General features: G+C 46.3%; 1 protein-coding gene across 1 annotated transcript; it reads left to right on the top strand.

The window, feature by feature from the left end:
* The first annotated feature begins 22,025 nt into the window (after window positions 1-22,025).
* On the top strand, window positions 22,026-66,601 carry LOC109880784 (visual pigment-like receptor peropsin). The gene is made up of 6 exons (XM_020472973.2): window positions 22,026-22,373; window positions 28,898-29,103; window positions 46,949-47,048; window positions 60,569-60,673; window positions 61,980-62,203; window positions 65,831-66,601. Exons 1-6 carry the CDS (start codon window positions 22,232-22,234, stop codon window positions 66,368-66,370), a joined length of 1,317 nt encoding a protein of 438 aa, XP_020328562.1. The 5' UTR covers window positions 22,026-22,231; the 3' UTR covers window positions 66,371-66,601.
* Window positions 66,602-72,089: the final 5,488 nt, after the last annotated feature.

Below are 72,089 nucleotides of genomic sequence, written 5' to 3'. Positions count from 1 at the left end.
TAAACCTAGGTATTGAGTGATGAAGAGAGAGATATTGTCTCTAGAAACATCGTTGAAACCAGGAGATGTCATTGCATGTGTGGGTGGTGGAACTAATAGGTTGGATAAGGTATAGTGAGCAGGACTAGAGGCTCTACAGTGAAATAAGCCAATAAACACTAACCAGAACAGCAATGGACAAGACATATTGACATTAAGGAGAGGCATGCTTAGTCGAGTGATCAAAAGGGTCCGGTGAGTGGAGAGGTTGGTTGGTGATTTAGACAGCTAGCCAGGGCATCGGTAGCAAGCTAGCATAGGATAGAGGTCTGTTGTTAGCCACCTCTTGCGTTCCGTCAGTAGATTAGTGGGGTTCCGTGTGGTAGAGGGGATTAATCCAAATCACACAACAACAACAAAAATAAAAACAATAGATATAGTTATAGAGGCCCAAGAAGAAAACATAATAATAATAATAAAAAATAAAAATAAAAATAAATTTAAAAAATGTCCGATTGTCTATTCAGATAGCAGCCGGTAAGACAGCTAACGGTTAGCAGGCCGCAGATGGGCGTTCAGGTAACGTCGCGACGGAGGAGCCAGCCGAATAACTCCTTCGGGTAGATAACGTCGGCAGTACAGTTGTGAAGGCCCGGTGGGGCTCCGCGAAGGCAGTAAAACGGGTCCGGATAGGTGACTGCAGCCCTGGTGTGATTGATGGAACTCAGGAGTGATTGACGGAGCTTGCTAGCTCCGGAATAATTGATGTTTGCTCCGGAATCGACGAAGGCCGATAGTCACACGGATAGCAGCTAGCTAGCTGTGAGATCCGGGTATGAATGTCCAGAGAGCAGTCGAAATCCAGGGACATGGAGAGAAAAATTGGTCCAGTATGTTCCGTTCCGAGCCGCGCTGCGCCGTACAGAACTGGCGATAGATTTTCGAGCTAAAGGATAGCTGATGACCACAAACCGTGGTTAGCTGAATACTAACGATTTGCCAGTAAAGGAGCTAACTAGCTTCTGAACTAGCTTCTGGATTAGCTTCTGGCTAGTTTCAGGCTAGCTTCTTGGAGTTTCTGGCTAGCTTCTTGGAGGATTACAGATCTGAGGTAAATAATACTTTTTTATAAATATACATTGGTGAGGCGGGTTGCAGGAGAGTGTTTTGAAGATGAGTTGATGGAAAATAAAAATAAAATGTATGTGAAAAAGTTGTAAATATATATATATACAGGACACGACAAGACGAGGACAAAAGACGTCTGAACTGCTATGCCACCTTGGATAATAATGTGTGACATAATAATGCTGTGACAGAGCCTGGACTCAAACAAGGATCTCTAGTGGCACAGCAAATGTGATGCAGTGCCTTAGACCACTGCACCACTAGGGAGGCCTGCCATATTTTTTGCAGTACTAGTTTAGTGCCTTGTTGCAAACAGGATGCATGTTTTGGAATATTTGTATTCTGTACAGGCTTCCTTCTTTTTACTCTGTTAATTAGGTTAGTGTTGTGGAGTAACTACAATGTTGCTGATCCATCCTCAGTTATCTCTTATCACAATCATTAAACTCTGTAACTGTTTTAAAGTCACCATTGGCCTCATGGTGAAAATCCCTGAGCAGTTTCCTTCCTCTCCGGCAACTGAGTTAGGAAGGACGCCTGTATTTTTGTAGTGATTGGGTGTATTCATACACCATCCAAAGTGTAATTAATAACGTCACCATGCTCAATGGGGTATTCAATGTCTGCTTTTTATTATTTTTTTAACCATCTACCAATAGGAGCCCTTCTTTGCGAGTCATTGGAAATCCTCCCTGGTCTTTGTGGTTGAATCTGTATCTGAAATTCACTGCTCGACTGAGGGACATTGCAGATAAGTGTATGTGTGGGGTACAGAGATGAGGTAGTTAAACACTATTATTAAACACAGAGTCAATTAACCTTATTATGTGACTTGGTAAGAACATGTTCTGTCCTGAACTTATTCAGAATTGTCAAAACAAAGGGGTTGAATACTCATTGACTCATTGACTTAAACATTTTAGATTTTCCTATTTTATTAATTTGTAAAAATATAATTCCACTTTGACATTATGGGGTACTGTGTGTTGGTGAGTGACAAAACATCTCAATGTAATACATTTTAAATGCAGGCTATAATACAACAAAATATGGAAAAAGTCAAGGGCATTGTATACCTGTCGATAGATGAGAACGTGTAGTAGCCATTTGTCAACTCATCTCCTTGTGTGACAATGTTTACGCTAGATGACAATGTTTACTGTTGTCACGGCCTGACCAGAGATATCTCTGTTTTCTTTATTATTTTGGTTAGGTCAGGGTGTGACTAGGGTGGGTACGTTAGATTTTTGAATTGTCTAGGGGTTTTGTAGGTCTAGGGTTTTGTAGGTCTAGGTAATATGTATGTCTATGGTGGCCTGATATGGCTCCCAATCAGAGGCAGCTGCGTAGCACCTTGGTCTCCTTCATACGACGGACGTGACAACGGTAGATGAGAATGTTTACAATGTTTACGATAAATGACAATGTTTACGGTAGATGAGAATGTTTACAGTAGATGATATTGTTTACAGTAGATGACAATGTTTACGATAATTGAGAATGTTTACTGTAGATGAGAATGTTTACGGTAGATGAGAATGTTTACAGACGATGAGAATGTTTACGATAAATGAGAATGTTTACTGTAGATGAGAATGTTTACGGTAGATGAGAATGTTTACAGAAGATGAGAATGTTTACGATAAATGAGAATGTTTACTGTAGATGAGAATGTTTATGGTAGATGAGAATGTTTACGATATTTGAGAATGTCTACTGTAGATGAGAATGTTTACAGTAGATGACAATGTTAACTGTAGATGAGAATGTTTACAGTAGATGACAATGTTAACTGTAGATGAGAATGTTTACAGTAGATGACAATGTTAACTGTAGATGAGAATGTTTACAGTAGATGACAATGTTAACTGTAGATGAGAATGTTTACGGTAGATGAGAATGTTTACGGTAGATGAGTATGTTTACGGTAGATGGCTAATAAGAAAAAGGGTTTTGCTCTCATTTGAGTGATACAGCGCCGTGCAAAAGTATTCATCCTCTTTGGCGTTTTTCCTATTTTGTGGCATTACAACGTGTAATTTAATTTGATCGTTATTTGAATTTCATGTAATGCACATACACAAAATAGTCCAAATTGGTGAAGTGAAATGAAAAAAACTACTTGTTTAAAAAAATTCTAACAATTTAAATCAGAAAAGTGGCACATGCATATGTATTCTCCCCTTTTGCTACGAAGCCCCTAAATAAGATCTGGTGCAACCAATTACCTTCAGAAGTCACATAATTAGTTAAATAAAGTCCACCTGTGTGCAATCTAAGTGTCACATGATGTCAGTATATATACACCTGTTCTGAAAGGCCCCAGAGTCTGCAACACCACTAAGCAAGGGGCCCCACCAAGCAAACGGCACCATGAAGACCCAGGAGCTCTCCAAACAGGTCAGGGACAAAGTTGTGGAGAAGTACAGATCAGGGTTGGGTTATAAAAAAATATATATCTGAAACTTTGAACATCCCACAGAGCACCATTAAATTCATTATTAAAAATGGAAAGAATATGGCACCACAACAAACCTACCAGGAGAGGGCTGCCCAACAAAACTCACGGACCAGGCAAAGAGGGCATTAATCAGAGAGGCAAAAAAGAGATGAAAGATAAGCTTGAAGGAGCTGCAAAGCTCCACAACGGAGATTGGAGTATCTGCCCATAAGACCACTTTAAGCCATACACTCCACAGAGCTGGGCTTTACTTAAGAGTTGCTTAAAGAAGAAAATAAGCCAAAATGTTTGGTGCCAACAGGCATGTGGGAGACTCCCCAATCCAGAGTACCTTCTACCATATGTTTGGGGAGTCTCCCACATGCCTGTTGACAAACAGTATGTCTGGCACAAACCCAACACCTATCATCACCCTGAGAACCACATCCCCACATCACAGTGAAGCAGGGTGGTGGCAGCATCATGCTGTGGGGATGTTTTTCATTGGCAGGGACTGGGAAACTGGTCAGAATTGAAGGAATGATGGATGATGCTAAATACACCCAAATTCTTAAAGGGAAACCTGTTTCAGTCTTCCAGAGATTTGAGACTGGGACGGGGGTTCACCTTCCAGCAGAACAATGACTCTAGCATACTGCTAAACCAACACTTGAGTGGTTTAAGGCGAAACATTTACATTTCGTGGAATGGCCAAGTCAAAGCCCAGACCTCAATCCAATTGAGAATCTGTGGTAAGACTTAAAGATCGTTGTACATCAGCAGGAACCCATCCAACTTGAAGGAGCTGGAGCAGTGGCTAGATGTGCCAAGTTTATATGGCACCATCCTACGTCGAAGCATGGTGGTGGCAGCATCAAGCTGTGTGGATGTTATTCAGCGGCAGGGACTGGGAGGCTAGTCAGGATCGAGGGAAAGATGAACGGAGCAAAGTACAGAGAGATCCTTGATGAAAACCTGCCCCAGAGCGCTCAGGACCTCAGGATCACAAGTAAATGTGATATTTCAGTTTTTAATTTTTAACACATTTCTTAAAACCTGTTTTTGCTTTGTCATTATGGGGTATTGTGTGTAGATTGATGAGGGGAAAAAAACAATTTAATCAATTTTAGAATCAGGCTGTAACATAATAAAATGTGGAAAAAGTCAAGGGGTCTGAATACGTTCTGATGGCACTGTATTTACTACATTCTATTGTATACTACATTCTATTGTATACTACATTCAATGCCTCTCCGACATTGCTCATCCTAATGCTTACATATTTTTTAAATTCTATTCTTTAACTTTTAGATTTGTATGTATTGTTGTGAATTGTTAGATACTACTACACTGTTGGAGCACAAGCATTTCCTTACACCCTTAATAAAATGTGCTTAATATGTGACGAATACGATTTTATTTGATTTACTGTCTTTGTGACAGTGTATGTTTGAACGTTTTACCCAACATATCTTATAGCCAGATAATTAGCAAAAATGTGAGAGAGTTTCTAGTACATGCTTAACAAATGTCCAAGAGGATGCCTAAAAAAATTAATACCAGATTATTTTTTTTTAAACACAAAATCAAATCAAATCAAATGTATTTATATAGCCCTTCGTACATCAGCTGATATCTCAAAGTGCTGTACAGAAACCCAGCCTAAAACCCCAAACAGCAAGCAATGCAGGTGTAGAAGCACAGTGGCTAGGAAAAACTCCCTAGAACGTGTAGGTGGTCATCTGCTCGTCGAAAATCTCATTCCAAAATCATGGGCATTAATATGGAGTTGGTCCCCCTTTTGCTGCTATAACAGCCTTCACTCTTCTGGGAAGGCTTTCCACTAGATGTAGGAACATTGCTGCTATAACAGTCTCCACTCTTCTGGGAAGGCTTTCCACTAGATGTAGGAACATTGCTGCTATAACAGTCTCCACTCTTCTGGGAAGGCTTTCCACTAGATGTTGGAACATTGCTGCTATAACAGCCTCCACTCTTCTGGGAAGGCTTTCCACTAGATGTTGGAACATTGCTGCTATAACAGCCTCCACTCTTCTTGGAAGGCTTTCCACTAGATGTAGGAATATTGTTGCGAGGACTCCATTCAGCCACAAGAGCATTAGTGAGGTTTGGGCACTGATGATGGGCGATTAGGCCTGGCTGGCAGTCGGCGTTACAATTCATACCAAAGTTTTTCGATGGGGTTGAGGTCAGGGCTCTGTGCAGGCCAGTCAAGTTCATGGACCTCGCTTTGAGCACGAACGGCATTGCCATTCTGAAACAGGAAAGGGCCTTCCCCAAATTGTTGTCACAAGGTTGGGAGCACAGAATCGTCTAGAATGTCATTGTAAGATATAAATATACCCATGACGTCCAAAAAGCACCTGGAAACACCTGTATGATCATCGAGACTCTTGGAGGAATGTTATATGGATAGATTAGTCAAAAGTATAACTTTTTGGATGAGATGGGTCCCATTATGTCTGGCGAAAACCAAACACAAGCATGGTGGATGGTAGTGTGATGGTTTTAAGGATGTTTTGCTGCCTCAGGACTTGGACGACTTGCCTTAATAGAAGGAACGATGAATTCTGCTCTGTATCAGAGGATTGTGTGTTTTTGGATCATTGTCTTGCTGCGGTTCAGCTTCAGCTCACAGACAGATGGCCTGACATTATCCTGTAGAATTAAGGCTAGATGAAAATGTATAAAAAGCAACAAATTTGAAGTTTTAGAATGGCCTAGTCAAAGTCCAAACCTAATCCCAATTGAGATGTTGTGGCAGGATTTGAAACGAGCAGTTTATGCTTGAAAACCCACAAATGTCACTGAGTTACAGCAGTTCTGTATGGAAGAGTGGACCAAAATTCCTCCACAGCCACGTGAGAGACTGATCAACAACTACAGGAAGTGGTTGGTTGGAGTCATTACAGTTAAATGTGGCACAACCAGTTACTGAGAGTAAGGGAGCAATTACTTCTTCACACAGGGGAAAATGGGTGTTAGATAACTTAATTACTATATATATATATATATATATTTATAACTTAATTAAATAACTAAAATAAGTCTCAATTTGATATTGTTATTTGTAAACTCTGGTTCCGTTTATCTAACATTATATGTTGGTTGAAGATCTGATAACATTCAGTATAAAAATATATAAATCAACCAGAAAATCTCAGAAAGGAGACAAATACCTTTTCATGTCACTGCATGTACTCTCAGAAACACAATTCATGACATTAGTAATTTGCTAATCTTAGATAATATTAAAACCAGTTAATTGAAAAAATGTGTAGTAACCTTTGAGGACACAAGCTCCAGTAAACAAATATGATGAAAATATGAACATATAAAGATGTTATATGATGTATTTTCTATTCAACAAAATGAATAAGGCTTGAAATGACTTATATATCAAAATATAAACTCAGCATAAAAAGAAACGTCCCTTTTTCAGGACCCTGTCTTTCAAAGAAATCCAAATACCTCCACAGATCTTCATTGTAAAAGGGTTTAAACACTGTTTCCCATGCTTGTTCAATGAACCATTCTTGGATATAGGGGGCGCTATTTAAATATTTTGGATGAAAAACGTTCCCATTTTAAACAAGATATTTTGTCACGAAAAGATGCTCAACTATGCATATAATTGACCGCTTTGGAAAGAAAACACTCTGACGTTTCCAAAACTAACTACAGACTTCCTGATATTGTCTGTGAGTGCCACAGAACTAATGCTACAGGCGAAACACAGATAAAAATCCAATCAGGAAGTGCCGCATTTTTTGAAACGCCTCATGCCAATGACTCCTTATATGGCTGTGAATGAGCTACGAATGAGCTTACGTTTTCCACGCATTCCCCAAGGTGTCTACATCATTGTGACGTCTTTATAGGCATTTCCATTGGAGACTGGCTGTAAGGGACCATATATAGCGAGTGGTCACATGGTGTCTCCCGGAGAAAATCTTGTGTAAAATACTGAGGTAGCCATTTTTCCAATCGTTTCTTATGAGAAACCAATTGCCTCGACGGATATATTATTGAATACATATGTTAAAAACACCTTGAGGATGGATCCTAAACAACGATTGCCGTGTTTCTGTCGATATTATGGAGCAAATTTTGAAAAAAGTTTGGCGTTATAGTTGAAGTATTTTTCGGTCGATTTCTCAACCAAGCAGGATGAACAAACGGGAGCTTTTTCCCCCGACAAAAATATTATTTTTGGAAAAAAGGAACATTTGCTATCTAACTGGGAGTCTCCTGAGTGAAAGCATCTGAAGTTCTTTAAAGGTAAATGATTTAATTTGGTTGCTTTTCTTATTTTCGTGAAAATGTTGCCTGCTGCCAGCAGAGCCTAGCATAGCATTATGCCATGATAAACTTACACAACTGCTTGTCTAGCGTTGGCTGTAACGCATATTTTGAAAAGCTTGTGTTTGAATATATTTATTTCATTTCATTTGCGATTATCATGAATAGGAAAAGTTGCGTTATGGTAATGCGCTTGAGGCTATGATTACGCTCCCGGATACGGGATTGCTAGTCTTAACAATTAATGAACATGCACCTGTGGAACGGTCATTAAGACACTAACAGCTTACAGACGGTAGGCAATTAAGGTCACAGTCATGAAAACGTAGGACACTAAAGAGGCCTTTCAACTGACTCTGAAAAACACCAAAAGAAAGATGCCCGGGGTCCCTGCTCATCTGCATGAATGTGCCTTAGGCATGCTGCAAGGAGGCATGAGGACTGCAGATGTGGCCAGGGCAATAAATTGCAATGTCCGTACTGTGAGATGCCTAAGACAGCGCTACAGGGAGACAGGACGGACAGCTGATCATCCAGACTGGTCAACATCTAGACTGGTTAACATCTAGACTGGTTAACATCCAGACTGGTCAACATCTAGGCTGGTTAACATCCAGACTGGTTAACATCTAGACTGGTTAACATATAGACTGGTTAACATCTAGACTGGTTAACATCTAGACTGGTTAACATATAGACTGGTCAACATCCAGACTGGTTAACATCTAGACTGGTCAACATCTAGACTGGTTAACATCTAGACTGGTTAACATCTAGACTGGTTAGCATCAGACTGGTTAACATCTAGACTGGTCAACATCTAGACTGGTTAACATATAGACGGGTTAACATATAGACTGGTTAACATCTAGACAGGCTGCTGTGCTGTGTGTTGTTTCTCCCACAACCATTATCACATTATGCAGTTCAACCACACCACAACACAACACACACACAAATACACAGGGACCCTGCAGTCCTGAAAGGTTGCAGCAGGACTCTGGGGCTGAGTGAGGGTAGTGGGGTGAAGGCAGGACCCAGGGATGACTGTGAGCAGTGTTAGCTACTTCTGGATGGGTGACAGTTAGGGTCACAGGGTCACTTCTCTCTGCTACAGCTCTCTCTCCAGGCAGAGTGTGTGTAAGAAAGAGGCAGTCTCTCTACAGGGTTGAAGGGTTTAGAGGAAGGGTTTGATGTGGAGTCTGGAAGAGCCAAGGCTGGCAGAAAGAGACCTTCCTTTCCCTCCACATCCCGAGACCAGGGCCAGGGGAGCTAGTCACTCTGTAAAACACACACACACACACACACACACACACACACACACACACACACACACACACACACACACACACACACACACACACACACACACACACACACACACACACACACACACACACACACACACGGCTGGAGCAGGGAGCAGGGAAACAAGGTGTATACTGTGATCTCAGGGCAGAGCAGGGGGGTGGGGGTGGGCAAACCGGGGGGGCTCTGGTTACCCCAACAGGAGGTGTGTTACCACACAGCCTCTCACTGTCGATGGAAGTAGGATGGGAGAGGGGGAGTGGGGGAGGATGTGGAGAAGAGGTGTGGAGAAGAAGAAGACAAGAAGGAGACAAGAAGGAGAGAAGGAGAGAAGAAGAAGACAAGAAGGAGACAAGGAGAGAAGAAGGAACGTGAATCAAAGTTTGATTCCAAACACTTATGGAGAAATTCAAAATGTCTCTTTCCCCAACAGTCTTTTATATGTGACCTACTTCTACCACTTTATTGTTTTTTCTGTTATAAATCAACACAACTAAATGAAGGGTGTCGTGCCCTGCGTCTGTTTGTAGAAGACTTTATCCTGGCAAACATGACGCTTCCCTGAAGCCTCTGGAACAAAGAAAGGAATTCAATCTCGAATTCCAAAGAAAAGGTATCAAATGAAATTTAAGTTTACAGATTTGTGTGTATTTTATTTGACAGGCACATTGTCCATTGAGGGAAGAAGGAGAGAAGAAAGAGCCAAGGAGACAAGAAGGAGAGAAGGAGACAAGAAGGAGACAAGAAGGAGAAAAGAAGGAGTGAAGGAGAGAAGAAGACAAGGAGACAAGGAGACACGAAAGAGACAAGAAAGAGTGAAGGAGAGACGAAGGAGTGAAGGAGAGAAGAAGGAGAGAAGAAGAATTAGATGAGAAGGAGGAGAGAAGAAGGAGACAAGAAAGAGTGAAGGAGAGAAGAAGGATTGAAGGAGAGAAGAAGGAGAGAAGGAGAGAAGAAGAATTAGATGAGAAGGAGGAGAGAAGAAGGAGACAAGGAGTGAAGAAGGAGAAAAGAAAGAGACAAGAATGAGTGAAGAAAGAGTGAAGGAGAGAAGGAGAGAATAAGGACACAAGAAGGAGAGAAGGAGAGAAGGAGTGAAGACGGAGACAAGAAGGACACAAGAGAGTGAAGGAGACAAGAAAGAGTGAAGGAGAGAAGGAGACAAGGAGACAAGAATAAGAGGAGGAGAGAAGGAGACAAGAAGGAGTGAAGGAGAAAAGAAGGAGAGAAGAAGGAGACGGGAAGGAGAGAAGGAGGCATCATGAAGGAGACAAGAAAGAGTGAAAGAGAAGAAGGAAACAAGATGGAAACAAGAAGGAGACAAGAAAGAGTGAAGGAGAGAAGGAGACAAGAAGGAGACAAGAAGAGTGAAAGAGAAGAAGGAAACAAGATGGAAACAAGAAGGAGACAAGAAAGAGTGAAGGAGAGAAGAAGGAGAAAAGTATGAGACATTGAATCAAAGTTTGATTCCAAACACTTATGGAGAAATTCAAAATGTCTCTTTCCCCAAACAGTCTTTTATATGTGACCTACTTCTACCACTTTATTGTGTTTTCTGTTGTAATTCGACACAACTAATGAAGGGTGTCGTGCCCTGCGTCTGTTTGTAGAAGACTTTATCCTGGCAAACATGACGCTTCCCTGAAGCCTCTGGAACAACGACAGGAATTCAATCTCGAATTCCAAAGAAAAGGTATCAAATGAAATTGAAGATAACAGATTTGTGTGTATTTTATTTGACAGGTACATTGTCCATTGAGGGAAGAAGGAGAGAAGAAGGAGACAAGGAGACAAGGAGAGAAGTAGGAGACAAGAAGGAGTGAAAGAGAGAAGAAAGAGTGAAGGAGAGAAGGAGAGAAGAAGGAGACAAGAAGGAGACAGGAAGGAGAGAAGGAGACAAGAAGAAGACAAGAAAGAGTGAAGTAGACAAGAAGGAGAGAAGGAGAGAACAAAAAGACAAAGAGTGAAAGAAAGAAGGAGATAAGAAGGAGACAAGAATGAGTGAAGGAGAGAAGAAGAAGACAAGGAGACAAGGAGAGAAGTAGGAGACAAGAAGGAGTGAAGGAGAGAAGAAAGAGTGAAGGAGAGAAGGAGAGAAGAAGGAGACAAGAAGGAGACAGGAAGGAGAGAAGGAGACAAGAAGAAGACAAGAAAGAGTGAAGTAGACAAGAAGGAGAGAAGGAGAGAACAAAAAGACAAAGAGTGAAAGAAAGAAGGAGACAAGAAGGAGACAAGAAGGAGAGAAGGAGGAGAGACGGAGGAGAGACGGAGGAGACAATGAGACAAGAAGGAGACAAGAAAGACTGAAGGAATGAAGGAGACAAGAACGAGACAAGAAAGAGTGAAGGAGAGAAGAAGGAGAGAAGAAGGAGACAAGAAAGAGACAAGAAAGAGACAAGGAGACAAGAATAAGAGAAGGAGGAGAGAAGAAGGAGACAAGAAAGAGTGAAGGAGAGAACAAGGAGACAAGAAAGAGTGAAGGAGAGAAGGAGAGAAGAAAGAGTGAAGGAGAGAAGGAGAGGAGGAGTGAAGAAGGAGAGAAGAAAGAGTGAAGGAGAGAAGGAGAGGAGGAGTGAAGAAGGAGAGAAGAAAGAGTGAAGGAGAGAAGGAGAGAAGAAAGAGTGAAGACGGAGACAAGAAGGAGAGAAGGAGACAAGGAGACAAGAATAAGAGAAGGAGGAGAGAAGGAGACAAGAAAGAGTGAAGGAGAGAAGAAGGAGATGGGAAGGAGAGAAGGAGACAAGAAGGAGACGGGAAGGAGAGAAGGAAGCATCAAGAAGGAGACAAGAAAGAGTGAAGGAGAGAACAAGACAAGAAGGAGAGAAGGAATGAAGAAGTAGAGAAGAAAGAGACATTAAGGAGACAAGAAGGAGACTAGAAGAAGACAAGAAGGAGATAAGAAAGAGTGAAGGAGAAAAGAAGGAGACAAGAAGGAGACGAAAGAAAAGGGGAAGGAGAGAAGAAGGAGAGAAGGAGAGAAGGAATGAAGAAGTAGAGAAGAAAGAGACATTAAGGAGACAAGAAGGAGACTAGAAGAAGACAATAAGGAGACAAGAAGAAGACAAGAAGGAGACAAGAAAGAGTGAAGGAGAGAAGGAGACAAGAAGTAGACAAGAAGGAGACAAGAAAGAATGAAGGAGAGAACAAGACAAGAAGGAGAGAAGGAATGAAGAAGTAGAGAAGAAAGAGACATTAAGGAGACAAGAAGGAGACTAGAAGAAGACAAGAAGGAGACTAGAAGAAGACTGTTAGCACAGGCCTGCTAACCGCCTGAATCGCCGCGTCCCAAACGCCCACCGGACCCATATTTACTTTCTATCTCTTTTGACTTTTAATTTGTTTATACCTTCCGGAAACCTGCCTCACCCAATGTGATACGGAATCGCTATTATTTTTTATTTATTTTTAGAACACACTCAAGAACCTCCAGAAGCTAACCAGCTAACTAGCTACAAGCTATTTAGTCATTGTTCGTTTTTTTAACCTGGATAACACTCGCCAGTCCAGCTTCCCTTCCCCATCCACCGCTGCCCCCTGGACACTGATCTCTTGGCTACATAGCTGATGCACGCTGGACTGTCCATAAATCACGGTACTCCATTCTGCTTGTTTGTTTTATCTGTTGGCCCCGTTGCCTAGTCTACGCCATTTTACCTGCTGTTGTTGTGCTAGCTGATTAGCTGTTGTCTCACCTACTGTTTTAGCTAGCTTTCCCAATTCAACACCTGTGATTACTGTATGCCTCGCTGTATGTCTCTCTCAAATGTCAATATGCCTTGTATACTGTTGTTCAGGTTAGTTATCATTGTTTTAGTTCACAATGGAGCCCCTAGTTCCACTCTTCATACCCCTGATAACTCCTTTGTCCCACCTCCCACACATGCGGTGACCTCACCCATTACTACCAGCATGTCCAGAGATACAACCTCTCTCATCATCACCCAGTGCCTGGGCTTACCTCCGCTGTACCCGCACCCCACCATACCCCTGTCTGCGCATTATGCCCTGAACATATTCTACCATGCCCAGAAACCTGCTCCTCTTATTCTCTGTCCCCAACGCTCTAGGCGACCAGTTTTGATAGCCTTTAGCCGCACCCTCATACTACTCCTTCTCTGTTCCGCGGGTGATGTGGAGGTAAACCCAGGCCCTGCATGTCCCCAGGCACCCTCATTTGTTGACTTCTGTGTTCGAAAAAGCCTTGGTTTCATGCATGTCAACATCAGAAGCCTCCTCCCTAAGTTTGTCTTACTCACTGCTTTAGCACACTCTGCTAACCCTGATGTCCTTGCTGTGTCTGAATCCTGGCTCAGGAAGGCCACCAAAAATTCAGAGATTTACATACCCAACTATAACATCTTCCGTCAAGATAGAACTGCCAAAGGGGGAGGAGTTGCAGTTTACTGCAGAGATGGCCTGCAAAGTAATGTCATACTTTCCAGGTCCATACCCAAACAGTTCGAACTACTAATTTTGAAAATTACTCTCTCCAGAAATAAGTCTCTCACGGTTGCCGCCTGCTACCGACCCCCCTCAGCTCCCAGCTGTGCCCTGGACACCATTTGTGAATTGATCGCCCCCCATCTAGCTTCAGAGTTTGTTCTGTTAGGTGACCTAAACTGGGATATGCTTAACACCCCGCCAGTCCTACAATCTAAGCTAGATGCCCTCAATCTCACACAAATCATCAAGGAACCCACCAGGTACAACCCTAACTCTGTAAACAAGGGCACCCTCATAGACGTCATCCTGACCAACTGGCCCTCCAAATACACCTCCGCTGTCTTCAACCAGGATCTCAGCGATCACTGCCTCATTGCCTGTATCCGCTACGGAGCCGCAGTCAAACGACCACCCCTCATCACTGTCAAGCGCTCCCTAAAACACTTCTGTGAGCAGGCCTTTCTAATCGACCTGGCCCGGGTATCCTGGAAGGACATTGACCTCATCCCGTCAGTTGAGGATGCCTGGTCATTCTTTAAAAGTAACTTCCTCACCATTTTAGATAAGCATGCTCCGTTCAAAAAATGCAGAACTAAGAACAGATACAGCCCTTGGTTCACCCCAGACCTGACTGCCCTCGACCAGCACAAAAACATCCTGTGGCGGACTGCAATAGCATCGAATAGTCCCCGTGATATGCAACTGTTCAGGGAAGTCCGGAACCAATACACGCAGTCAGTCAGGAAAGCTAAGGCCAGCTTCTTCAGGCAGAAGTTTGCATCCTGTAGCTCCAACTCCAAAAAGTTCTGGGACACTGTGAAGTCCATGGAGAACAAGAGCACCTCCTCCCAGCTGCCCACTGCACTGAGGCTAGGTAACACGGTCACCACTGATAAATCCATGATTATCGAAAACTTCAATAAGCATTTCTCAACGGCTGGCCATGCCTTCCGCCTGGCTACTTCAACCTCGGCCAACAGCTCCGCCCCCCCCGCAGCTCCTCGCCCAAGACAGAGTTCAGTGTGTCAAATCGGAGGGCATGCTGTCCGGTCCTCTGGCAGTCTCTATGGGGGTGCCACAGGGTTCAATTCTCGGGCCGACTCTTTTCTCTGTGTATATCAATGATGTTGCTCTTGCTGCGGGCGATTCCCTGATCCACCTCTACGCAGACGACACCATTCTATATACTTTCGGCCCGTCTTTGGACACTGTGCTATCTAACCTCCAAACAAGCTTCAATGCCATACAACACTCCTTCCGTGGCCTCCAACTGCTCTTAAACGCTAGTAAGACCAAATGCATGCTTTTCAACCGGTCGCTGCCTGCACCTGCATGCCCGACTAGCATCACCACCCTGGATGGTTCCGACCTAGAATATGTGGACGTCTATAAGTACCTAGGTGTCTGGCTAGACTGCAAACTCTCCTTCCAGACTCATATCAAACATCTCCAATCGAAAATCAAATCAAGAGTCGGCTTTCTATTCCGCAACAAAGCCTCCTTCACTCAAGCCGCCAAGCTTACCCTAGTAAAACTGACTATCCTACCGATCCTCGACTTCGGCGATGTCATCTACAAAATGGCTTCCAACACTCTACTCAGCAAACTGGATGCAGTCTATCACAGTGCCATCCGTTTTGTCACTAAAGCACCTTATACTACCCACCACTGCGACTTGTATGCTCTAGTCGGCTGGCCCTCGCTACATATTCGTCGCCAGACCCACTGGCTCCAGGTCATCTACAAGTCTATGCTAGGTAAAGCTCCGCCTTATCTCAGCTCACTGGTCACGATGGCAACACCCATCCGTAGCACGCGCTCCAGCAGGTGTATCTCACTGATCATCCCTAAAGCCAACACCTCATTTGGCCGCCTTTCGTTCCAGTACTCTGCTGCCTGTGACTGGAACGAATTGCAAAAATCGCTGAAGTTGGAGACTTTTATCTCCCTCACCAACTTCAAACATCAGCTATCTGAGCAGCTAACCGATCGCTGCAGCTGTACATAGTCTATTGGTAAATAGCCCACCCTTTTCACCTACCTCATCCCCGTACTGTTTCTATTTATTTACTTTTCTGCTCTTCTGCACACCAATATCTCTACCTGTACATGACCATCTGATCTTTTATCACTCCAGTGTTAATCTGCAAAATTGTAATTATTTGCCTACCTCCTCATGCCTTTTGCACACATTGTATATAGACCCCCCCTTCGTTTTCTACTGTGTTATTGACTTGTTAATTGTTTACTCCATGTGTAACTCTTTGTTGTATGCTCACACTGCTATGCTTTATCTTGGCCAGGTCGCAGTTGCAAATGAGAACTTGTTCTCAACTAGCCTACCTGGTTAAATAAAGGTGAAATAAAAAAAAAAAAATATAAAAAGACAAGAAGGAGACAAAAAAGAGTGAAGGAGAGAAGGAGACAAGAAGTAGACAAGAATAAGAGAAGGAATGAAAAAGAAAGAATGAAGGAGAGAAGACGGAAGCAAGAAGGAGAGAAAAAGGAGAAAAGTATGAGACATCGAATCAAAGTTTGATTCCAAACACTTATGGAGAAATTCAAAATGTCTCTTTCCCCAAACAGTCTTTTATATGTGACCTACTTCTACCACTTTATTGTGTTTTCTGTTGTAATTCGACACAACTAATGAAGGGTGTCGTGCCCTGCGTCTGTTTGTAGAAGACTTTATCCTGGCAAACATGACGCTTCCCTGAAGCCTCTGGAACAACGACAGGAATTCAATCTCGAATTCCAAAGAAAAGGTATCAAATGACACAGATTTGCTTGAAACAGATTTGTGTGTATTTTATTTGACAGGCACCTTCTGCATTGATCAACTTGTCATGGCAGATTTGGCCAGCCGGCTACATTTCATCTGTAGTCCCCATGAATTTAAGAAGATCTTCAAAGGTAAGGCATGAATTATATAGTTATTTCTGAGTTTTGTGTTGTGCCTGGCGGGTTGAATTATTATTGTCATGTGTTTGTTTGATGGGGCGCTGTCCTCAGATAATAGCATGGTTTGCTTTCGCCGTAAAGCCTTTTTGAAATCTGACACAGCGGCTGGATTAACAAGAAGTCAAGCTTTATTTTTATGTATTGCACTTGTGATTGAATGAAAGTTAAATATTTATAATAATTTAATTTGGATTTGGCGCTCTGCAATTTCCCCCGGATGTTGCCAAATCGATCCCACTAACGGGATTTGATCCATAAGAAGTTTAACAGTCTGATGGCCTTGAGATAGAAGCTGTTTTTTCAGTCTCTCGGTCCCTGCTTTGATGCACTTGTACTGACCTCACCATCTGGATGATAGCAGGGTGAACAGGCAGTGGCTCGGGTGGTTGTTGTCCTTGATGATCTTTTTGGCCTTCCTGTGACATTGGGTGGTGTAGGTGTCCTGGAGGGCAGGTAGTTTGCCCCCCTGTGATGCGTTGTGCAGACCTCACTACCCTCTGGAGAGCCTTACGGTTGTGGGCGGAGCAGTTGTCGTACCAGGCGGTGATACAGCCCGACAGGATGCTCTTGATTGTGCATGTGTAGAAGTTTGTGAGTGTTTTTGGTGCAAAGCCGAATTTCTTCAGCCTCCTGAGGTTGAAGAGGCGCTGCTGTGCCTTATTCACCACGCTGTCTGTGTGGTTGGACCATTTCAGTTTGTCCGTGATGTGGACACCGAGGAATTTAAAACTTACTACCCTCTCCTCTACTGTCCCGTCAATGTGGATAGGGGGGTGCTCCCTCCCTCTGCTTTTTCCTGAAGTCCACGGTCATCTCCTTTGTTTTGTTGACGTTGAGTGTAATACCCATGATTCATTACTGTATGGTATCTGTCTTGTCTTGTTTGATATTCTAACTAGTATTTGATTAGAACTGTGAAGGGGGTTGATACTTTGAATGTTTGTGTCTTAGAAATAAGATCAGCAGATTTGTTTTCTGAAAGAAACTCTAAGTGGCCAGTTTATTAGGTACACCCATCTGGTACCGGGTGGCACCCTCCTGTAGCCATGAAGGGATGCACCTGGTCCGCAGCAGCAAAAATTACACCCATTGAGCTGCAATAATCACGTTGTGAAGAGTAAACAATCCTTCTAAAGCGTTCAATGAGACGATTCAGAGACAGGGCCAGAAATGATGGGTCTTTTATTAGTGTCTAGCAGAGAGTCAATCAGCTCTTTAAAAATCAAGTTTCAACTGTTCAGAGCTGCCCTTCATAATGTCATTAAAACCCACATGGACTACAATAGAATCGATGTCCATGTCATGGTGTAGTACATTCGGGAGCAGCTTAGTAATGTAATTTACTCGAGCTCTGGGAAAGGACATTGTTTTTGCACCAGGAATGGTCACATTTCTTACCATGGAGCTGCCCAAAATCACGGCTGGCAAGAAGGAAGTGGAAATCAGCCCACTCCCATGCTTCACAGGATTCGGGGAACCCTTTATGGATGGGCGAGAGTCAGGATAACTTGAGCCCATTGTTCCCGGCGCCTGACGCAGGCCTCCGACAGATGGAGAAGCCCTACTCGATCCATAGCAGGGACGAAAGGTTGCCGACGTCGACATCGAAATCGTAATTGTAGGCACTGCGGCCGCGGACACAGGCACCCCAGAGACAAAGGTGCAGGAATATCAGGCTCCAGGACGGCTAAACTATTTGTTGTTTGTATCCTCTCCGGGCCTCTCGTTGGGAGTGTAGACTGCTTTGTGGGAGGCCGCCTTCTTCGGCTTCCACGGCTCGTGACATGCGACCATCATTGATTACCTTGCCTCTCTTGCTGTGCTCCTTCGACTCCACTATCAGATGGGGGAGCTCAAGGCAACACCGGTCAGTCTGATATATCAACAAACGACAAGCCGGAGATGCATCCAACAAGCGCAAAAGCCATCTAGCCAACGGCATAGAAAATGTAAACATTCAACTCTGCGTCTTCCCCAGTTTCTTACGTAGGCCGGCGACCTGCGTAATCAAGGAATCCACCTCAAGTCTATAATCCTCGGCAAGCAAACTATTAACTCATAGGATCTCTGAGTGATCCAGTTTGTCCTGAAACAAAGTGTAGTAGATACACCTCCTACAGCGCTGGAACTCTGAGTGATCCAGTTTGTCCCGAACCAAGTGTAGTAGATACAGCTCCTACAGCGCTGGAGCCATTCATTTAACTATCCAGACGAAGAGGGCTCCATTGGAAAACTCATCTGGGACTAACTTCATTAGCTTGATGGCTAACAGCTTAGCATCTCTGTCAAGCAGGCTTCAACTTGTCTGTTAATAGGGATTGCGGGACAAGAAAGTTTGGTATTCGTATTTAATGAATAGTGGTTTTGTTTCGATCAAAAATAACAAACCAAGTGTTGTCCAGTGTACAAAGTTCAGATGTTCTGATGATGAATCTGGAGCTTCTTCTTCTTGTTTTTAGATGATGGGAATGAAGCCCGGTGTGGTGATTGGCTGCAATAGCCCATTCGTGACAAGGACTTGGCAAGTTGTCCATTCCGAGCTTCCGTTCTGCACACCACTGTTGTACCGCGCCGTTTTTGCCTGTTTGTGGGCCCGCCTGTTGAATTGCACAATTCTTGATATTCTCCTTTGACCGCTCTCATCAATGAGCTGTTTTCCCTCACAGGTGTCACGTGCTGACCTTTATTTCCTTTGTTTTGTCTTTATTTAGTATGGTCAGGGCGTGGGTTGGTGTGGGCAGTCTATGTTTGTGTTTCTATGTTTTTTTTTCGATTTCTGTGTTTGGCCTGATATGGTTCTCAATCAGAGGCAGCTGGCAGCTGTTTATCCCTGATTGAGAACCATATTTAGGTAGCCTGGGTTTCACTGTTGGTTTGTGGGTGTTTGTTTCCGTGTGTGTTTGTCGCCACACAGTACTGTTTCGGTTTGTTTATTTTCACATATTAGTTTATTGTTTTTGTATTTCATAGTGTTCAGTGCTTTTCTTATTAAAATCGTCATGAACATTTCCCACACCGCATCTTGGTCCGATCCTTACTCCTCTTCAGACGAAGAGGAGGAAATCTGCCGCTACAACAGGACTGCCCCCGACTGGATGTCTTCAGTTTGTCACACCATTCTCTGTAAACCCTAAACACCGTCGTGCGTGTGAAGCCCAGGAGGCTTTCTGAGGTACTGGAACCGTCGCCCCGACAATCATACCACGTTTGACTAACGTTCAATCAAACAGTAACTAAATGCCTCAATGCATGTCTGCCTGCGTTATAAAACAAGTCACAACCATGTGACTCACTGTCTGTAGGAGCGAACCATTTTTGTGAACGGGGTGGTGTACCTAATAAACTGTCCGGTGAGTGTATATCTACTCTATCCAAAATTGTATTCCATTGTATTCCAAGGCCATGGCTTTTTGTAAATCATTCAGCTATAGAGAAACACAAGGTTATGTTCCTGTAGTCAATGCAATAGCAGGGTATAACACACAGAAAACAGTTTCATTGCAAAAGTAAGACGAAAGCCTGGATTCAATCTGATCACCCCTTTTCGGCACCTTTTAAAAGGCATAGTTCCTGTGGGTGCACTTGATATGTCGGCTCAATTGGCTTAGCTTTAGAGCGCGTGTGAATCTATCGCAGTGTGAATCTACCGCAGTGTGAATCTACCGCTGTGTGAATCTACCGCAGTGTGAATCTACCGCAGTGTGAATCTACCACAGTGTGAATCTACCGCAGTGTGAATCTACCGCAGTGTGAATCTACCGCAGTGTGAATCTACCGCAGTGTGAATCTACCGCTGTGTGAATCTACCGCAGTGTGAATCTACCGCAGTGTGAATCTATCTAAGACCAGACAGGCCAGGCTGGTGTGAAAGACCAGACAGCCCAGGCTGGTGTGAAAGACCAGACAGGCCAGGCTGGTGTGAAAGACCACACAGCCCAGGCTGGTGTGAAAGACCAGACAGCCCAGGCTGGTGTGAAAGACCAGACAGGCCAGGCTGATGTGAAAGACCAGACATGCCAGGCTGATGTGAAAGACCAGACAGGCCAGGCTGATGTGAAAGACCAGACAGCCCAGGCTGATGTGAAAGACCAGACAGGCCAGGCTGGTGTGAAAGACCAGACAGGCCAGTCTGATGTGAAAGACCAGACAGGCCAGGCTGATGTGAAAGACCAGACAGGCCAGGCTGATGTGAAAGACCAGACAGTCCAGTCTGATGTAAAAGACCAGACAGGCCAGGCTGGTGTGAAAGACCAGACAGGCCAGGCTGGTGTGAAAGACCAGACAGGCCAGGCTGATGTGGAAGACCAGACAGGCCAGGCTGGTGTGAAAGACCAGACAGGCCAGGCTGGTGTGAAAGACCAGACAGGCCAGGCTGGTGTGAAAGACCAGACAGGCCAGGCTGGTGTGAAAGACCAGACAGGCCAGGCTGGTGTGAAAGACCAGACAGGCCAGGCTGATGTGGAAGACCAGACAGGCCAGGCTGGTGTGAAAGACCAGACAGGCCAGGCTGGTGTGAAAGACCAGACAGGCCAGGCTGATGTGGAAGACCAGACAGGCCAGGCTGGTGTGAAAGACCAGACAGCCCAGGCTGGTGTGAAAGACCAGACAGGCCAGGCTGATGTGAAAGACCAGACATGGCTGATGTGAAAGACCAGACAGGCCAGGCTGATGTGAAAGACCAGACAGGCCAGGCTGGTGTGAAAGACCAGACAGGTCAGGCTGGTGTGAAAGACCAGACAGCCCAGACTGGTGTGAAAGACCAGACAGCCCAGGCTGGTGTGAAAGACCAGACAGCCCAGGCTGATGTGAAAGACCAGACAGGCCAGGCTGATGTGGAAGACCAGACAGCCCAGGCTGGTGTGAAAGACCAGACAGCCCAGGCTGGTGTGAAAGACCAGACAGCCCAGGCTGATGTGAAAGGCCAGACAGGCCAGGCTGATGTGGAAGACCAGACAGGCCAGGCTGTTTTGAAAGACCAGACAGCCCAGGCTGGTGTGAAAGACCAGACAGCCCAGGCTGATGTGCACCTGTTGATTGAGGAGTGTCAATGATCACTTGTCATAGTGTTAGGTTAAACCTACACCTAATATTATGCTTACCTAGAATACCTCATTAATTACAGTTGATAATTGCTTAAAGAAACCCCAACCTGTTTTATATCTCTACAGTGGGACACGTAGACCTTGGTCTACATAGTAGGCTAATGAATTGGTTATTGGCTTGTTGGAATTATAAATTGTTATTTTGGCTGGGGAAGATTTTGTAGGCTGCTTAAAGAAATAAGTTTAAGCTAAAATAAATTAAACAAATTACATTCGTACTAGTGAAGTGGCTTACTTGAGTTTTTCCCGTATTGGTTGGGATTCTACTCCAAAATCTCCATCTGTTTTGTCCTTAAGACAAAAATTGGATTACCAGGCATGGCTACTCATTATCAATTGGTCTGTAATGAGTTGTACTGTAGGCTAACTTTAGGGCATTGGTGTTTATTTCTAAGCTGGCTTTACGAGGAAGCAGGAGTCAGGAGTTTCCGTTTGGCACACGATGCAGTATCTCAGTGAATGAAGACTTGAGAGAAGGGAAGAGAAGCTCCTCGGAACTGACAGGGATTCAGGCCTTGGAATTTGGAACATTGAGAACGTTGAGAAGATGGAACAGCTAGCACCACTGAGACATCCAATGAAGATAGCTAACATTCCGTGGAGGAATAACAACCTGAGTCAGCTATACAAGGAGCCTCCTCTGTCGGAACAGGGAGAGACTGTCATCGGAGTTTACCTGTTGCTGATAGGTAGGTGGGTGTTGTATGTAGTTAGCGGACTATGCTTTAGCTTTGAGTTAACGCTGTAATGAAAAGGGCTATGCAAATTAAACGTATTATTATAATTGTGTGGTTGAATGCTATTGAGATAGAAGTATGTATGTACTGTACGTTTCAGATAAAACACATTTTCAATATCCTAATGTAAACCATGTTGTTTACATATAGAAATCAACACTGAATTAAAATTTTTATTTTTTTTAACAGAATCAAAATTGTCTGTTTGTATTTGAATGTTGCAGTTCAGTTTGTATGTAGCCTACTTTGCAAATTATATAAAAAAATATATATTTTCAAGATGTTTTTTCAGATCTTATTTTGGATGCAAACGCAGGGACTATTGTTAAGTATTGTGAAGTTTATTTAAATGTGGTCCTATGCCAATGAGATGCAGGAAATAGTGAATGAAGTGCTCCATTTTGATAGGTCAAGGACAAGAACAGTCATCTTGAGTCCACCGGCCACTCATCTGGCTAATGGCTGATATAACCAAGTAGCTATCATCTTGAATCCACCGGCCACTCATCTGGCTAATGGCTGATATAACCAAGTAGCTATCATCTTGAATCCACCGGCCACTCATCTGGCTAATGGCTGATATAACCAAGTAGCTATCATCTTGAATCCACCGGCCACTCATCTGGCTAATGGCTGATATAACCAAGTAGCTATCATCTTGAATCCACCGGCCACTCATCTGGCTAATGGCTGATATAACCAAGTAGCTGTTGTACAAGTGGACATCATACCACAGCCCAATCTACTGAGCTACCGGTATGCCTAACGTGAACCAGGCTACTGAGTCAAGGAGTCTCGCTGATACAAAATTGAATACGGATAATGTGGTGTGTGCATATGTAGTCACCCCCTTTTCATTGCAGCCCCTAAATGACCTGGTGCAACCAATTACCTTCACATAATTAGTTAGATTGCACACAGGTGGACTTTATTTAAGTGTCACATAATTAGATTGCACACAGGTGGACTTTATTCAACTAAGTGTCACATGATCTCAGTATATATACACCTGTTCTGAAAGGCCCCAGAGTCTGCAACACCACTAAGCAAGGGGCCCCACCAAGCAAGCGGCACCATGAAGACCAAGGAGCTCTCCAAACCGGTCAGGGACAAAGCTGTGGAGACATACAGATCAGGGTTGGGTTATAAAAAAAATATCAGAAACTTTGAACATCCCACAGAGCACCATTAAATCCATTATAAAGAAAATTGAAAGAATATGGCACCACAACAAACCTGCCAGGAGAGGGCTGCCAACCAAAACTCACAGACCAGGCAAGGAGGGCATTAAATCAGAGAGGCAACAAAGAGACCAAAGATAACCCTGAAGGAGCTGCAAAGCTCCACAGCGGAGATTGGAGTATCTGTCCGTAGGGCCACTTTAAGCCGTACACTCCACAGAGCTGGGCTTTACCGAAGAGTGGCCAGAGAAAAATAAGTAAACATGTTTGGTGTTCACCAAAAGGCATGTGGGAGACTCCCCAAACATATGGAATAAGGTACTCTAGTCAGATGAGACTAAAATTGAGCTTTTTGGCAAAAAAAAAAACATTATGTCTGGCACAAACCCAACACCTCCCATCACCCCAAGATCCCCATCCCCAAGTGAAGCATGGTGGTGGCAACATCATGCTGTGTGGATATATTTAATTGGCAGGGAAACTGGTCAGATGGATGGATGGTGCTAAATACAGGGAAATTCTTGAGGTTAACCTGTTTCAGTCTTCCAGAGATTTGAGACTGGGACAGAGGTTCACCTTCCAACAGGACAGTGACCCTAAGCATACTGCTAAAGCAACACTCAGGTGGTTTAAGGGGAAAAATTTAAATGCCCAGACCTCAATCCAATTGAGAATCTGTGGAATTACTTAATAAAGATTGCTGCACACCAGCGGAACCCATTGAACTTGAAGGAGCTGGAGCAGTTTTGCCTTCAAATTCAAGTGTCTAGATGTGCCAAGCTGAAAGAGATATATCCCAAGAGACTTATGCATTTGAACTTTGTTCACAGAGTGTATTTAACACCAAGGAATCGTTTTATGATGAAATTGGCCCCAAGTCCCAACTATTCACTGTATCCCCTAAATCAGGTAGGCATATTCCTTCACATGATGTGGGAGTGCCCCTGCAGTTAAATGCTTCTGGGACAAAGTTACAAAATTCATTTTAAAGAGCATGTTATTTAACGATGATAGCTCCTTGAATATCTCAATGTCAGAGATGGTTACAGCTGGCAGGCAGCGCCACAGAAAAAAACATGTTGACTCTAAGATGGCAGCCATCTCAATTTAACCAGTAGATACAGTAACTAACTGAAGTTATAGCGTTATAATTATCGACATGAGAGAATGAATGGTGCTAGTCAAGGAACAATTGAGGTCTAGAAAAATATTATTGTTAAATAATATTAAAGCCCAACACATACAGATAAACAATCTATAAAAAACAGACATTCTGGATGGATGGAGTTTGGGAGGTTGGGTTAGTGGATGGGTGGGAGGTTGGGGCTGGAGGGAGACATGTTGGATGGGTGGGGTTAGTGGATGGGTGGGGTTAGGGGATGGGTGGGGTTAGTGGAGGTTGGGTTAGTGGATGGGTGGGAGGTTGGGGCTGGAGGGAGACATGTTGGATGGGTGGGGTTAGTGGATGGGTGGGGTTAGGGGATGGGTGGGGTTAGGGGAGGTTGGGTTAGTGGATGGGTGGGAGGTTGGGGCTGGAGGGAGACATGTTGGATGGGTGGGGTTAGTGGATGGGTGGGGTTAGGGGAGGTTGGGTTAGTGGATGGGTGGGAGGTTGGGGCTGGAGGGAGACATGTTGGATGGGTGGGGTTAGTGGATGGGTGGGGTTAGTGGATGGGTGGGGTTAGTGGATGGGTGGGGTTAGTGGATGGGTGGGAGGTTGGGGCTGGAGGGAGACATGTTGGATGGGTGGGGTTAGTGGATGGGTGGGGTTAGGGGAGGTTGGGTTAGTGGATGGGTGGGAGGTTGGGGCTGGAGGGAGACATGTTGGATGGGTGGGGTTAGTGGATGGGTGGGGTTAGTGGATGGGTGGGGTTAGTGGATGGGTGGGGTTAGTGGATGGGTGGGAGGTTGGGGCTGGATGGAGACATGTTGGATGGGTGGGGTTAGTGGAGGTTGGGAGGTTGGGGCTGGATGGAGACATGTTGGATGGGTGGGGTTAGGGGAGGTTGGGAGGTTGGGGCTGGATGGAGACATGTTGGATGGGTGGGGTTAGTGGAGGTTGGGTTGTGCTGGGCTGGATGGAGACATGTTGGATGGGTGGGGTTAGTGGAGGTTGGGTTGTGCTGGGCTGGATGGAGACATGTTGGATGGGTGGGGTTAGGGGAGGTTGGGAGGTTGGGGCTGGATGGAGACATGTTGGATGGTTGGGGTTAGTGGAGGTTGGGAGGTTGGGGCTGGATGGAGACATGTTGGATGGGTGGGGTTAGTGGAGGTTGGGGCTGGATGGAGACATGTTGGATGGGTGGGGTTAGTGGAGGTTGGGGCTGGATGGAGACATGTTGGATGGGTGGGGTTAGTGGAGGTTGGGGCTGGATGGAGACATGTTGGATGGGTGGGGTTAGGGGAGGTTGGGGCTGGATGGAGACATGTTGGATGGGTGGGGTTAGTGGAGGTTGGGAGGTTGGGGCTGGATGGAGACATGTTGGATGGGTGGGGTTAGTGGAGTTTGGGAGGTTGGGGCTGGAGGGAGACATGTTGGATGGGTGGGGTTAGTGGAGTTTGGGAGGTTGGGGCTGGATGGAGACATGTTGGATGGGTGGGGTTAGTGGAGGTTGGGAGGTTGGGGCTGGATGGAGACATGTTGGATGGGTGGGGTTAGTGGAGGTTGGGAGGTTGGGGCTGGATGGAGACATGTTGGATGGGTGGGGTTAGTGGATGGGTGGGGTTAGTGGAGGTTGGGAGGTTGGGGCTGGATGGAGACATGTTGGATGGGTGGGGTTAGTGGAGTTTGGGAGGTTGGGGCTGGATGGAGACATGTTGGATGGGTGGGGTTAGGGGAGGTTGGGAGGTTGGGGCTGGATGGAGACATGTTGGATGGGTGGGGTTAGTGGAGGTTGGGAGGTTGGGGCTGGATGGAGACATGTTGGATGGGTGGGGTTAGTGGATGGGTGGGGTTAGTGGAGGTTGGGAGGTTGGGGCTGGATGGAGACATGTTGGATGGGTGGGGTTAGTGGAGTTTGGGAGGTTGGGGCTGGATGGAGACATGTTGGATGGGTGGGGTTAGGGGAGGTTGGGAGGTTGGGGCTGGATGGAGACATGTTGGATGGGTGGGGTTAGTGGATGGGTGGGGTTAGTGGAGGTTGGGAGGTTGGGGCTGGATGGAGACATGTTGGATGGGTGGGGTTAGTGGAGTTTGGGAGGTTGGGGCTGGATGGAGACATGTTGGATGGGTGGGGTTAGGGGAGGTTGGGAGGTTGGGGCTGGATGGAGACATGTTGGATGGGTGGGGTTAGTGGAGGTTGGGAGGTTGGGGCTGGATGGAGACATGTTGGATGGGTGGGGTTAGTGGATGGGTGGGGTTAGTGGAGGTTGGGAGGTTGGGGCTGGATGGAGACATGTTGGATGGGTGGGGTTAGTGGAGTTTGGGAGGTTGGGGCTGGATGGAGACATGTTGGATGGGTGGGGTTAGGGGAGGTTGGGAGGTTGGGGCTGGATGGAGACATGTTGGATGGGTGGGGTTAGTGGAGGTTGGGAGGTTGGGGCTGGATGGAGACATGTTGGATGGGTGGGGTTAGTGGAGGTTGGGAGGTTGGGGCTGGATGGAGACATGTTGGATGGGTGGGGTTAGTGGAGGTTGGGAGGTTGGGGCTGGATGGAGACATGTTGGATGGGTGGGGTTAGTGGAGTTTGGGAGGTTGGGGCTGGATGGAGACATGTTGGATGGGTGGGGTTAGTGGAGGTTGGGAGGTTGGGGCTGGATGGAGACATGTTGGATGGGTGGGGTTAGTGGATGGGTGGGGTTAGGGGAGGTTGGGAGGTTGGGGCTGGATGGAGACATGTTGGATGGGTGGGGTTAGTGGATGGGTGGGGTTAGGGGAGTTTGGGAGGTTGGGGCTGGATGGAGACATGTTGGATGGGTGGGGTTAGTGGAGGTTGGGAGGTTGGGGCTGGATGGAGACATGTTGGATGGGTGGGGTTAGTGGAGGTTGGGAGGTTGGGGCTGGATGGAGACATGTTTGATGGGTGGGGTTAGTGGAGGTTGGGAGGTTGGGGCTGGATGGAGACATGTTGGATGGGTGGGGTTAGTAGAGGTTGGGAGGTTGGGGCTGGATGGAGACATGTTGGATGGGTGGGGTTAGTGGAGGTTGGGAGGTTGGGGCTGGATGGAGACATGTTGGATGGGTGGGGTTAGTGGAGGTTGGGAGGTTGGGGCTGGATGGAGACATGTTGGATGGGTGGGGTTAGTGGAGGTTGGGAGGTTGGGGCTGGATGGAGACATGTTGGATGGGTGGGGTTAGTGGAGTTTGGGAGGTTGGGGCTGGATGGAGACATGTTGGATGGGTGGGGTTAGTGGAGTTTGGGAGGTTGGGGCTGGATGGAGACATGTTGGATGGGTGGGGTTAGTGGAGGTTGGGAGGTTGGGGCTGGATGGAGACATGTTGGATGGGTGGGGTTAGTGGATGGGTGGGGTTAGGGGAGGTTGGGTTGTGCTGGGCTGGGCTGGAGGGAGACATGTTGGATGGGTGGGGTTAGTGGATGGGTGGGGTTAGGGGAGGTTGGGTTGTGCTGGGCTGGGCTGGATGGAGACATGTTGGATGGGTGGGGTTAGTGGATGGGTGGGGTTAGGGGAGGTTGGGTTGTGCTGGGCTGGGCTGGAGGGAGACATGTTGGATGGGTGGGGTTAGTGGATGGGTGGGGTTAGGGGAGGTTGGGTTGGGCTGGGCTGGAGGGAGACATGTTGGATGGGTGGGGTTAGGGGAGGTTGGGTTGTGCTGGGCTGGGCTGGAGGGAGACATGTTGGATGGGTGGGGTTAGTGGATGGGTGGGGTTAGGGGAGGTTGGGTTGGGCTGGGCTGGAGGGAGACATGTTGGATGGGTGGGGTTAGGGGAGGTTGGGGCTTTGGTCCTTTGTATCCCTCTCTCCACCTCTCTAGGGGACGTGGAACCCTACGGCTGTGTGACTCATGATCGGGTATGAGTGGAATGCTTTGGACTGTTGACCATTGATCCTGTAACACCTTAAATGCCATGCCGGGAGGAGCAAGACCTCTTAATCTGTAAATAGAGACTTAAAATAACAGGTGTTATTGGAAGCCATGCTGAGAAAAAAAGATGTTTGAAGTTGCTACTGAGATAATTATTCAAATTAGTTTTATGTGCACCAGAGCTTTTCCCCTGAAAACAATTATCAGATATTATTATTATTATTTTTTAATTGCAAGTAGTCCTATATCTGAATTTCTATCCTGTCGGTGAAATGTTTCAGTGAATTTGTGTGTCTCGTCTCTTCTCCAGGTTGGCTGTCGTTGTTAGGCAACAGTCTGGTGGTATTGGTGCTGTACAGACAGAGGGCCTCCCTGCTTCCTACAGACTTCCTCACGTTGAACCTGGCTATCTCGGACGCTAGCATCTCCATGTTCGGGTACTCCAGAGGGATTTTGGACATCTTTAACCTCTTCAGAGATGACGGATTTTGGATCACCTGGTTCTGGACCTGCCAGGTTAAGAGATAAATATTGGTTGATTGGTTGCTTGGTTGGATAGTTGGTTGGTTGTTGCTATCCGGGATCTTTGGGACGTCCCTATCATAAACGTACGGAAGAGTATTAGGGCCAAGTGAAGAGAAACATCAAACTGCTCGTGGTTGGTGGCACTTGCATTATTATTGTTGTTTGCGTGATAGTACTTTTTTTTTTAAGTGACAATATTTCCAAAATAAAGTGGCAATAATTAGAAAATAAAGTTGAAATTAAATTGTGAAAAAAAAGTGACAATATTTCTAGAATAAACTCGAAATGTAATTTCGAGAATAAAGTCAAAATATTGAGAATAAAGTCTCAGTTATATTTTAAGATTTAAGTAAGAGATTTGGTTAAACATGTCTTGGTTTCCTGTTGCTGTGAAACGCCTCAGTTAGAGTTAGTTACCTGGTGAAAACTATACTTTAGAATTGGCTTTAGGTAAGAAGGAAATCCTTTCTCTTTTATATCATTTATTTTATCTTTATTTTACCTTTATATAACATGGCAAGTCAGTTAAGAACAAATTCTTATTTTCAATGACGGCCTAGGAACAGTGGGTTAACTGCCTGTTTAGGGGCAGAACAATGACGGCCAACCAGGGAACAGTGGGTTAACTGCCTGTTTAGGGGCAGAACAATGACGGCCAACCAGGGAACAGTGGGTTAACTGCCTGTTTAGGGGCAGAACAATGACGGCCAACCAGGGAACAGTGGGTTAACTGCCTGTTTAGGGGCAGAACAATGACGGCCAACCAGGGAACAGTGGGTTAACTGCCTGTTTAGGGGCAGAACAATGACGGCCAACCAGGGAACAGTGGGTTAACTGCCTGTTTAGGGGCAGAACAATGACGGCCAACCAGGGAACAGTGGGTTAACTGCCTGTTTAGGGGCAGAACAATGACGGCCAACCAGGGAACAGTGGGTTAACTGCCTGTTTAGGGGCAGAACAATGACGGCCAACCAGGGAACAGTGGGTTAACTGCCTGTTTAGGGGCAGAACAATGACGGCCAACCAGGGAACAGTGGGTTAACTGCCTGTTTAGGGGCAGAACAATGACGGCCAACCAGGGAACAGTGGGTTAACTGCCTGTTCAGGGGGCAGAACAATGACGGCCAACCAGGGAACAGTGGGTTAACTACCTGTTCAGGGGGCAGGGATCTTTGGGACGTCCCCATCATAAACGTACGGAAGAGTATCTGGCCATTAGTGCATCATGGCCATATTATTGTAGGTGGTATGGAAAAGGAGGAGCCATGGCTGCATACATAGGTAGAGACGGGCGGGTTGTGTGTGTATACAGGTGTGTGTGTGTGTATGCAGGCGTGTGTGTGTGTGTGTGTGTGTGTGTGTGTGTGTGTGTGTGTGTGTGTGTGTGTGTGTGTGTGTGTGTGTGTGTGTGTGTGTGTGTGTGTGTGTGTGTGTGTGTGTGTATGGGGGTTGCAAAAAGTGGGGGCAAAACTAATGATCTGACACACACACACACACACACACACACACACACACACACACACACACACACACACACACACACACACACACACACACACACACACACACACACACACACACACACAGAGAGTTTCCCCCTGGCAATTTCAGACTGTAGGAATAAACTCTTCTAAAGACCATGGTGCATTCTTGCCACTGTCACTGAATGCTGCGTAGCCTAGGCAACAACCTTTCAGAAAGGTAACTATTAACGACTGTATCCGTGGTGATTTACTAACAGTAGTATTTGCCCCTTATTAAGGCAGCTATCCTTCTAACGACTATAGGCTTGTTGGCTACGACAGCACACCCAATAAAACAAATTATTTTGGGATCCTTGAGACCGGGGGCTATGCGTGTGCATGTTCCATGTCAAATTCACTACAGCCCATTATAAACCTGTAGCAGCTCACTAGATTGAGTACCCTAACTTGTAGACTAATGGTACGTTTTAGTGGGCAAGTGAAAGTCAATTATAGGGCTATTCAACAGCTGAGGGCGCAGGGGTATTACACAAGTGTCTGTAGGAGAAGAGGAAACTCACTGCATCTCCAGTGCTAGAGGCGTCACTACAGACCCTGGTTCGATTCCAGGCTGTATCACAGCGTTCTAAGCCACTGCATCTAGAGGCGTCACTACAGTCCCTGGTTCGATTCCAGGCTGTATCACAGCGGTCTAAGCCACTGCATCTAGTGGCGTCACTACAGACCCTGGTTCGATTCCAGGCTGTATCACAACCGACCGTGATTGGGAGTCCCATAGGGCGGCGCACAATTGGCCCAGCGTCGTCCGGGTTTGGCCGGGGGTAGTCCGTCATTGTAAATAAGAATTTGTTCTTACCTGACTTGCCTAGTTAAATACAAATGGTGTAAACAAAGCTAATCTGAGGCACTGTTTGAATATATGCTAATTTAGGCTAGCACTGGTCCCCCTTACAGAGGCCGTTAGGTTATAATAATGGAACCTACAATTACTGTCTTAGAGGGGGCTTTAACCAAACCCCAGGCCCCCCTGCTCAGTGGCAAGGTCCGTGACAGGGGTTTGGGGGGGGGGGGGCAACCCGACAGGATCCTTTTCAACGCTATCCGTGACCTACAGTCACAGGATACTAAGCATAGGCCTATAAGTTTACTTCATTGGAAATGTAGCGTATACTAAACACCATGCCGTTACGCACAACTTTGTTGTAACATTTTGTGGCTGGCTGGCTTAGCTGTTACTCTCTCATTTACTATGACCTATAGGCTGCTGGCTTAGCTGTTACTCTCTCATTTACTATGACCTATAGGCTGCTGGCTTAGCTGTTACTCTCTCATTTACTATGACCTATAGGCTGCTGGCTTAGCTGTTACTCTCTCATTTACTATGACCTATAGGCTGCTGGCTTAGCTGTTACTCTCTCATTTACTATGACCTATAGGCTGCTGGCTTAGCTGTTACTCTCATTTACCATGACCTATAGGCTTCTGGCTTAGCTGTTACTCTCTCATTTACTATGACCTATAGGCTGCTGGCTTAGCTGTTACTCTCTCATTTACTATGACCTATAGGCTGCTGGCTTAGCTGTTACTCTCTCATTTACTATGACCTATAGGCTGTTGGCTTAGCTGTTACTCTCTCATTTACTATGACCTATAGGCTGCTGGCTTAGCTGTTACTCTCTCATTTACTATGACCTATAGGCTGCTGGCTTAGCTGTTACTCTCATTTACCATGACCTATAGGCTTCTGGCTTAGCTGTTACTCTCTCATTTACTATGACCTATAGGCTGCTGGCTTAGCTGTTACTCTCTCATTTACTATGACCTATAGGCTGCTGGCTTAGCTGTTACTCTCTCATTTACTATGACCTATAGGCTGCTGGCTTAGCTGTTACTCTCTCATTTACTATGACCTATAGGCTGCTGGCTTAGCTGTTACTCTCTCATTTACTATGACCTATAGGCTGCTGGCTTAGCTGTTACTCTCATTTACCATGACCTATAGGCTTCTGGCTTAGCTGTTACTCTCTCATTTACTATGACCTATAGGCTGCTGGCTTAGCTGTTACTCTCATTTACTATGCACGGTGTCAGCACGGTGCAGGAGATTGAAGCTATGCACTGAACCACATGGGTGTGTGTGTATTAGCCCCCCCCCCGACCTACCTGTCTCTATACCTATGTACTGAAACCACATGGGTGTGTGTATCCAGAGTGAAGGGAGACCCTTTCCTAATGTCTTGGACCAATCCAGAGTGAAGGGAGACCCTTTCCTAATGTCTTGGACCAATCCAGAGTGAAGGGAGACCCTTTCCTAATGTCTTGGACCAATCCAGAGTGAAGGGAGACCCTTTCCTAATGTCTTGGACCAATCCAGAGGGAAGGAGGTTCATTTCCTAATGTCTTGGACCAATCCAGAGTAAAGGGGGCCCATTTCCTAATGTCTTGGACCAATCCAGAGGGTAGGGGGTCCATTTCCTAATGTCTTGGACCAATCCAGAGCGAAGAGAGGATCTTTCCTAATGTCTTGGACCAATCCAGAGTGAAGGGAGGCCCTTTCCTAATGTCTTGGACCAATCCAGAGTGAAGAGAGGATCTTTCCTAATGTCTTGGACCAATCCAGAGGGAAGAAGGACCATTTCCTAATGTCTTGGACCAATCCAGAGTAAAGGAGGTCCCTTTCCTAATGCTTGGACCAATCCAGAGTAAAGGGGGTCAATATTCTAATGTCTTGGACCAATCCAGAGGGAAGAAGGACCATTTCCTAATGTCTTGGACCAATCCAGAGTAAAGGGGGTCAATATTCTAATGTCTTGGACCAATCCAGAGTAAAGGGGACCCATTTCCTAATGTCTTGGACCAATCCAGAGGGAAGAAGGCCCATTTCCTAATGTCTTGGACCAATCCAGAGTAAAGGAGGTCCCTTTCCTAATGCTTGGACCAATCCAGAGTGAAGGGGGCCCATTTCCTAATGTCTTGGACCAATCCAGAGTAAAGGAGGTCCCTTTCCTAATGTCTTGGACCAATCCAGAGTAAAGGGGGCCCATTTCCTAATGTCTTGGACCAATCCAGAGTAAAGGAAGTCAATATTCTAATGTCTTGGACCAATCCAGATGAATGCAGTGAAGGAGTGGTAAGTGGAAACAGAGTGAGAAGGGGGATTAAGACTAGGACTAGTATTCATGTGGGTAGGAGGTTAATCTGTAATCAGATTATGGCTGTGGACCGTGGAGCCAGGGTTCCTGTACCATCTGTCAACAACCACATACCCATTGGAATCTGGAAGCCTGGTCCCAGATCTGTTTGTTTTGTCAACAACCGGGTGGTTGTTGCAACAGCACAAACAGATCTGAGACCAGTTAGGAATTTTGGGATTCCATCTGAAAAACCATTAGGCAATATAATATGTTGAGGCAAGTACAGACAATGTTGGTGTCGTGTCTGTAGAGTGAACAGAACTGGAATTACAGGATTCCTTTACCTCAGATCAGTGTTGGAAAATAACTGCTGTGAATCCATGAGAAAGAAAGCCTTCAAAATACTAATTTGTGTCTTCAGTATGAAATACAGATCTGCCTGGTCCCAGATCTGTTGGTGACCACGCCCGTTAGGGTTGTCAAGAGAGCACAAACAGATCTGGGACCAGCCTATTTTCAAATACGTCTCTCAGCCTGAAATAACGAACGCAAAGCCAACTTAATACCTCAAACTTTTGATACAACGTTAACTATTTAATTTCCTACTGCATCGGTATAGCCGGAGACAAATCTGCTTGAACTATACATATATATTTATTTTTTACCTACATGTATGTTTGCCTCGGCTCCTCTCTCCCTGAGGGTTTTAACTGACGACTGAAATAAACGTCATACTTGGTTGGTACTTTAGGAATTTCTGACTGCTTTATTTACCTTAGTGAAGGTTAGGCCGTGGTCAAGGCCTGATATCCTGCTAGCTACTCTGTGAGAGGACCCTCTGTGGATTTAGGACCTACAACAACATTGGTGTAACAATAACTGCCTCAGTACCAGTCACAGGCTGTGTCTGAAATGACCTGTGTGGAGAACGACATTTCACCAGGGCTCACATAGGGTACATAGTAGTTCAGTATACAGGCGCCATTTTGGATCCAGACTCAGTCTCCCTACCGTTATGAGAGAGTCTAAGCTCAGAAGCGGAGATATAGAGATATAACCAGGCCTGTAGCTATGTGTTATAATTAGGTTCATGAGCAGAAGGAAGGGAGAAGGGAGGCTTCCACACCTTTGTTCTAGAAAACAGCCTTACTTAATGATCTCACCTCTCAGCCATTGCTGTTATCTCAGGTTTTTAATGGGAGGAGAGAACAATATTGGGATAGGAAGCATTCCCCTCTCTTGTGTCTTTAGAGAGATGTGGAGGAAAGTAAAGTAGAGACGGAGGGAGGGAGGGAGGGAGCAGAGAGAGAGAGAGAGAGAGAGAGAAAGCAAGAAGTTGAGGGAAGGAGAGAGAGAGAGACAGAAAGCAAGAAGTTGAGGGAAAGAGAGAGAGAGAGAGAGAGGGAGGGAGCGAGACAGGCATGTGAGAAGTATTAGCAGATTACTGCATCAGAGAGCGTGAAGGGACATGAACAGAAGTATTAGCAGATTACTGCATCAGAGAGCGTGACGGGACATGAACAGAACAGGTACACGTGGGACATTCCACCCGTCTCTGAGTGGCTCCGTCAGGATGGGGACGTGGCGAGACCCTTTGGAGCTATTAGAGGAGGACTTCAAGTTTGGGGTCAATTCCATTTTCTGAAATTCCAATTGATAGTTTACCTCCTGAAATGACTGAATTGAAATGGAATTGACCGTAGAGGACATAAGCAGAGAGGATGCAACTGTACAGTATGATACTGAGATGTCTGAGATGTCTGAGGAGCAGGAATGACTTTGGTACGGAGGATACTTATTGCACAAATGGCCCTAAAGCAGCGTTCCAATAGTAGACAATAGTCGCAAATGATTCCTTGATCAACCATAAGCCTACAGAGATATTGGCTCCAGGCAGGCTTGGTTTGCCTCGTTCTACCTTTTCTGACTTACGGATCACATTCTGTTTCTCTGTAAACACATTAGTCAGTTGGTTTCACCAGCCTAAGGCTGGGTTAGAGTTAAGGTATTCTGGCATTACCACACATTCAAGGAAAAGCCTGGAAGGGAAGGGCAGGAAAAGCCTAGAAGGGCAGGGCAGGAAAAGCCTAGAAGGGCAGGAAAAGCCTGGAAGGGCAGGAAAAGCCTGGAAGGGCAGGAAAGCCTAGAAGGGCAGGGCAGGAAAAGCCTGGAAGGGCAGGAAAAGCCTAGAAGGGAAGGGCAGGAAAAGCCTGGAAGGGCAGGAAAAGCCTAGAAGGGCAGGGCAGGAAAAGCCTGGATGGGCAGGAAAAGCCTAGAAGGGCAGGGCAGGAAAAGCCTAGAAGGGCAGGAAAAGCCTGGAAGGGAAGGGCAGGAAAAGCCTAGAAGGGAAGGGCAGGAAAAGCCTGGAAGGGCAGGAAAAGCCTGGAAGGGCAGGAAAAGCCTAGAAGGGCAGGGCAGGAAAAGCCTGGAAGGGCAGGAAAAGCCTGGAAGGGAAGGGCAGGAAAAGCCTAGAAGGGAAGGGCAGGAAAAGCCTGGAAGGGAAGGGCAGGAAAAGCCTAGAAGGGAAGGGCAGGAAAAGCCTGGAAGGGCAGGAAAAGCCTAGAAGGGCAGGGCAGGAAAAGCCTAGAAGCGCAGGGCAGGAAAAGCCTAGAAGGGCAGGGCAGGAAAAGCCTAGAAGGGCAGGGCAGGAAAAGCCTGGAAGGGCAGGAAAAGCCTAGAAGGGCAGGGCAGGAAAAGCCTGGAAGGGCAGGAAAAGCCTAGAAGGGCAGGGCAGGAAAAGCCTGGAAGGGCAGGAAAAGCCTAGAAGGGAAGGGCAGGAAAAGCCTAGAAGGGCAGGAAAAGCCTAGAAGGGCAGGGCAGGAAAAGCCTGGAAGGGCAGGAAAAGCCTGGAAGGGAAGGGCAGGAAAAGCCTAGAAGGGAAGGGCAGGAAAAGCCTGGAAGGGAAGGGCAGGAAAAGCCTAGAAGGGAAGGGCAGGAAAAGCCTGGAAGGGCAGGAAAAGCCTAGAAGGGCAGGGCAGGAAAAGCCTAGAAGCGCAGGGCAGGAAAAGCCTAGAAGGGCAGGGCAGGAAAAGCCTAGAAGGGCAGGGCAGGAAAAGCCTGGAAGGGCAGGAAAAGCCTGGAAGGGCAGGAAAAGCCTAGAAGGGCAGGAAAAGCCTGGAAGGGAAGGGCAGGAAAAGCCTGGAAGGGCAGGAAAAGCCTGGAAGGGAAGGGCAGGAAAAGCCTGGAAGGGAAGGGCAGGAAAAGCCTGGAAGGGCAGGAAAAGCCTAGAAGGGCAGGAAAAGCCTGGAAGGGCAGGAAAAGCCTAGAAGGGCAGGCAGGAAAAGCCTGGAAGGGCAGGAAAAGCATGGAAGGGAAGGGCAGGAAAAGCCTAGAAGGGAAGTGCAGGAAAAGTCTAGAAGGGAAGTGGAGGAAAAGCCTAGAAGGGAAGGGCAGGAAAAGCCTGGAAGGGAAGGGCAGGAAAAGCCTAGAAGGGAAGGGCAGGAAAAGCCTAGAAGGGTAGGGCAGGAAAAGCCTAGAAGGGAAGGGCAGGAAAAGCCTGGAAGGGAAGGGCAGGAAAAGCCTAGAAGGGAAGGGCAGGAAAAGCCTAGAAGGGAAGGGCAGGAAAAGCCTAGAAGGGAAGGGCAGGAAAAGCCTAGAAGGGAAGTGCAGGAAAAGCCTAGAAGGGAAGGGCAGGAAAAGCCTGGAAGGGAAGGGCAGGAAAAGCCTGGAAGGGAAGGAAAAGCCTAGAAGGGAAGTGGCGGAAAAGCCTAGAAGGGAAGTGCAGGAAAAGCCTGGAAGGGCAGGGAAAGCCTGGAAGGGAAGGGCAGGAAAAGTATTTTACTGTCGGTTTTGTACACCAGCTACGAACATCTGAAAATACAATATTTATGCTTATAGAAAATATATTTCACAGCGATTTAAATGGTACAATGATTCTCTACACTATACTTGCTTGTTTAGTCACATAAAAACTGAAATTAGGCAAACTATTAGAATATTAGCAACCAGGAAATGGCAGAGTGATTTCTGCACAGTTAAGGGAGGCAGGCTGGGTTAAAGCTTGCACACATCACACTGAATGTGGGTCTAGGATTCCTCTGACCATCTTTCAGGGTGTTAAGGACTGTCCGCTGTAGAAGTCTGACTGAGAACATGTTCTTGTAATTATACATCTAAAATCTGTTTGCACTCGGTTTTGCAAATTACTGCAAGTACTCTGTCGAGAGGTGCTAAGTACTCTGAGCCTATAGGGTTAAGGGAAGAGTTTCCTATTGTTGTGTCTGAGCCTATAGGGTTAAGGGAAGAGTTTCCTATTGTTGTGTCTGAGCCTATAGGGTTAAAGGAGGAGTTTCCTATTGTTGTGTCTGAGCCTATAGGGTTAAAGGAAGAGTTTCCTATTGTTGTGTCTGAGCCTATAGGGGTAAGGGAAGAGTTTCCTATTGTTGTGTCTGAGCCTATAGGGTTAAAGGAGGAGTTTCCTATTGTTGTGTCTGAGCCTATAGGGTTAAAGGAAGAGTTTCCTATTGTTGTGTCTGAGCCTATAGGGTTAAAGGAAGAGTTTCCTATTGTTGTGTCTGAGCCTATAGGGTTAAAGGAGGAGTTTGCTATTGTTGTGTCTGAGCCTATAGGGTTAAAGGAAGAGTTTCCTATTGTTGTGTCTGAGCCTATAGGGTTAAAGGAGGAGTTTCCTATTGTTGTGTCTGAGCCTATAGGGTTAAAGGAAGAGTTTCCTATTGTTGTGTCTGAGCCTATAGGGTTAAAGGAAGAGTTTCCTATGGTTGTGTCTGAGCCTATAGGGGTAAGGGAATAGTTTCCAGGCAGAAAGGGTTAGGGGAAAAGACCTGATTGACAGTAATGATATTATAGAAGCTCTTGCAGCAGATCAAGAGTAATCAGTGACAGCGAACAGCATGGGAACATCTCTAAGGGTTTACCTCTATGGTGACAACAGGATACAAGTCAAATCAAATCATATCAAACAACAGGTGTAGTAGACCTCACAGTGAAATGCTGAATACAACAGGTGTAGTAGACCTTACAGTGAAATGCCAAAAACAACAGGTGTAGTAGACCTTACAGTGAAATGCTGAATACAACAGGTGTAGTAGACCTTACAGTGAAATGCTGAATACAACAGGTGTAGTAGACCTCACAGTGAAATGCTGAATACAACAGGTGTAGTAGACCTCACAGTGAAATGCTGAATACAACAGGTGTAGTAGACCTCACAGTGAAATGCTGAATACAACAGGTGTAGTAGACCTCACAGTGAAATGGTGAATACAACAGGTGTAGTAGACCTCACAGTGAAATGCTGAATACAACAGGTGTAGTAGACCTCACAGTGAAATGCTGAATAGAACAGGTGTAGTAGACCTCACAGTGAAATGCTGAATACAACAGGTGTAGTAGACCTCACAGTGAAATGCTGAATACAACAGGTGTAGTAGACCTCACAGTGAAATGCTGAATAGAACAGGTGTAGTAGACCTCACAGTGAAATGCTGAATACAACAGTTGTTGTAGACCTCACAGTGAAATGCTGACTACAACATGTGTAGTAGACCTCACAGTGAAATGCTGAATACAACAGGTGTAGTAGACCTCACAGTCAAATGCTGAATACAACAGGTGTAGTAGACCTCACAGTGAAATGCTGAATACAACAGGTGTAGTAGACCTTACAGTGAAATGCTGAATACAACAGGTGTAGGAGACCTTACAGTGAAATGCTGACTACAACATGTGTAGTAGACCTCACAGTGAAATGCTGAATACAACAGGTGTAGTAGACCTTACAGTGAAATGCTGAATACAACAGGTGTAGTAGACCTTACAGTGAAATGCTGAATACAACAGGTGTAGTATACCTCACAGAGAAATGCTGAATGCAACAGGTGTAGTATACCTCACAGTGAAATGCTGAATACAACAGGTGTAGTAGACCTCACAGAGAAATGCTGAATACAACAGGTGTAGTAGACCTTACAGTGAAATGCTGAATACAACAGGTGTAGTAGACCTTACAGTGAAATGCTGAATACAACAGGTGTAGTATACCTCACAGTGAAATGCTGAATACAACAGGTGTAGTAGACCTTACAGTGAAATGCTGAATACAACAGGTGTAGTAGACCTTACAGTGAAATGCTGAATACAACAGGTGTAGTATACCTCACAGAGAAATGCTGAATGCAACAGGTGTAGTAGACCTCACAGTGAAATGTTGACTACAACAGGTGTAGTAGACCTTACAGTGAAATGCTGAATACAACAGGTGTAGTAGACCTCACAGAGAAATGCTGAATGCAACAGGTGTAGTAGACCTTACAGTGAAATGCTGAATGCAACAGGTGTAGTAGACCTCACAGTGAAATGCTGAATGCAACAGGTGTAGTAGACCTCACAGTGAAATGCTGAATACAACAGGTGTAGTAGACCTTACAGTGAAATGCTGAATACAACAGGTGTAGTAGACCTCACAGTGAAATGCTGAATACAACAGGTGTAGTAGACCTTACAGTGAAATGCTGAATACAACAGGTGTAGTAGACCTTACAGTGAAATGCTGAATACAACAGGTGTAGTAGACCTTACAGTGAAATGCTGAATACAACAGGTGTAGTAGACCTTACAGTGAAATGCTGAATACAACAGGTGTAGTAGACCTCACAGTGAAATGCTGAATACAACAGGTGTAGTAGACCTTACAGTGAAATGCTGAATACAACAGGTGTAGTAGACCTCACAGTGAAATGCTGAATACAACAGGTGTAGTAGACCTTACAGTGAAATGCTGAATACAACAGGTGTAGTAGACCTCACAGAGAAATGCTGAATGCAACAGGTGTAGTAGATCTCACAGTGAAATGTTGAATACAACAGGTGTAGTAGACCTTACAGTGAAATGCTGAATACAACAGGTGTAGTAGACCTCACAGAGAAATGCTGAATGCAACAGGTGTAGTAGACCTTACAGTGAAATGCTGAATGCAACAGGTGTAGTAGACCTCACAGTGAAATGCTGAATACAACAGGTGTAGTAGACCTCACAGTGAAATGCTGAATACAACAGGTGTAGTAGACCTCACAGTGAAATGCTGAATACAACAGGTGTAGTAGACCTCACAGTGAAATGCTGAATACAACAGGTGTAGTAGACCTTACAGTGAAATGCTGAATACAACAGGTGTAGTAGACCTTACAGTGAAATGCTGAATACAACAGGTGTAGTAGACCTTACAGTGAAATGCTGAATACAACAGGTGTAGTAGACCTTACAGTGAAATGCTGAATACAACAGGTGTAGTAGACCTCACAGTGAAATGCTGAATACAACAGGTGTAGTAGACCTTACTGTGAAATGCTGAATACAACAGGTGTAGTAGACCTCACAGTGAAATGCTGAATACAACAGGTGTAGTAGACCTCACAGTGAAATGCTGAATACAACAGGTGTAGTAGACCTTACAGTGAAATGCTGAATACAACAGGTGTAGTAGACCTCACAGTGAAATGCTGAATACAACAGGTGTAGTAGACCTCACAGTGAAATGCTGAATACAACAGGTGTAGTAGACCTCACAGTGAAATGCTGAATACAACAGGTGTAGTAGACCTTACAGTGAAATGCTGAATACAACAGGTGTAGTAGACCTTACAGTGACATGCTGAATACAACAGGTGTAGTAGACCTTACAGTGACATGCTGAATACAACAGGTGTAGTAGACCTTACAGTGACATGCTGAATACAACAGGTGTAGTAGACCTTACAGTGACATGCTGAATACAACAGGTGTAGTAGACCTTACAGTGACATGCTGAATACAACAGGTGTAGTAGACCTTACAGTGACATGCTGAATACAACAGGTGTAGTAGACCTTACAGTGACATGCTGAATACAACAGGTGTAGTAGACCTTACAGTTAAATGCTGAATACAACAGGTGTAGTAGACCTTACAGTGACATGCTGAATACAACAGGTGTAGTAGACCTTACAGTGACATGCTGAATACAACAGGTGTAGTAGACCTTACAGTGACATGCTGAATACAACAGGTGTAGTAGACCTTACAGTGACATGCTGAATACAACAGGTGTAGTAGACCTTACAGTGACATGCTGAATACAACAGGTGTAGTAGACCTTACAGTGAAATGCTGAATATAACAGGTGTAGTAGACCTCACAGTGAAATGCTGAATACAACAGGTGTAGTAGACCTTACAGTGAAATGCTGAATACAACAGGTGTAGTAGACCTCACAGTGACATGCTGAATACAACAGGTGTAGTAGACCTTACAGTGAAATGCTGAATACAACAGGTGTAGTAGACCTTACAGTGACATGCTGAATACAACAGGTGTAGTAGACCTTACAGTGACATGCTGAATACAACAGGTGTAGTAGACCTTACAGTGACATGCTGAATACAACAGGTGTAGTAGACCTTACAGTGACATGCTGAATACAACAGGTGTAGTAGACCTTACAGTGAAATGCTGAATACAACAGGTGTAGTAGACCTTACAGTGAAATGCTGAATACAACAGGTGTAGTAGACCTTACAGTGAAATGCTGAATACAACAGGTGTAGTAGACCTCACAGTGAAATGCTGAATACAACAGGTGTAGTAGACCTCACAGTGAAATGCTGAATACAACAGGTGTAGTAGACCTTACAGTGAAATGCTGAATACAACAGGTGTAGTAGACCTCACAGTGAAATGCTGACTACAACAGGTGTAGTAGACCTCACAGTGAAATGCTGAATACAACATGTGTAGTAGACCTTACAGTGAAATTCTGAATACAACAGGTGTAGTAGACCTTACAGTGAAATGCTGAATACAACAGGTGTAGTAGGGGGTGCGTCACCTGAGTGGGTTGATTCACTGTTGTGGTCATCCTGTCTGGGTTGGCGCCCCCCCCCCTTGGGTTGTGCCGTGGCGGAGATCTTTGTGGGCTATACTCAGCCTTGTCTCAGGATGGTAAGTTGGTGGTTGAAGATATCCCTCTAGTGGTGTGGGGGCTGTGCTTTGGCAAAGTGGGTGGGGTTATATCCTTCCTGTTTGGCCCTGTCCGGGGGTGTCCTCGGATGGGGCCACAGTGTCTCCTGACCCCTCCTGTCTCAGCCTCCAGTATTTATGCTGCAGTAGTTTATGTGTCGGGGGGCTGGGGTCAGTTTGTTATATCTGGAGTACTTCTCCTGTCCTATTCGGTGTCCTGTGTGAATCTAAGTGTGCGTTCTCTAATTCTCTCCTTCTCTCTTTCTTTCTCTCTCTCGGAGGACCTGAGCCCTAGGACCATGCCCCAGGACTACCTGACATGATGACTCCTTGCTGTCCCCAGTCCACCTGGCCATGCTGCTGTTCCAGTTTCAACTGACCTGAGCCCTAGGACCATGCCCCAGGACTACCTGACATGATGACTCCTTGCTGTCCCCAGTCTACCTGGCCATGCTGCTGCTCCAGTTTCAACTTCCACCTGACTGTGCTGCTGCTCTAGTTTCAACTGTTCTGCCTTATTATTATTCGACCATGCTGGTCATTTATGAACATTGAACATCTTGGCCATGTTCTGTTATAATCTCCACCCGGCACAGCCAGAAGAGGACTGGCCACCCCACATAGCCTGGTTCCTCTCTAGGTTTCTTCCTAGGTATTGGCCTTTCTAGGGAGTTTTTCCTAGCCACCGTGCTTCTACACCTGCATTGCTTGCTGTTTGGGGTTTTAGGCTGGGTTTCTGTACAGCACTTTGAGATATCAGCTGATGTACGAAGGGCTATATAAATAAATTTGATTTGATTTGATTAGTAGACCTTACAGTGAAATGCTGAATACAACAGGTGTAGTAGACCTCACAGTGAAATGCTGAATACAACAGGTGTAGTAGACCTTACAGTGAAATGCTGAATACAACAGGTGTAGTAGACCTTACAGTGAAATGCTGAATACAACAGGTGTAGTAGACCTCACAGTGAAATGCTGAATACAACAGGTGTAGTAGACCTCACAGTGAAATGCTGAATACAACAGGTGTAGTAGACCTCACAGTGAAATGCTGAATACAACAGGTGTAGTAGACCTTACAGTGAAATGCTGAATACAACAGGTGTAGTAGACCTCACAGTGACATGCTGAATACAACAGGTGTAGTAGACCTTACAGTGAAATGCTGAATACAACAGGTGTAGTAGACCTTACAGTGAAATGCTGAATACAACAGGTGTAGTAGACCTTACAGTGAAATGCTGAATACAACAGGTGTAGTAGACCTTACAGTGAAATGCTGACTACAACAGGTGTAGTAGACCTTACAGTGAAATGCTGAATACAACAGGTGTAGTAGACCTCACAGTGAAATGCTGAATACAACAGGTGTAGTAGACCTCACAGGGAAATGCTGAATACAACAGGTGTAGTAGACCTCACAGTGAAATGCTGAATACAACAGGTGTAGTAGACCTCACAGTGAAATGCTGAATACAACAGGTGTAGTAGACCTCACAGGGAAATGCTGAATACAACAGGTGTAGTAGACCTTACAGTGAGATGCTGAATACAACAGGTGTAGTAGACCTTACAGTGAAATGCTGAATACAACAGGTGTAGTAGACCTTACAGTGAAATGCTGACTACAACAGGTGTAGTAGACCTCACAGTGAAATGCTGACTACAACAGGTGTAGTAGACCTCACAGTGAAATGCTGAATACAACAGGTGTAGTAGACCTCACAGTGAAATGCTGAATACAACAGGTGTAGTAGACCTTACAGTGAAATGCTGAATACAACAGGTGTAGTAGACCTCACAGTGAAATGCTGAATACAACAGGTGTAGTAGACCTTACAGTGAAATGCTGAATACAACAGGTGTAGTAGACCTTACAGTGAAATGCTGAATACAACAGGTGTAGTAGACCTTACAGTGAAATGCTGAATACAACAGGCGTAGTAGACCTTACAGTGAAATGCTGAATACAACAGGTGTAGTAGACCTTACAGTGAAATGCTGAATACAACAGGTGTAGTAGACCTTACAGTGAAATGCTGAATACAACAGGTGTAGTAGACCTTACAGTGAAATGCTGAATACAACAGGTGTAGTAGACCTTACAGTGAAATGCTGAATACAACAGGTGTAGTAGACCTCACAGTGAAATGCTGAATACAACAGGTGTAGTAGACCTTACAGTGAAATGCTGAATACAACAGGTGTAGTAGACCTTACAGTGAAATGCTGAATACAACAGGTGTAGTAGACCTCACAGAGAAATGCTGAATACAACAGGTGTAGTAGACCTTACAGTGAAATGCTGAATACAACAGGTGTAGTAGACCTCACAGAGAAATGCGTACTTACAAGCCCTTAACCAACAAATCAGTTTTAAGAAAAATACGTGAAAAAGAAAAAATAAATATAGTTAGACAGGTTAGTTGAGGTAGTTGAGCAGCAGTTAAATAACAGGCAGAGTACAGGGTACAGAGTCAATGTGCAGGAGCACAGGTTAGTCGAGGTAGTTGAGGTAAAACTGTATATACATGTAGGTAGAGTTATTAAAGTGACTATGTATGGATATTAAACAGAGAGTAGCAGCAGTGTAAAAAGGGGAGGGGGGGGGACAATGCAATAGTCTGGTTAGACAGCTGTTCAGGAGTCATATGGCTTGGGGGGTAGAAGCTGTTAAGAAGCCTTTAGGTCCTAGACTTGGCACTCCGGTACCACTTGCTGTGTGGTTGCAGAGAGAACAGTCTATGACTTGGGTGGCTGGAGTCTTTGACCATTTTTTGGGCCTTCCTCTGACACCGCCTGGTATAGAGGTCCTGGACTGCAGGAAGCTTGGCCCCAGTGATGTACTGGGCCGTACGCACAACCCTCTGTAGTGCTTTGCGGTCGGATGTGAGCAGTTGTCATATCAGGCAGTAATGCAACCAGTCAGGATGCTCTCGATGTTGAAGCTGTAGAACTTTTTGAGGATCTGAGGACCCATGCCAAATTTTTTCAGTCTCCTGAGGTGGAATAGGCTTTGTCGTGCCCTCTTCACTATTGTCTCGGTGTGTTTGGATCATGATAGTTTGTTGGTGATGTGGACACCAAGGAACTTGAAGCTCTCAACCGGCTCCACTACAGTCCTGTCGATGAAAATGGGGACGTGATGAGAATGGGGGCGTGCTCGGTCTTCCTTTTCCTGTAGTCCACAATCATCTCCTTTTTCTTGATCACGTTGAGGGAGAGGTTGTTATCCTGGCACTTCCGTCAGGAAGTCTATAAACAAGTTGCAGAGGGAGGTGTTTAGTCCCAGGATCCTTAGCTTAGTGATGAGCTTTGAGGGCACTATGGTGTTGAACGCTGAGCTGTAGTCAATGAATAGCATTCTCACATAGGTGTTCCTTTTGTCCAGGTGGGAAAGAGCAGTGTGGAGTGCAATAGAGATTGTGTAATCTGTGGATCTGTTTGGGCGGTATGCAAATTTGAGTGGGTCTAGGGTTTCTGGGATAATGGTGTGGATGTGAGCCATGAACAGCCTTTCAAAGCACTTCATGGCTACAGACGTGAGTGCTACGGGTCAGTAGTCATTTAAGCAGGTTACTTTAGTGTTCTTGGGCACAGGGACTATGGTGGTCTGCTTGAAACATGTTGGTATTACAGACTCAGTTAGGGACAGGCTGAAAATGTCAGTGAAGACACTTGCCAGTTGGTGTACACGTCCTGTTAATCTGTTTGGCCCTGCGGCCTTGTGAATGTTAACCTGCTTAAATGTCTTACTCACATCGGCTATGGAGAGTGCGATCACACAGTCATCCGGAACAACTGATGCTCTCATGCATGCTTCAGTGTTGCTTGCCTAGAAAGCGAGCGTAGAAGTAATTTATCGCGTCTAGTAGGCTCGTGTCACTGGGCAGATCGCATCTGTGCTTCCCTTTGTAGTCTGTAACATTTTTTAAGCCCTGCCACAGCCGACAAGCGTCGGAGCCGGTGTAGTAGCCGGTGTAGTAGCCGGTGTAGTAGCCGGTGTACGTACAGGCCCTGAAGCTAAGTCATTCTCTGATACAAACAAAATATAAGTATTATACTATCCGATACAGACCAGAGCAACGTGTTATATTATCTGATACAGACTACAGCAAAAACAAACTAAATGATCCTGTCCCTAAGGAAAGAATGCTTCCAGTAACCTGTCAGTCATCACTGAGTGACAGGCAGAGACAGCCAGTCATTATCAGATGTGAACCAATAGCTTACTGACCCTCCCCCTATCTCCTCTCCTATAGGTTGATGGCTTCTTCACCTTGTTGTTTGGCCTGGCCAGCATCAACACCCTGACTGTCATCAGTGTCACCAGATACATCAAGGGATGCCAGCCTAACAAAGGTCAGAATAACAGAATAACATATAAGTCATAACACAAAAGTTAGAATATCATATAAATTATAACAGCTAAACTATCATCTCGAGTAGGTTGACAAAACGTTGGTAACTTCCTCTGAATTCCCAGGCTTTCCAGAAATTCCGTTTTATGATTAAAATCAAATCAAACTTTATTAGTCACATGCGCGAAACACAAGTGTAGACCTTACTGTGAAATGCTTACTTACAAGCCCTTAACCAACAGTGCAGTTCAAGAAGAGTTAAGAAAATATTTGCCAAATAAACTAAAGTAAAGAATTATAAAAAAGTAACACAATAAAATAACGACCTTGTTTAGGGGCAGAATGACAGATTTTTTACCTTGTCAGCTCGGTGATTTGATCCAGCAACCTGTCAGTTACTGGCCCAACACTTTAACCACTAGGCTACCTGCCGCCCAACACTTTAACCACTAGGATACCTGCCGTCCCTACACTCTAACCACTAGGATACCTGCCGTCCCTACACTCTAACCACTAGGCTACCTGCCGCCCCTACACTCTAACCACTAGGCTACCTGCCGACCCTACACTCTAACCACTAGGCTACCTGCCGACCCTACACTCTAACCACAAGGCTATCTGCCATCCCTACACTCTAACCACTAGGCTACCTGCCGCCCAACACTTTAACCACTAGGCTACCTGCCGACCCTACACTCTAACCACTAGGCTACCTGCCGTCCCTACACTCTAACCACTAGGCTACCTGCCGTCCCTACACTCTAACCACTAGGCTACCTGCCGACCCTACACTCTAACCACTAGGCTACCTGCCGTCCCTACACTCTAACCACTAGGCTACCTGCCGCCCCTACACTCTAACCACTAGGCTACCTGCCGTCCCTACACTCTAACCACTAGGCTACCTGCCGACCCTACACTCTAACCACTAGGCTACCTGCCGCCCCTACACTCTAACCACTAGGCTACCTGCCCCCCTACACTCTAACCACTAGGCTACCTGCCGTCCCTACACTCTAACCACTAGACTACCTGCCGCCCCTACACTCTAACCTCTAGGCTACCTGCCGTCCCTACACTCTAACCACTAGGCTACCTGCCGACCCTACACTCTAACCACTAGGCTACCTGCCGTCCCTACACTCTAACCACTAGGCTACCTGCCGCCCCTACACTCTAACCACTAGGCTACCTGCCGTCCCTACACTCTAACCACTAGGCTACCTGCCGACCCTACACTCTAACCACTAGGCTACCTGCCGCCCCTACACTCTAACCACTAGGCTACCTGCCACCTCTACACTCTAACCACTAGGCTACCTGCCGCCCCTACGCTCTAACCACTAGGCTACCTGCCGTCCCTACACTCTAACCACTAGGCTACCTGCCGCCCCTCCACTCTAACCACTAGGCTACCTGCCGCCCAACACTCTAACCACTAGGCTACCTGCCGTCCCTACACTCTAACCACTAGGCTACCTGCCGTCCCTACACTCTAACCACTAGGCTACCTGCCGACCCTACACTCTAACCACTAGGCTACCTGCCGCCCCTACACTCTAACCACTAGGCTACCTGCCGTCCCTACACTCTAACCACTAGGCTACCTGCCGCCTCTACACTCTAACCACTAGGCTACCTGCCGTCCCTACACTCTAACCACTAGGCTACCTGCCGACCCTACACTCTAACCACTAGGCTACCTGCCGCCCCTACACTCTAACCACTAGGCTACCTGCCGTCCCTACACTCTAACCACTAGGCTACCTGCCGACCCTACACTCTAACCACTAGGCTACCTGCCGACCCTACACTCTAACCACTAGGCTACCTGCCGCCCCTACACTCTAACCACTAGGCTACCTGCCACCTCTACACTCTAACCACTAGGCTACCTGCCGCCCCTACACTCTAACCACTAGGCTACCCTGCCGTCTCTACACTCTAACCACTAGGCTACCCTGCCGTCCCTACACTCTAACCACTAGGCTACCTGCCGCCCAACACTCTAACCACTAGGCTACCTGCCGCCTCTACACTCTAACCACTAGGCTACCTGCCGTCCCTACACTCTAACCACTAGGCTACCTGCTGCCCAACACTCTAACCACTAGGCTACCTGCCGCCTCTACACTCTAACCACTAGGCTACCTGCCGCCCCTACACTCTAACCACTAGGCTACCTGCCGTCCCTACACTCTAACCACTAGGCTACCTGCCGCCCCTACACTCTAACCACTAGGCTACCTGCCGCCCCTCCACTCTAACCACTAGGCTACCTGCCGCCCCTACACTCTAACCACTAGGCTACCTGCCCCCCTACACTCTAACCACTAGGCTACCTGCCGACCCTACACTCTAACCACTAGGCTACCTGCCGACCCTACACTCTAACCACAAGGCTATCTGCCATCCCTACACTCTAACCACTAGGCTACCTGCCGCCCAACACTTTAACCACTAGGCTACCTGCCGACCCTACACTCTAACCACTAGGCTACCTGCCGTCCCTACACTCTAACCACTAGGCTACCTGCCGTCCCTACACTCTAACCACTAGGCTACCTGCCGACCCTACACTCTAACCACTAGGCTACCTGCCGTCCCTACACTCTAACCACTAGGCTACCTGCCGCCCCTACACTCTAACCACTAGGCTACCTGCCGTCCCTACACTCTAACCACTAGGCTACCTGCCGACCCTACACTCTAACCACTAGGCTACCTGCCGCCCCTACACTCTAACCACTAGGCTACCTGCCCCCCTACACTCTAACCACTAGGCTACCTGCCGTCCCTACACTCTAACCACTAGACTACCTGCCGCCCCTACACTCTAACCTCTAGGCTACCTGCCGTCCCTACACTCTAACCACTAGGCTACCTGCCGACCCTACACTCTAACCACTAGGCTACCTGCCGTCCCTACACTCTAACCACTAGGCTACCTGCCGCCCCTACACTCTAACCACTAGGCTACCTGCCGTCCCTACACTCTAACCACTAGGCTACCTGCCGACCCTACACTCTAACCACTAGGCTACCTGCCGCCCCTACACTCTAACCACTAGGCTACCTGCCGCCCCTACACTCTAACCACTAGGCTACCTGCCGTCCCTACACTCTAACCACTAGGCTACCTGCCGCCCCTACACTCTAACCACTAGGCTACCTGCCGCCCCTCCACTCTAACCACTAGGCTACCTGCCGCCCCTACACTCTAACCACTAGGCTACCTGCCGCCCCTCCACTCTAACCACTAGGCTACCTGCCACCTCTACACTCTAACCACTAGGCTACCTGCCGTCCCTACACTCTAACCACTAGGCTACCTGCCGACCCTACACTCTAACCACTAGGCTACCTGCCGACCCTACACTCTAACCACAAGGCTATCTGCCATCCCTACACTCTAACCACTAGGCTACCTGCCGCCCAACACTTTAACCACTAGGCTACCTGCCGACCCTACACTCTAACCACTAGGCTACCTGCCATCCCTACACTCTAACCACTAGGCTACCTGCCGTCCCTACACTCTAACCACTAGGCTACCTGCCGACCCTACACTCTAACCACTAGGCTACCTGCCGTCCCTACACTCTAACCACTAGGCTACCTGCCGCCCCTACACTCTAACCACTAGGCTACCTGCCGTCCCTACACTCTAACCACTAGGCTACCTGCCGACCCTACACTCTAACCACTAGGCTACCTGCCGCCCCTACACTCTAACCACTAGGCTACCTGCCCCCCTACACTCTAACCACTAGGCTACCTGCCGTCCCTACACTCTAACCACTAGACTACCTGCCGCCCCTACACTCTAACCTCTAGGCTACCTGCCGTCCCTACACTCTAACCACTAGGCTACCTGCCGACCCTACACTCTAACCACTAGGCTACCTGCCGTCCCTACACTCTAACCACTAGGCTACCTGCCGCCCCTACACTCTAACCACTAGGCTACCTGCCGTCCCTACACTCTAACCACTAGGCTACCTGCCGACCCTACACTCTAACCACTAGGCTACCTGCCGACCCTACACTCTAACCACTAGGCTACCTGCCGCCCCTACACTCTAACCACTAGGCTACCTGCCGTCCCTACACTCTAACCACTAGGCTACCTGCCGCCTCTACACTCTAACCACTAGGCTACCTGCCGTCCCTACACTCTAACCACTAGGCTACCTGCCGACCCTACACTCTAACCACTAGGCTACCTGCCGCCCCTACACTCTAACCACTAGGCTACCTGCCGTCCCTACACTCTAACCACTAGGCTACCTGCCGACCCTACACTCTAACCACTAGGCTACCTGCCACCTCTACACTCTAACCACTAGGCTACCTGCCGTCCCTACACTCTAACCACTAGGCTACCTGCCGCCTCTACACTCTAACCACTAGGCTACCTGCCGTCCCTACACTCTAACCACTAGGCTACCTGCCGACCCTACACTCTAACCACTAGGCTACCTGCCGCCCCTCCACTCTAACCACTAGGCTACCTGCCGCCCCTACACTCTAACCACTAGGCTACCTGCCGCCCCTCCACTCTAACCACTAGGCTACCTGCCACCTCTACACTCTAACCACTAGGCTACCTGCCGTCCCTACACTCTAACCACTAGGCTACCCTGCCACCTCTACACTCTAACCACTAGGCTACCTGCCGCCCCTACACTCTAACCACTAGGCTACCTGCCGACCCTACACTCTAACCACTAGGCTACCTGCCGCCCCTACACTCTAACCACTAGGCTACCTGCCGTCCCTACACTCTAACCACTAGGCTACCTGCCGACCCTACACTCTAACCACTAGGCTACCTGCCGACCCTACACTCTAACCACTAGGCTACCTGCCGCCCCTACACTCTAACCACTAGGCTACCTGCCACCTCTACACTCTAACCACTAGGCTACCTGCCGTCCCTACACTCTAACCACTAGGCTACCTGCCGTCCCTACACTCTAACCACTAGGCTACCTGCCGCCCCTACACTCTAACCACTAGGCTACCTGCCGCCCCTCCACTCTAACCACTAGGCTACCTGCCGCCCCTACACTCTAACCACTAGGCTACCTGCCGCCCCTCCACTCTAACCACTAGGCTACCTGCCACCTCTACACTCTAACCACTAGGCTACCTGCCGTCCCTACACTCTAACCACTAGGCTACCCTGCCACCTCTACACTCTAACCACTAGGCTACCTGCCGCCCCTACACTCTAACCACTAGGCTACCTGCTGCCCAACACTCTAACCACTAGGCTACCTGCCGCCCAACACTCTAACCACTAGGCTACCTGCTGCCCAACACTCTAACCACTAGGCTACCTGCCGTCCCTACACTCTAACCACTAGGCTACCTGCTGCCCAACACTTTAACCACTAGGCTACCTGCCGTCCCTACACTCTAACCACTAGGCTACCTGCCGCCCCTACACTTTAACCACTAGGCTACCTGCCGCCCCTACACTCTAACCACTAGGCTACCTGCCGCCCCTCCACTCTAACCACTAGGCTACCTGCCGCCCCTACACTCTAACCACTAGGCTACCTGCCGTCCCTACACTCTAACCACTAGGCTACCTGCCGTCCCTACACTCTAACCACTAGGCTACCTGCCGCCCCTACGCTCTAACCACTAGGCTACCTGCCACCCCTACACTCTAACCACTAGGCTACCTGCCGTCCCTACACTCTAACCACTAGGCTACCTGCCGTCCCTACACTCTAACCACTAGGCTACCTGCCGTCCCTACACTCTAACCACTAGGCTACCTGCCGCCATTACACTCTAACCACTAGGCTACCTACCGTCCCTACACTCTAACCACTAGGCTACCTGCCGCCCCTACACTCTAACCACTAGGCTACCTGCCACCTCTACACTCTAACCACTAGGCTACCTGCCGTCCCTACACTCTAACCACTAGGCTACCTGCCGCCTCTACACTCTAACCACTAGGCTACCTGCCGCCTCTACACTCTAACCACTAGGCTACCCTGCCACCTCTACACTCTAACCACTAGGCTACCTGCCGTCCCTACACTCTAACCACTAGGCTACCCTGCCACCTCTACACTCTAACCACTAGGCTACCCTGCCGCCCCTACACTCTAACCACTAGGCTACCTGCCGCCCCTACACTCTAACCACTAGGCTACCTGCCCCCTCTACACTCTAACCACTAGGCTACCTGCCGCCTCTACACTCTAACCACTAGGCTACCTGCCGCCCCTCCACTCTAACCACTAGGCTACCTGCCACCTCTACACTCTAACCACTAGGCTACCTGCCGCCCCTACACTCTAACCACTAGGCTACCTGCCGCCTCTACACTCTAACCACTAGGCTACCTGCCGCCCCTACACACTAACCACTAGGCTACCTGCCGCCCCTCCACTCTAACCACTAGGCTACCTGCCACCTCTACACTCTAACCACTAGGCTACCTGCCGTCCCTACACTCTAACCACTAGGCTACCCTGCCACCTCTACACTCTAACCACTAGGCTACCTGCCGCCCCTACACTCTAACCACTAGGCTACCTGCTGCCCAACACTCTAACCACTAGGCTACCTGCCGCCCAACACTCTAACCACTAGGCTACCTGCTGCCCAACACTCTAACCACTAGGCTACCTGCCGTCCCTACACTCTAACCACTAGGCTACCTGCTGCCCAACACTTTAACCACTAGGCTACCTGCCGTCCCTACACTCTAACCACTAGGCTACCTGCCGCCCCTACACTTTAACCACTAGGCTACCTGCCGCCCCTACACTCTAACCACTAGGCTACCTGCCGCCCCTCCACTCTAACCACTAGGCTACCTGCCGCCCCTACACTCTAACCACTAGGCTACCTGCCGTCCCTACGCTCTAACCACTAGGCTACCTGCCGTCCCTACACTCTAACCACTAGGCTACCTGCCGCCCCTACGCTCTAACCACTAGGCTACCTGCCACCCCTACACTCTAACCACTAGGCTACCTGCCGTCCCTACACTCTAACCACTAGGCTACCTGCCGTCCCTACACTCTAACCACTAGGCTACCTGCCGTCCCTACACTCTAACCACTAGGCTACCTGCCGCCATTACACTCTAACCACTAGGCTACCTACCGTCCCTACACTCTAACCACTAGGCTACCTGCCGCCCCTACACTCTAACCACTAGGCTACCTGCCACCTCTACACTCTAACCACTAGGCTACCTGCCGTCCCTACACTCTAACCACTAGGCTACCTGCCGCCTCTACACTCTAACCACTAGGCTACCTGCCGCCTCTACACTCTAACCACTAGGCTACCCTGCCACCTCTACACTCTAACCACTAGGCTACCTGCCGTCCCTACACTCTAACCACTAGGCTACCCTGCCACCTCTACACTCTAACCACTAGGCTACCCTGCCGCCCCTACACTCTAACCACTAGGCTACCTGCCGCCCCTACACTCTAACCACTAGGCTACCTGCCGCCCCTACACTCTAACCACTAGGCTACCTACCACCTCTACACTCAAACCACTAGGCTACCTGCCACCCCTACACTCTAACCACTAGGCTACCTACCACCTCTACACTCTAACCACTAGGCTACCTGCCGACCCTACACTCTAACCACTAGGCTACCTGCCACCTCTACACTCTAACCACTAGGCTACCTGCCACCTCTACACTCTAACCACTAGGCTACCTGCCACCTCTACACTCTAACCACTAGGCTACCCTGCCGTCCCTACACTCTAACCACTAGGCTACCTGCCACCTCTACACTCTAACCACTAGGCTACCTGCCACCTCTACACTCTAACCACTAGGCTACCTGCCGCCCCTACACTCTAACCACTAGGCTACCTGCCACCTCTACACTCTAACCACTAGGCTACCTGCCACCTCTACACTCTAACCACTAGGCTACCTGCCGCCCCTACACTCTAACCACTAGGCTACCTGCCACCTCTACACTCTAACCACTAGGCTACCTGCCGTCCCTACACTCTAACCACTAGGCTACCTGCCACCTCTACACTCTAACCACTAGGCTACCTGCCACCTCTACACTCTAACCACTAGGCTACCCTACCACCTCTACACTCTAACCACTAGGCTACCTACCACCTCTACACTCTAACCACTAGGCTACCTACCACCTCTACACTCTAACCACTAGGCTACCCTACCACCTCTACACTCTAACCACTAGGCTACCTGCCACCTCTACACTCTAACCACTAGGCTACCCTGCCACCTCTACACTCTAACCACTAGGCTACCTGCCACCCCTACACTCTAACCACTAGGCTACCTGCCACCTCTACACTCTAACCACTAGGCTACCCTGCCACCTCTACACTCTAACCACTAGGCTACCTGCCACCCCTACACTCTAACCACTAGGCTACCTGCCACCTCTACACTCTAACCACTAGGCTACCCTGCCACCTCTACACTCTAACCACTAGGCTACCTGCCGTCCCTACACTCTAACCACTAGGCTACCCTGCCACCTCTACACTCTAACCACTAGGCTACCTGCCGTCCCTACACTCTAACCACTAGGCTACCTGCCACCTCTACACTCTAACCACTAGGCTACCCTACCACCTCTACACTCTAACCACTAGGCTACCTGCCTCCTCTACACTCTAACCATTAGGCTACCCTACCACCTCTACACTCTAACCACTAAGCTACCCTGCCACCTCTACACTCTAACCACTAGGCCGCCTGCCGCCTCTACACTCTAACCACTAGGCTACCTGCCACCTCTACACTCTAACCACTAGGCTACCCTACCACCTCTACACTCTAACCATTAGGCTACCCTACCACCTCTACACTCTAACCACTAAGCTACCCTGCCACCTCTACACTCTAACCACTAGGCCGCCTGCCGCCTCTACACTCTAACCACTAGGCTACCTGCCTCCTCTACACTCTAACCATTAGGCTACCCTACCACCTCTACACTCTAACCACTAAGCTACCCTGCCACCTCTACACTCTAACCACTAGGCCGCCTGCCGCCTCTACACTCTAACCACTAGGCTACCTGCCACCTCTACACTCTAACCACTAGGCTACCCTACCACCTCTACACTCTAACCATTAGGCTACCCTACCACCTCTACACTCTAACCACTAAGCTACCCTGCCACCTCTACACTCTAACCACTAGGCCGCCTGCCGCCTCTACACTCTAACCACTAGGCTACCTGCCACCTCTACACTCTAACCACTAGGCTACCCTACCACCTCTACACTCTAACCACTAGGCTACCTGCCGCCTCTACACTCTAACCACTAGGCCGCCTGCCGCCTCTACACTCTAACCACTAGGCTACCTGCCACCTCTACACTCTAACCACTAGGCTACCTGCCGTCCCTACACTCTAACCACTAGGCTACCTGCCGCCCAACACTCTAACCACTAGGCTACCTGCCTCCTCTACACTCTAACCACTAGTCTACCCTGCCACCTCTACGCTCTAACCACTAGGCTACCTGCCGCCCCTACACTTTAACCACTAGGCTACCTGCTGCCCCTACACTCTAACCACTAGGCTACCTGCCGTCCCTACACTCTAACCACTAGGCTACCTGCCACCCCTACACTCTAACCACTAGGCTACCTGCTGCCTCCCCCAATAACTATCAACAGCAAACTTAGGGAAATCCTCTGCATTATCATTATCTGCATTATCATTAACAGCAGACTTGTACATTTCCTCAGTGAAAACAATGTACTGAGCAAATGTCCAATTGGCTTTAACAAATGATCGTACATCAGACCATGTATTCACCCTGCACACCCTAATTGACAAACAAACAAACCAAAACAAAGGCAAAGTCTAAAAAAAGCTTCACTCAATTTGGCATGAGGGTCTGCTATACAAATTGATGGTGCAGTTAATTGAGTGTGCAGTTAAAATTGGCCAAAAATACAAACATTTCTTTACACAGGGCCGTGGGGTGAGACAGGGATGCAGCTTAAGCCCCACCCTCTTCAACATATATATCAATAAATTGGTGAGGGCACTAGAACAGTCCACAGCACCTGGCCTCACCCTACTAGAATCTGAAGTCAATTGTCTACTGTTTCCTGATGATCTGGTGCTTCTGTCCCCAACCAAGGAGGGCCTACAGCAGCACCTAGTTCTTCTACACAGATTCTGTCAGACCTGGGCCCTGACAGTAAATCTAAGTAAGACAAAAATAATGGTGTTTCAAAAAAGGTCCAGTTGCTAGGACCACAAATACAAATTCCATCTAGACACCGTTGCTTTGGATCTGGCCAAAAATACATTACCCATTACCCTTTGTGGTTGTGATGTCTGGGGTCTGCGCACCAACCAAGATTTCACAAAATGGGAACATCACCAAATAGAGACTCTGCATGCAGAATTCTGCAAAAAAAAACATCCTCCGTGTACAACGTAAAACACCAAATAATACAGAGCAGAATTAGGCCGGTACCCGGTAATTATCAAAATCCCAAAAAGAGCCGTTAAATTATACAACCAACTAAAAGAAAGCGATTCCCAAACCTTCCATAACAAGGCCATCGCCTACAGAAATATTTACCTGGAGAAGACTTGCATAAAGTCCAGGGAAGTTCCTTGAGGGCCGTTGTGGTATCGGCTTGAGGGGGGGGGGGGGGGTGTACACGGCCTTGACCATAATCAAAGTAAAATCTATTGGGAGATAATACAGATTGATTGTGAGCTATTCTAGGTCGGGGGAACAAAGGACTTGAGTTCCTGTATGTTATCACAATTACACCATGAGTCGTTAATCATTAAACATGCAGTTGAAGTCGGAAGTTTACATACGCAGCCAAATACATTTAAACTCAGTTTCTCACAATTCCTGACATTTAATCCCAGTAAAAATTCCCTGTTTTAGGTCAGTTAGGATCACCACTTTAGGATCACCACTTTAATGTCAGAGTAATAGTAGAGAGAATGATTTATTTCAGCTTTTATTTCTTTCATCACATTCCCAGTATTTGGTAGCATTGCCTTGAAATTGTTTAACTTGGGTGAAACGTTTCGGGTAGCCTAAACAATTGTTGGAAAGATTATTTGTGTCATGCACAAAGTAGATGTCCTAATATACTTGCCAAAACTATAGTTTGTTAACATGAAATTTGTGGAGTGGTTGAAAAACGAGTTTTAATGGCTCCAACTTAAGTGTATGTAAACTTCCGACTTCAACTGTACACCCCCACCCTTCTTCTTCTTCCGGAGAGATGTTTATTCCTGTCGGAGCGATGAACTGAGAATCCAGTTGGACCGACTCCAACAGTATATCCCAGAGAAAGACATGTTTCCGTGAAACAAAGTATGTTACAATCCCCGATGTCTCTCTGGAAAGAAGTTAGGGTGCGGTCCATAGGGCCTGGTCAAACGTAGTGCACTAAATAGGGTACATGGTGTCAGCCCTGGTCAAAAGTAGTGCACTAAATAGGGAACATGGTGTCAATTGGGGAGTCACATTCCAGTAGGTCTTATCTGACAAGAGAAGAAAGAACGTGATATATGTTGTTCTCGCTGTTAATGGGCTGTCATTACTGGCTGGATTTATGGAAGGAGATTACTGTTTGATTAATGATAACTATTATAGTACATTCTCTACACCAGACCTGACAATTAACTTAATTTGAGGTGAGGAATGTCTTAACTAGGTAATAATAGAATAACTGCTTCTGTTAACTTCTGTTGTTATCACTCAATGGTGGGTTGATTGCTCCGAAGGGGAGGTTTTTACAGGAGGAGAGGATTTACAGGAGGAGAGGTTTTACAGGAGGAGAGGTGTTACAGGAGGGGAGGTGTTACAGGAGGAGAGGTGTTACAGGAGGAGAGGTGTTACAGGAGGGGAGGTTTTACAGTTACAGGCAGAACGACAGATTTCTACCTTGTCAGCTCGGGGGTTTGAACTTGCAACCTTCCGGTTACTAGTCCAACGCTCTAACCACTAGGCTACCCTGCCATCCCATTTAAGTGACTGATTTAATTTGGTTGGTCATTGGAAGCACACCAATCACAACAATCGATTCATTCTCTTCTCACTGAATACAAACCTGTATGTACTTTGTCAAGAAAGGTTATTTTCAGTGGGAGTAATTTACAAGTGCTTGCCGGGTGGCGCCTGAAAAAAGAGACTCATTGTTCATAAAATGTCACAGTCTGACATTCATAACTGGGGTGGAAAGAATTCAGGACCTTAACGTGCCAGCTTCCCTCCAACTTTTCCTGTCGCGTGCTTGCAGAGGAATATCATTTGGAAATCAGAGCCCTTTTAGAGAGGGTGACACACTGATCTAGGATCAAGGACTACACAGAAAAACAAATGGTTCTATATTGCACCAGATAAGGGTTGTTCGGCTTGTAACCATAGATCACCTTTTTGGTGCTGTATAGAACCTTTTTTTGAAGGTTCTATAAAGAATCATGCTCATGAGGTTCTAAATGGAACCTGTATGGTGCTATAAAGAACTTTCATAAGGTTCCTCTAAAGAACTATTAAAAAAGGTTCTATATAGCAACAAAAAAGGGTCCCGCTATGGTTACAATCCTTTTTGGGCTATTTAGAACCCTTTTTAATGGTTCTTTATAGAACCTTTATGGAGAATGGTATTATAAAAAAACTTCTCAATCGCAAAGGTTCTACACACAATCTTTTGAAGAACAATACAGGCTTTTTTGAAATTCAATGTTAGCCATATTATTTTGTAAAACTTCCATAGGTGTTAATAGACAATTTGTATCAGGTGTGTTAACTAGTGATGTCATGTTTGATGCCGGAGCTCCGGGTGATGCGTCAAAATCGCTAAGCAGTGAGGGAAATGTTGAGGGTGACTGCAGGATTATAGGGACATTTTGTGGGTGACTGCAGGATTAAAGGGGCATTTTGTGGGTGACTGCAGGATTAAAGGGAAATGTTGAGGGTGACTGCGGGATTATAGGGAAATGTTGAGGGTGACTGCGGGATTATAGGGAAATGTTGAGGGTGACTGCAGGATTATAAGGAAATGTTGAGGGTGACCGCAGGATTAAAGGGAAATGTTGAGGGTGACTGCAGGATTATAGGGAAATATTGAGGGTGACTGCAGGAGTATAGGGAAATGTTGAGGGTGACTGCAGGATTATAGGGAAATGTTGAGGGTGACTGCAGGATTAAAGGGAAATGTTGAGGGTGACTGCAGGATTAAAGGGAAATGTTGAGGGTGACTGCAGGATTAAAGGGAAATGTAGAGGGTGACTGCACGATTATAGGGAAATGTTGAGGGTGACTGCAGGATTAAAGGGAAATGCTGATTATTGTTTTATTACACACTGTGCCTCAAACCATGTTATATCAATCAATCACATTTATTTATAAAGCCCTTTTTACATCAACCGATGTCACAAAGTGGCTTGACTGGAACACACACTCATTGCCTGTGTGTGTGTGTGTGTGTGTGTGTGTGCGTGTGTGTGTGTGTGTCCTGTTTCCAGCCTACTGCATCAGTTTAAGCACCATCTGCATCTCTCTAATGTTCATCTGGGTTGGAGCTTTGTTCTGGTCTGTCGCTCCACTGCTGGGCTGGGGCAGCTACACAGGTTAGTGTCTCCCTCCCTCCCTCCCTCGATCCATCCATACATCCATCTATCCATCCATTTATCCCTCTATATATCCATCCCTCCATCCATTTATCCCTCTATATATCCATCCATCCATCCATTTATCCCTCTATATATCCATCCATCCATCCATTTATCCCTCTATATATCCATCCATCCATCCATCCATTTATCCCTCTATATATCCATCCATCCATCCATCTGCTCATCCATTCATGCATGTGACCACCTCTCGAAACACCGCTCTAACCCATCCATTTATTCCTATATATCCATCCATCCATCCATCAATTTGTCCCTCTATATATCCATGTATTCATCCATTCATCCATCCACTTATCCCTCTATATATCCATCCATCCATCCATTTATCCCTCTATATATCATCCATCCATCCATCCATCCGTTCATCCATCCATCCATTTATCCCTCTATATATCATCCATCCATCCATTTATCCCTCTATATATCCATCCATCCATTTATCCCTCTATATATCCATCCATCCATTTATCCCTCTATATATCCATGTATTCATCCATCCATCCATCTATCCCTCTATATATCCATCCATCCATTTATCCATCTATATATCCATGTATTCATTCATCCATCCATCCATGCATCCATCTCTATATCCATCCATCCATCCATTTATCCCTCTATATATCATCCATCCATCCATTTATCCCTCTATATATCATCCATCCATCCATCCATTTATCCCTCTATATATGCATCCATCCATCCATTTATCCCTCTATATATCATCCATCCATCCATCCATCCATTTATCCCTCTATATATCATCCATCCATCTGTTCATCCATCCATTTATCCCTCTATATATCCATCCATCCATCCATTTATCCCTCTATATATCATCCATCCATCCATCCATTTATCCCTCTATATATCCATCCATTTATCCCTCTATATATCATCCATCCATCCATCCATCCATTTATCCCTCTATATATCCATCCATCCATCCATTTATCCCTCCATATATCCATCCATCCATTTATCCATCTATATATCCATATATTCATTTATCCCTCTATATATCCATGTATTCATCCCTCCATCCATTTATCCCTCTATATATCCATCCATCCATCCATTTATCCCTCTATATATCCATGTATTCATCCATCCATCCGTTCATCCATTCATGCATGCGACCACCCACCCATCCATCCATCCATCCGTTCATCCATCCATTCATGCGACCACCTCTCCAAACACCGCTCTAACTCATTCATCCCCATATCTCCACCTCCAGACTGCGGGTACGGGACCTGTGAGGTGGACTGGTCCAAGGCTAACTACTCCACCATCTACAAGTCCTACATCATGTCCATCCTTATCTCCTGCTTCTTCGTCCCGGTCATGGTCATGGTGTTCTCCTATATAGCCATCATCCATACAGTGGTGAGCAGCAATGCCATGTCTGCTGATGGATACCTCTCAGCCAGACAGAGGAAGGTGGAACGAGACGTCACGAGGGTGAGCCAATTAACCAACCAATCAATCAATTCAATCAATAACATTTAGTTAGAAGACCTATTTAGCACAGTGGCCAGTAAATGTTCACCAGTACTGAGTAATGAGAACTTGGCTATATACACGGGGTACCAGTACTGAGTAATGATAACCTGGCTATAAACACGGGGTACCAGTACTGAGTAATGAGAACTTGGCTATATACACAGGGTACCAGTACTGAGTAATGAGAACTTGGCTATAAACACAGGGTACCAGTACACAGTCCATGTGCAGGGATACGAGGTAATTAAGGTAGATACGTATGTACATAAAGGCAAGGGTAAAGTGACTAAGCAATATGATAGATAATACGCAGTAGCAGAAATGAATGTGATGAGTCAAAAGAGATGTGCAAAACGGTGTCAATGCAGATCGTCCGGGTAGCTATTTGGTCAACTATTTAGCAGCCTTATGGCTTGAGGGTAGAAGCTGTTCAGGGTCCTGTTGGTTCCGGCCTTGGTGCATCGGTACCGCTTGCCGTGCGGTAGCAGAGAGAACAGTCTATGACTTGGGTGGCTGGAGTTCTTGACCATTTTTAAGGCCTTCCTTTGACACCGCCTGGTATAGTGATGTAATGGGCCATATGCACTACCCTCTGTATCATCTTGCTGTTGGATGCAAAGCAGTTGCCATACCATGCGCTGATGCAGCCAGTCAAGATGCTCTCAATGGTGCAGCTGTAGAATTTTTTTGAAGAGCTGAGGGCCCATGCCAAATCTTTTCAGCATCATGAGGGGGAAGAGGCGTTGTCGTGCCTTTTTAAGGATTGTGTTGGTGTATGTGGACCACCCTAATTCCTTAGTGATATGGACATCGACGTTGAGGGAGAGGTTGTTGTCCTGGCACCACATTGCCAGGTCACTGACCTCCTCCCTATAGGCTGTCTCATCGTCATCGGTGATCAGGCCTACCACCGTGGTGTTGTCAGCAAACTTAACGATGGTGTTGGAGTCGTGCTCAGCCACACAGTCATGGGTGAACAGGGAGTATAGGAGTAGACTCAGCATGCACCCTTGAGGGGCCCCAGTTTTGAGGGGCCCTCTCAAATGTGTTGTGGATGTGTTGTTGCCTATCCTCACCACCTGGGGGTGGCCCGTCAGGATGTCCAGAATCCAGTTGCAGAGGGCGGTGTTCAGTTAAAGGTTCCTGAGCTTAGTGATGAGCTATGAGAGCTCTAAGCTGTTGAACGCTGAGCTGTAGTCAATGAACAGCATTCTCACATAGGTGTTCCTTTTGTCCAGGTGGGAAAGGGCAGTGTTGAGTGCAATAGAGATTGCGTCATCTGTTGATCTGTTGGGGCGGTATGCAAATTGGAGTGGGTCTAGGGTTTCTGGGATAATGGATGTGAGCCATGAACAGCTTTTTAAAGCATTTCATGGCTACAGATGTGAGTGCTATGTGACGATAGTCATTTAGACAGATTAGCTTGGCGTTTTTGGGCACAGGGACTATGGTGGTCTGTTGAAACATGTTGGTATTACAGACAGGGAGAGGTTGAAAAGGTTAGTGAGGACATTTGCCAGCTGGTCAGCACATCCTACGTGTACTGGTATTTCGTCTGGCATTGCGGCCTTGTGAATGTTAACCTGTTTAAAGATCTTACTCACATTGGCTACAAAAAATTAGATCACACAGTCGTCCGGAATGGCTGGTGCTCTCATGCATTGTTCAGTGTTACTTTGATGGCATTTCAATCTTCTGGTAGGCTTACATCACTGGGCAACTAGCAGCTGCAATTCCCTTTGGAATCCGTGATAGTTTGCAAGCCCTGCCACATCCAACGAGCGTCAGAGCCGGTGTTGTAGGATTCGATCTTAGTCCTTTATCGGCACTTTGCCTGTTTGATGTCTCTTTGGAGGTCATAGCAGGATTTCTTGTAAGCGTCCAGATTAGTGTTCCACTCCTTGAAAGCGACAGCTCTATCCTTAAATTCAGTGCGGATGTTGCCTGTAATACATGGCTTCTGGTTGGGATATGTATATACTGTCACTGTGGGGACGAAGTCGTCGATGCATTTATTAATGACACTGGTGACTGATGTGGTAAACTCATCAATGTTATCGGGTGAATCCCAAAACATATTCCAGTCTGTGCTAGCCAAACAGTCCTGTAGCTAGCCAAACAGTCCTGTAGCTAGCCAAACAGTCCTGTAGCTAGCCAAACAGTCCTGTATCTAGCCAAACAGTCCTGTATCTAGCCAAACAGTCCTGTAGCTAGCCAAACAGTCCTGTAGGTAGCCAAACAGTCCTGTAGCTAGCCAAACAGTCGTGTAGGTAGCCAAACAGTCCTGTAGCTAGCCAAACAGTCCTGTAGCTAGCCAAACAGTCCTGTAGCTAGCCAAACGGTCATGTAGCTAGCCAATTGGTTGTGTAGCTAGCCAAACAGTCCTGTAGCTAGCCAAACGGTCCTGTAGCTAGCTAAACGGTCCTGTAGCTAGCCAAACAGTCCTGTAGCTAGCTAAACAGTCCTGTAGCTAGCCAAACAGTCCTGTAGCTAACTAAACAGTCCTGTAGCTAACTAAACAGTCCTTTAGCTAGCCAAACAGTCCGGTAGTTTGCCAAACAGTCCTGTAGCTAGCTAAACAGTACTGTAGCTAGCCAAACAGTCCTGTAGCTAGCCAAACGGTCATGTAGCTAGCCAATTGGTTGTGTAGCTAGCCAAACAGTCCTGTAGCTAGCCAAACGGTCCTGTAGCTAGCTAAACGGTCCTGTAGCTAGCCAAACAGTCCTGTAGCTAGCTAAACAGTCCTGTAGCTAGCCAAACAGTCCTGTAGCTAACTAAACAGTCCTGTAGCTAGCTAAACAGTCCTTTAGCTAGCCAAACAGTCCGGTAGTTTGCCAAACAGTCCTGTAGCTAGCTAAACAGTCCTGTAGCTAGCCAAACAGTCCTGTAGCCAGCTAAACAGTCCTGTAGCTAGCCAAACAGTCCTGTATCTAGCAAACAGTCCTGTAGCTAGCCAAACAGTCCTGTAGCTAGCCAAACAGTCCTGTATCTAGCAAACAGTCCTGTAGCTAGCCAAACAGTCCTGTAGGTAGCCAAACAGTCCTGTAGCTAGCCAAACAGTCGTGTAGCTAGCCAAACAGTCGTGTAGGTAGCCAAACAGTCCTGTAGCTAGCCAAACAGTCGTGTAGGTAGCCAAACAGTCCTGTAGCTAGCCAAACAGTCCTGTAGCTAGCCAAACAGTCCTGTAGCTAGCCAAACGGTCCTGTAGCTAGCTAAACGGTCCTGTAGCTAGCTAAACAGTCCTGTAGCTAGCCAAACAGTCCTGTAGCTAACTAAACAGTCCTGTAGCTAGCTAAACAGTCCTTTAGCTAGCCAAACAGTCCGGTAGTTTGCCAAACAGTCCTGTAGCTAGCTAAACAGTCCTGTAGCTAGCCAAACAGTCCTGTAGCCAGCTAAACAGTCCTGTAGCTAGCCAAACAGTCCTGTAGCTAGCTAAACAGTCCTGTAGCTAGCTAAACAGTCCTTTAGCTAGCCAAACAGTCCTGTAGCTAGCTAAACAGTCCTGTAGCTAGCTAAACAGTCCTGTAGCCAGCTAAACAGTCCTGTAGCTTTTTTAACCTCTCTTCTCTGTCACTTCTCCTTCAGGTCTCCATAGTGATCTGCACAGCCTTCATCATGGCATGGTCTCCCTATGCTGTGGTCTCCATGTGGTCTGCCTGTGGTTACCACGTCCCCAACATGACTTTAATCTTCACCCGTCTCTTTGCTAAATCCGCCTCCTTCTACAACCCCCTCATCTACTTCGGAATGAGTTCTAAGTTCCGTAAGGAAGTCTTTGTGCTGTTGCCGTGTTACGGTGGCTCCGCCCACAAGGAAGTGGTCCGCCTCAAGAACTTCCAGGAGCTTGACGAGCTGAAGCTGAAAGACCATCCCGAGGCCACGACCCTTCCTGTGATTCCTGTGATCTCACTTCCTCTGCAGTCAAGAGAGGGTAAATATAGTGAAGAAGAGCTGCTGCAGACAGAGGGTCCCGTGGCTCAGGATTCAGACTCAGGGGTGAATAGTCCATCCCACACGCCACCTACTGTCAGTCAGGAGTCACTCTACTACATTCCCAATGTACCCCTTACCCCCCTACCCAGCATGCACTCTGAGATGCCAGAGTACGAGAGTGAAAGACTCTAAAAATCTCTAAATGTGTATCCAAAATGGCACCTTACACTATTAGAAAGAAAGGTGCTATCTAGAACCTAAAAGATTTCTTCGGTTGTACCCCATAAGACAAGCTATTTCATGTAGAACCCTTTTTCTACCTGAAACCAAAAAGGTTTCTACCTGGAAAAGATATGCGTTCTCCAATGAGGACAGAACCCTTTCAGAAACCTTTTTTATAACAGTGCATGCATTCAAAATAGAACCCTATTCTCTACATAGTGCACTACTTTTGATCAGGCCCTATAGTAGTATGTAGGGAATGGGGTGTCACTATGTAGGGAATAGAGAGTCACTATGTAGGGAATAGGGTGTCACTATGTAGGGAATAGAGAGTCACTATGTAGGAAATGGGGTGTCACTATGTAGGGAATAGAGAGTCACTATGTAGGGAATAGAGTGTCACTATGTAGGGAATAGGATGTCACTATGTAGGGAATAGAGAGTCACTATGTAGGGAATAGGGTGTCACTATGTATGGAATAGGGTGTCACTATATAGGGAATAGTGTGTCACTATGTAGGGAATAGAGAGTCACTATGTAGGGAATAGAGAGTCACTATATAGGGAATAGGATGTCACTATGTAGGGAATAGGATGTCACTATGTAGGGAATAGAGAGTCACTATGTAGGGAATAGGGTGTCACTATATAGGGAATAGTGTGTCACTATGTAGGGAATAGAGAGTCACTATGTAGGGAATAGAGGGTCACTATGTAGGGAATAGAGAGTCACTATGTAGGGAATAGAGAGTCACTATGTAGGGAATAGAGAGTCACTATGTAGGGAATAGGATGTCACTATGTAGGGAATAGAGAGTCACTATGTAGGGAATAGAGAGTCACTATGTAGGGAATAGAGAGTCACTATGTAGGGAATAGGATGTCACTATGTAGGGAATAGAGAGTCACTATGAAGGGAATAGAGAGTCACTATGTAGGGAATAGAGAGTCACTATGTAGGGAATAGAGTGTCACTATGTAGGGAATAGGGTGTCACTATGTAGGGAATAGGGTGTCACTATGTAGGGAATAGGGTGTCACTATGTAGGGAATAGAGACACACTATGTAGGGAATAGAGTGTCACTATGTAGGGAATAGGGTGTCACTATGTAGGGAATAGGGTGTCACTATGTAGGGAATAGAGAGTCACTATGTAGGGAATAGAGTGTCACTATGTAGGGAATAGAGAGTCACTATATAGGGAATAGAGTGTCACTATGTAGGGAATAGAGAGTCACTATGTAGGGAATAGAGTGTCACTATATAGGGAATAGAGAGTCACTATGTAGGGAATAGGATGTCACTATGTAGGGAATAGAGTGTCACTATGTAGGGTGTCACTATGTAGGGAATAGAGTGTCACTATGTAGGGAATAGAGTGTCACTATGTAGGGTGTCACTATGTAGGGAATAGGGTGTCACTATATAGGGAATAGAGTGTCACTATGTAGGTAATAGAGTGTCACTATGTAGGGAATAGAGTGTCATTATGTAGGGAATAGGATGTCACTATGTAGGGAATAGGGTGTCACTATGTAGGGAATAGGGTGTCACTATATAGGGAATAGTGTGTCACTATGTAGGGAATAGAGAGTCACTATGTAGGGAATAGAGAGTCACTATATAGGGAATAGGATGTCACTATGTAGGGAATAGGATGTCACTATGTAGGGAATAGAGAGTCACTATGTAGGGAATAGAGAGTCACTATGTAGGGAATAGAGAGTCACTATGTAGGGAATAGGATGTCACTATGTAGGGAATAGAGAGTCACTATGAAGGGAATAGAGAGTCACTATGTAGGGAATAGAGAGTCACTATGTAGGGAATAGAGTGTCACTATGTAGGGAATAGGGTGTCACTATGTAGGGAATAGAGAGTCACTATGTAGGGAATAGGGTGTCACTATGTAGGGAATAGAGACACACTATGTAGGGAATAGAGTGTCACTATATAGGGAATAGAGAGTCACTATGTAGGGAATAGAGTGTCACTATGTAGGGTGTCACTATGTAGGGAATAGGGTGTCACTATGTAGGGAATAGAGTGTCACTATGTAGGGAATAGAGTATCACTATGTAGGGTGTCACTATGTAGGGAATATGGTGTCACTATATAGGGAATAGAGTGTCACTATGTAGGTAATAGAGTGTCACTATGTAGGGAATAGTGTCACTATGTAGGGAATAGGATGTCACTATGTAGGGAATAGAGAGTCACTATGTAGGGAATAGGGTGTCACTATGTAGGGAATAGGGTGTCACTATATAGGGAATAGTGTGTCACTATGTAGGGAATAGAGAGTCACTATGTAGGGAATAGAGAGTCACTATGTAGGGAATAGGATGTCACTATGTAGGGAATAGGATGTCACTATGTAGGGAATAGAGAGTCACTATGTAGGGAATAGAGAGTCACTATGTAGGGAATAGAGAGTCACTATGTAGGGAATAGGATGTCACTATGTAGGGAATAGAGAGTCACTATGAAGGGAATAGAGAGTCACTATGTAGGGAATAGAGAGTCACTCTGTAGGGAATAGAGAGTCACTATGTAGGGAATAGAGAGTCACTATGTAGGGAATAGAGAGTCACTATGTAGGGAATAGGATGTCACTATGTAGGGAATAGAGAGTCACTATGTAGGGAATAGAGAGTCACTACATAGGGAATAGAGAGTCACTATGTAGGGAATAGAGAGTCACTATGTAGGGAATAGGGTGTCACTATGTAGGGAATAGAGAGTCACTATGTAGGGAATAGAGAGTCACTATGTAGGGAATAGAGAGTCACTATATAGAGAATAGAGAGTCACTATGTAGGGAATAGGGTGTCACTATGTAGGGAATAGGGTGTCACTATGTAGGGAATAGGGTGTCACTATGTAGGGAATAGGGTGTCACTATGTAGGGAATAGAGTGTCACTATGTAGGGAATAGAGTGTCACTATGTAGGGAATAGAGTGTCACTATGTAGGGAATAGAGTGTCACTATGTAGGGAATAGAGTGTCACTATGTAGGGAATAGAGTGTCACTATGTAGGGAATAGAGTGTCACTATGTAGTGATTAGGGTGTCACTATGTAGGGTGTCACTATGTAGGGAATAGGGTGTCACTATATAGGGTGTCACTATGTAGGGAATAGAGTGTCACTATATAGGGTGTCACTATATAGGTTGTCACTATGTAGGGAATAGGGTGTCACTATGTAGGGTGTCACTATGTAGGGAATAGGGTGCCACTATGTAGGGAATAGGGTGTCACTATGTAGGGTGTCACTATGTAGGGAATAGGATGTCACTATGTAGGGTGTCACTATGTAGGGAATAGAGTGTCACTATATAGGGAATAGAGAGTCACTCTGTAGGGAATAGAGAGTCACTACATAGGGAATAGAGAGTCACTATGTAGGGAATAGAGAGTCACTATGTAGGGAATAGGGTGTCACTATGTAGGGAATAGAGAGTCACTATGTAGGGAATAGAGAGTCACTATGTAGGGAATAGGGTGTCACTATGTAGGGAATAGAGAGTCACTATGTAGGGAATAGAGAGTCACTATGTAGGGAATAGAGAGTCACTATATAGGGAATAGAGAGTCACTATGTAGGGAATAGGGTGTCACTATGTAGGGAATAGGGTGTCACTATGTAGGGAATAGGGTGTCACTATGTAGGGAATAGAGTGTCACTATGTAGGGAATAGAGTGTCACTATGTAGGGAATAGAGTGTCACTATGTAGGGAATACAGTGTCACTATGTAGGGATTAGGGTGTCACTATGTAGGGTGTCACTATGTAAGGAATAGGGTGTCACTATATAGGGTGTCACTATGTAGGGAATAGAGTGTCACTATATAGGGTGTCACTATGTAGGGAATAGGGTGTCACTATGTAGGGAATAGGGTGTCACTATGTAGGGAATAGGGTGTCACTATGTAGGGAATAGGGTGTCACTATGTAGGGAATAGAGTGTCACTATGTAGGGAATAGAGTGTCACTATGTAGGGAATAGAGTGTCACTATGTAGGGAATAGAGTGTCACTATGTAGGGAATAGAGTGTCACTATGTAGTGATTAGGGTGTCACTATGTAGGGAATAGGGTGTCACTATATAGGGTGTCACTATGTAGGGAATAGAGTGTCACTATATAGGGTGTCACTATATAGGTTGTCACTATGTAGGGAATAGGGTGTCACTATGTAGGGTGTCACTATGTAGGGAATAGGGTGCCACTATGTAGGGAATAGGGTGTCACTATGTAGGGTGTCACTATGTAGGGAATAGGATGTCACTATGTAGGGTGTCACTATGTAGGGAATAGAGTGTCACTATATAGGGAATAGAGAGTCACTCTGTAGGGAATAGAGAGTCACTATGTAGGGAATAGAGAGTCACTATGTAGGGAATAGAGAGTCACTATGTAGGGAATAGGATGTCACTATGTAGGGAATAGAGAGTCACTATGTAGGGAATAGAGAGTCACTACATAGGGAATAGAGAGTCACTATGTAGGGAATAGAGAGTCACTATGTAGGGAATAGGGTGTCACTATGTAGGGAATAGAGAGTCACTATGTAGGGAATAGAGAGTCACTATGTAGGGAATAGGGTGTCACTATGTAGGGAATAGGCTGTCACTATGTAGGGAATAGAGAGTCACTATGTAGGGAATAGAGAGTCACTATGTAGGGAATAGAGAGTCACTATATAGGGAATAGAGAGTCACTATGTAGGGAATAGGGTGTCACTATGTAGGGAATAGGGTGTCACTATGTAGGGAATAGGGTGTCACTATGTAGGGAATAGAGTGTCACTATGTAGGGAATAGAGTGTCACTATGTAGGGAATAGAGTGTCACTATGTAGGGAATAGAGTGTCACTATGTAGGGAATACAGTGTCACTATGTAGGGATTAGGGTGTCACTATGTAGGGTGTCACTATGTAAGGAATAGGGTGTCACTATATAGGGTGTCACTATGTAGGGAATAGAGTGTCACTATATAGGGTGTCACTATGTAGGGAATAGGGTGTCACTATGTAGGGTGTCACTATGTAGGGAATAGGGTGCCACTATGTAGGGAATAGGGTGTCACTATGTAGGGTGTCACTATGTAGGGAATAGGGTGTCACTATGTAGGGTGTCACTATGTAGGGAATAGAGTGTCACTAAATAGGGTGTCACTATGTAGGGAATAGGGTTTCACTATGTAGGGTGTCTATGTAGGGAATAGGGTGTCACTATGTAGGGTGTCACTATGTAGGGAATAGAGAGTCACTATGCAGGGAATAGAGAGTCACTATGTAGGGAATAGAGAGTCACTATGTAGGGAATAGAGAGTCACTATGCAGGGAATAGAGAGTCACTATGTAGGGAATAGAGTGTCACTATGTAGGTAATAGAGTGTCATTATGTAGGGAATAGGGTGTCACTATGTAGGGAATAGAGTGTCACTATGTAGGGAATAGGATGTCACTATGTAGGGAATAGGGTGTCACTATGTAGGGAATAGAGAGTCACTATGTAGGGAATAGAGAGTCACTGTGTAGGGAATAGGATGTCACTATGTAGGGAATAGGGTGTCACTATGTAGGGTGTCACTATGTAGGGAATAGAGTGTCACTATGTAGGGAATAGAGTGTCACTATGTAGGGTGTCACTATGTAGGGAATAGAGAGTCACTATGTAT

The sequence above is a fragment of the Oncorhynchus kisutch genome, linkage group LG20 (assembly GCF_002021735.2).
Source record: "Oncorhynchus kisutch isolate 150728-3 linkage group LG20, Okis_V2, whole genome shotgun sequence".
In the NCBI taxonomy this organism is placed as follows: domain Eukaryota; kingdom Metazoa; phylum Chordata; class Actinopteri; order Salmoniformes; family Salmonidae; genus Oncorhynchus; species Oncorhynchus kisutch.
This window is presented reverse-complemented; position numbering and strand designations above follow the sequence as displayed.

Bases quoted from the DNA above. Each gene is read 5' to 3' on its own strand.
- LOC109880784 (XM_020472973.2), top strand. From the start codon at position 22,232: ATGGAACAGCTAGCACCACTGAGACATCCAATGAAGATAGCTAACATT. The intron at 22,374-28,897 runs GTAGGTGGGTGT...TCTCTTCTCCAG, and splicing joins AGTTTACCTGTTGCTGATAG to GTTGGCTGTCGTTGTTAGGC. The intron at 60,674-61,979 runs GTTAGTGTCTCC...CTCCACCTCCAG, and splicing joins GGGCTGGGGCAGCTACACAG to ACTGCGGGTACGGGACCTGT.